The sequence below is a fragment of the Hydra vulgaris genome, chromosome 11, assembly GCF_038396675.1.
Source record: "Hydra vulgaris chromosome 11, alternate assembly HydraT2T_AEP".
In the NCBI taxonomy this organism is placed as follows: Eukaryota; Metazoa; Cnidaria; class Hydrozoa; order Anthoathecata; family Hydridae; genus Hydra; species Hydra vulgaris.
In genome coordinates, this window is record NC_088930.1 from 17,840,001 (window position 1) to 17,903,183 (window position 63,183).

The 63,183-nt window shown below is 27.4% G+C and overlaps 2 protein-coding genes across 3 annotated transcripts in view; one reads left to right on the top strand and one right to left on the bottom strand.

Moving 5' to 3' along the window:
* The window catches only part of LOC100201341 (actin nucleation-promoting factor WASL), a 36,805-nt gene extending 31,325 nt beyond the window's left edge, over window positions 1-5,480 (bottom strand). For both annotated transcript variants that reach the window (XM_065810323.1, XM_065810322.1), the window contains exon 1: window positions 5,353-5,480. The gene's annotated coding sequence lies outside the window, so the exon portion shown is untranslated. The remainder of the gene's footprint in view (window positions 1-5,352) is intronic.
* Window positions 5,481-12,398: 6,918 nt separating this feature from the next.
* On the top strand, window positions 12,399-40,642 carry LOC105847470 (uncharacterized). Its single transcript, XM_065809691.1, has 4 exons — window positions 12,399-12,550; window positions 37,600-37,682; window positions 37,765-37,830; window positions 40,119-40,642. The coding sequence occupies exons 1-4, from the start codon at window positions 12,440-12,442 to the stop codon at window positions 40,288-40,290; spliced, it is 432 nt and encodes a 143-aa protein (XP_065665763.1). The 5' UTR covers window positions 12,399-12,439; the 3' UTR covers window positions 40,291-40,642.
* Window positions 40,643-63,183: the final 22,541 nt, after the last annotated feature.

Sequence of the window (63,183 nt, forward strand, 5' to 3'; positions counted from 1 at the left end):
CATTCGTATCTGTATTTAAAGTGATTTCCAGTTTTATTTAAAGTGATTTCCAGTTGTATTTAAAGTGATTTCCTGCTTAGACTCTTCTACAACTTCTGTTATCCTTATTTTCAGAAATTTCGGAGAAACCTGACTCATCTAACTATCATCTCATTAGTCTTATTTCTATCATAAGCAAGATTTAATTTAATTAACAAATAATTAATCTCTTGTCTTGAATCTAATAACTTACCTTCTAATCATCAATATGGATTTCGGTTTTTTTGTCCTACAACTGATTTATTAACTGTAATAACCTATAAGCTTTAGTGTGCATTAGATGGATGTGGAGAAATAAAGGCTATTACTATCAACACTTTGAAATCTTTTTGATAAAGTTTGGTCTTTTCCATAAGCTCTCTTCTTACAGTACATCAGCTAATATCTTTAAGATTATTGAATCCTTTCAATCCTTATCAATTGCAGTATAAAAGTTGGCCTCAATGGACAGTACTCTTCTTCATTTCCTGTAACTTCAGAAGTTCATCAAGGTTTTATCCCTGGCTCTATACTTTTTCTAATTTACATCAGAAAATTTCACATCTAAGGTGGCTTTGTTCGCTGATGATACTACCATTTATTGTTGTCTTGATAAGAAGCCAACACTCTCTGACTGCTTGAAAGGGACATTTGAGCTTGAAAAGAATCTCACTTCTGCTACAGCACGGGTAGTGAGTCCAAATAATCGTATTTTCACGTTATCCAGGTAATCGAGTATTTATTTTTTTAATTACCCGGGTACCTGGGTATTCGTGTAAAGGAAAAAAAATTTACCCACACCATGTTGTGTTAATTAAATTTAAAATAAAATGCAACAATTTTAGTTTTAAATCTATTTTTTATTTAAAAAATAATACTTTAAAAATACAAGTTTGTCAACCGTTTCCATTTTCAACTGATTTCGGGTTTTTGTGACAAAAGCTGAAGCTACCGAAAACACTCTTTCACTTACTGTTGATGTTGGTTGTATTGTCAATAATGCTGTAAAAAGTTTTTAAATAGAGTCACCTCGTTTTGAACAATCTTTCTCCCACAACTTCATTTTTTTTTCCAATGTGGATTTTCTCTCATTATTTTCTTTCGGAACAGTCATAATTAATTCAATTGTTTTTTGGAGTTCATCATAATTTGAAACCAAACCATTATTTAAAATTATTTCTTCATTTTCAATTGTTAACTCTGTATCCATCTGTGTGTTTGCAGGATCTTTATTGAACAGCCTTTTGAAGGTTTCTTTAGCCAATAAATGAATAGAACTTTTTTTTAAATAAGTAAAAATGGCAGGTAATCTCTGGTTTAGGATAATTTCCAGATTGTAAAAAACGCAAGAGTGATACAACATCCTCATTTCGTCTTTCTTCAATTCTTTTCTTCAAAGCAGTGAACATTTCCATGGCTAACTGCGTATTTGTTTCTTTTAGTTTGTTTAGCAAAAAAATGCATACTCCTTCAGCTTTTAAAAGATTATTATTATCTTTACTGAGCTCTTTAACAGCAAGCTCAACCAGTTGTAAAACATGTGATATTTCTTCTAAAACTTTGATATTTTTTTGTGAACATTTTTGCTGACCTAATTCCATTAGAGCCTTTTGTATACAATCGTATATTTTTATGAAACAATTTACCATTGGTATTATTGAGTTCCACCTTGTTTTGCAATCGAGTAGCAATCGTAACTTTTTGCCTTCTTGATCTATTATATGCTTTTCAAGAACACTGCTTCGAACTGAAGAATATTTGAAAAATTTAATAATTTTTCGTGTTTCATCAAGAATTTTGCCAATGTCTTCACGAAAGATTGGTAATTGTCTAACTAAATCATTTTGGAAATTTAAGTTACCATCAAAAGCAAATGCATCAGCTACCTCATCATTTTGTTCGGTAGTTTCAACACAATCATCATCTGCTAAATTTTCATCATATTCTAAATTCTCATCATCTTGAAAATTTGTATCAATTACCGCATCATCATTCATAATTAAACTCCCACTTTTTTTATGAAATACATCACGTACAGCAAGATGTATAGCACGGTTGTAGCATAACTGAGAAAATGGTAAAATATTTTTCCCATATTTTCCCATGACTGATGCTCCATCATGTGTGGATCCGACGATATCATTATCCATTTCAATTCCATAATCTTTAAGTTTTGCTGCTACTTTAAGTGGCTTTGTTGCTACAGGTGGCTTTGTTGCTGAATGAAGAGTGATATTCATGAACCTTCTAACGTTTATATCACTCCATTTATCGACAGTAATACTGAATCTCTCTCCAGATTTTTTTTGCTCTAATAACGACGCGATTAATTCTTCTTTTTTTTCTTTATAAAAATCCATTATATATTTTATTACTGTTGTTTCACTTTTTGGCATTTTATAATTACAACTTGCTACAAAACCCCTAATGGCTTCAGATGAAATAATTCCTTTGATGCTAAATCCATCTTTTGTCGCACATTTCGCCAATATTTCATTCAATGATTCTCGATATATGAAATTTATTATTCCATTTCCAACTGATTTTGTGTTTTTCGAAGAAGACGCATCAGTTTCATTTGTGTCGCCCAAATTTCTTTTTTGTAAAGATATGCTATGTAATTTTAAATGATTAATCATTCCAGTAGTATTAGATCCCGGACATTGAATTATAGATTTGCATATGTTACAAACTGACTCCGATTTCTCTTTTTTTGTAAAATATTTCCATACCTCTGATTTTTTCGAAGACATTTCTGGGTATATGTAAATAAATCACTAAAATAAAAAATCACAACATAAAAATTGAAAATTGAAATTTATACGTATTTAAATATGCATTTATTACTTGAAATTTAGTACATTTTACTCAAAACACTTCACTTACCAAAGGCAGCTATATATATTAGAAAATTAAGTATTCATTTTACTTATTTCACAAATTTTTTTTTAATATTTCACTTTCTTGCAAATTTTACGTCGTACAACTTCAAATTACAAATGTTATTTATTTTATGTAACTTAGTTAAAAAAAAACTTTTGAAACTTAGTTAAAAATCAACGGTTGCTAAGCAACTTTATTATAGAAGTAAAAGAAGAAAAAACAGTAGAATACCGATACTCGATTGATTAATAGTTAAATGAATGTGCAATATTTACATTTTTTTGTTTAAATATTATACTCGATACTCGAAAAAAATATTACGAGTAGTCGACTACTCGGAACTACTCGTAATGTACTAGATAAGTCATCTGCCCTTCGTTTTCTAGGATTAACTCTTACTTATGATCTTTCTTGGAAACCATATATCAAATCCATTGCAAAATTAGCATCTGCTAAGGTTGCATCTTTTTATCATGCTTGCCACTTTCTTACTCCTGATTCTATTCTTTATCTCTAAAAATCTCAAATCCACCCTTGCATGGATTACTGTTGGCATATCTTTTAAGCAAGGTGAAGAAACATATTGTAAATATAGTTGGACCTGCTCTTTCATCATTGTCAGGTCATTGTAATGTTGCTTCTCTTTCTCTTTTCTATAAATAATATAATCAGCGCTGCTATAAAGAGCTAGAGTCTGTTGTGCCATCTACTAAAACTCATTCTTGTATTACACATCATTCAATTTATTCTCATCTTTTTACTAAGACTGTTCCTAAGTGCTCCAAAAATTCTTTTTCGTCTAGTTTTTTTGCTCGAACATCAGTTCTTTGGAATTCGCTCCCTTTATCTTGTTTTCCTAATTCATATAATATGCAATTTTTCAAGTTGGCTGTTAATTGTTATCTTGCTTTATCTAAACTTTTTCTTTTCTTTTCCAAATACTTCCACCTCTAATAAAGGTTGCTTGCAGCCTTGTTGGATGTCAAGATGTTTAAAAAAAAATGTGTATATATATTTATAAATATAAATATATATGAATGTGCGTGTGCGCGCGTGTGTATAGATATATAAATAGTTGAAGCAGTACATTAAATTTATTTGCTTTTTAAAAAACCACAATAATAAAAGTTTTTTTTTCATAAATGAATCATTTATGAAAAGAAAAAAAAACATCATTTAAAATGATGTTCTCTTTTTTGTTTTGCACTTTTTTATTTTTGTTTTATTGACAGGAGTGTACATATATCAACTGACTTAAATAGGTAGAACATACAAGTAGTGCACATATATCAACTGATTTAAATAGGTAGAGCATGCTTGGAGTGTTCATACATTAATTGTCCTAAATAGGTAGAATATGCAGGAAATTTTTTAAATATTGACTGACCTAAAAAAGTAAAACATGCAAGAAACGCTCATATATTGACTAAAGAAAAGTCTAAATGGTTGCTTCAATGCTGAAAATAGGTATTAAAAGAGACATTTTCTACCTTTAAATTCTCTTTAGTTTACTATGTAAAGAACTATATATATATATATATATATATATATATATATATATATATATATTTATATATATATATATATATATATATATATATATATATATATATATATATGTATATATATTTATATATACATATATATATATATATATATATATATATATATATATATGTATATATATTTATATATACATATATATATATATATATATATATATATATATATATATATATATATATATATATATATATATATATATACATATATATATATATATATATATATATATATATATATATATATATGTATATATATATATATATATATATATATATATATGTATATATATATATATATATATATATATATATATATATGTATATATAAATATATATACATATATATATATATATATATATATATATATATATATATATATATATATATGTATATATATTTATATATACATATATATGTATATATAAATATATATATATATATATATATATATATATATATATATATATATATATATATATATATATATATATATATATATCAAAAAAATGAGTGATATTATATTCAGCATAAACTACAACATATTTTTAAAATGTTTATTTCAAAACATATATGCTTTATTAAGTTATATCGTAATGTTTTTAACAAAAAAATCCCAGTTAAACTTCATATCAATCCATGTAAAAGACAAGAAACATAACAACTCTTTATCTTTAACTAAATTTTCTTTGGTAATATCATAACTCATATATAAACAATAAAAGGAAGATAACTGAATGCTGTTTGTTTTAGTAATTGTAAATAGATAATTACAAATTAAAAAAATTAATTTATATCGTATACCATCATTAATAACGTATAAATTATAACAATAAATTATAACATCAATAACGTATAAAATAAATACAAAACCTATAAAAGCATTACTTTTTGTTGTTTAGTATCAATTCCCACCGGAAGACTGTGTTTATATATTAGTTCGGGATTATTTTGCCGACATTTACCGGAAATATGACGTATTCACGTGTACCCAGGTCAAAAAAATATGTTTTTCAATGAAAGAATATTAGTGCTATAATATAAAATGCTGGTGACGCAATATTGAAATAAAAAACTAATAATATTAATAATAAGTAAATAAAAAAAGTAAACACGACTATATATCAACTATATAGCGATAAATATCAACTATGTAACGATATATCGTTGAACAGATTGTTTTCAGAACTGTGTTATTGGGCAGTGCATAGTGGGGCAAAATAGCCGATTTTGAGACACGAAAAATAACTAATTAAACATAAATGCTTTGTTTACTAAATTTGGGATTTTTGTTTACTAAATATGAGGTCTGCGTTTATTATGAAAATAATATTTTTATATTTGGTTGCTATGGATACCTAATTTTGCATAGCAACAACTTATTTTAGTAGCTGGCGGTTTTTTATGTGTGCTATATTCATTAAATTTAGTTTGTGCATTAATATAAGATTTGTACTTTTTAAGAAGGGAATTCTTTTTGATTTGGTTGCTATTGGTATCTATTTTTATGGCTACCTTATTTTGCATAGCAACAACCTATTTTGATAATTGCCGATTTTTTAAAAGTGCTATATTCACTAAATTTGGCATGAGTACCAATATAAAGTCGCATATTAAAACAATGTATTCTACAAAATAAAGTGCTCATAGAGCGTTTCTTTATAGATATTGTCTTTATAGATATTGTCCTTATAGATATTGTCTTTATAGATTATATATTTCTTTATAGATATTGTCTTTATAGATTATTGTCTTTATAGACGAAACACAGTGTTAAATGAAAAAACTTTTTATTAAGTGATTTTCTACTAATTTATATGTATATATATATATATATATATATATATATATATATATATATATATATATATATATATATATATATATATATATATATATATATATATATATATATATATATATATATATATATATATATATATATATATATATATATATATATATATATATATATATATATACATCAATGATCTCTACAAAGTGATATACATTAATGATCTCTACAAAGCCTCAAACTTAATGACAATTATGTTTGCGGATGACACTAATCTTTTTTTAACCAGCAATGATCTAACAACATTATTTAGAAATATGAACACTGAGCTTATTAAAATCTCTGACTGGTTCAAATCAAACAAATTATCAATTAATATAGAAAAAACTAAATGGATGCTTTTTTACCCAAATTCAAAAAAAAAATTAACTCCAAGTAATACGCCACTTATTTTTGTTGACAATATTGAAATAAAGCGAACAAAAATTACAAAATTTTTAGGCATTTATATTGATGAAAATCTTAAATGGAAACACCACGTTAACAACCTAAATAACAAAATTGTTAGAACTATAAGAATATTATATAAATCAAGAAGTTTCTTAAATAAACATACTTTAACTCAATTATATTATTCCTTTATTCACTGCCATATTAACTACGCTAACATTGCTTGGGGTAGTGTGAACAAAAGTATACTAGAACCTCTTTATCGTCAACAGAAACACATTGCACGTCTTATAAACTTTAAAGACCGTTTTACTCATGCCAGGCCTCTCTTACTTGAAATGAATATTTTAAATATATATCAGTTAAACGTTTATAATATTTTATGTTTTATGTATAAATGTTAAACCAACGATTCCCCTTCTTCCTTTCATAACCTATACTCAATAAAAGAAAAAAACAAGTACAATCTACGAAATGATAATTCTATTCGACTACAATTTTCGCATACAAATTTTGGTAAATCTTGTGTTTCTTTCCGAGGAGCCTTTCTTTGGAATAAAATAGTTTTGAAACATTTTGACTTTTCTCATGAATGGACTTATACCTCTTATAAAAGGAAACTTAAGAAAATCATTTTGTCTATTGATAATATACTTTTATACTTTTAATAGGAAATTTATTTGAAAATTTCTATTTTTTATTTAAACTATGTTTTTCTTCTAATATTGTTAAACACAGTTTTTTTTTTTATTTATTTTAAAATATGTAACACGTAAATTTGTAACGAATTTGCAGCGGTTCTCGACGACAAGACCTTAAGGTCTTCTACGAGTCTCCGCATTCTTTTTTTTTTATTATTTATAGTAAAAATCCTTACTTGTAATTGTTTATATTATTATATCTTAACTTGTAATTTTATAAATATTGAAGAAATGTAAAAAAGAAAAAAAAAATAATAATAAAATAAATATATATATATATATATATATATATATATATATATATATATATATATATATGTATGTATATATATATATATATATATATATATGTATATATATATATATATATATATATATATATATATATATATATATGTATACATATATATATATATATATATACATATATATATATATGTATATATATATATATATATATCTATATATATATATATATACATATATATATATACATATAAATATATATATATATATACATATATAAATATATATATACATATATATATATATATATATATATATATATATATATATATATATATATATATATATATATATATATATTATATATATATATATATATATATATATATATATATATATATATATATATATATATTCTAACCAATAACATTTTTAATATAAAGCTTAAAAATGGCATTACAAAAACGGATGTTTCTTATAATTTTCCTTTTTTTTTCTGCATAAGCGCTTACCGCAAAAAAAGTATGCGTGGAAAGGTGACATTTAAAAAACGTGTTTTTTACAACACTTATCTAAACTTATTTAAAGAGCAACTTGTGAATCAAGGCTGGAGTGGCCTGGAGCGATTTCAATGACGATATGAATCTCATAACTCTTTTTTTAAAACTTTTTATAAAATCTACAACCCAAACTTTCCATTGCGCGAAATAATTTTTAACGTCAAAAACCTATCTTGTCTTTAGATAACTAAAGGAATTAAAAAGCCCTCAAAAATAAAAGCAAAAAACTCTATGTTAAATATCTAAAAACTAAATCAGAAAAATATCTAAAAACTAAATCGTAAAAACACTTACACAGTCTAGAAAAAAATCTGTTTAAAAAATTCCGTAAAAAAGCTAAAAAAATTTACTACTCGGACTTGCTTATGAGGCACAAGTATAATTCAAAGCAAGTTTGGCGAATAATAAAAAAACTAACTGGTAAACATAAGACAAGCACAAGTTCTATACCGGCTGCAATAAAACTTAAAAAAAAAATAGTTAACAATTCGAATGAAATTGCCGCGGAATTTAAAAATGTTTTTTTCAACAATATGACAAAGTCTATCAAATAAAATTTCTTATGTAGATAATAACTTCATTGATGAATTTATTTCATTAACAAGTTCAACTCTGATTTTTTCAAATCCAACATATAGCGAATCTGAAATAGCATTTAAAGCAATAAAAAGAAATAAAGCAACTAGGCCTGATGATAAAAATGGGAACATTATAAATGACTCTTTTGATGTGATTAAAGATACCCTCTTTAAAATTTTTAAAACATCTATTACTGAAGGATCCTTTCCAGATAGCTTGAAAATGGCAAAAATAACTCCAATCTTTAAAACAGGTGGCCCTACAAATGTAAAAAATTATCGTCCTATCTCAGTTCTACCAGTCTTTTCAAAAATGCTAAAAAGAATAATGGATAGCGGATTGTACACTTATCTTATTGACAATAAACTTCTTTATAAAAATCAGTTTGGTTTTCAGAGAAACAGTTCTACTGAACACGCTACTTTCCAAGTAACGCGTAGTATTGCCGATTCTTTTATGAATTCTCAATTTACACTATGCATATTTATTGATTTGTCAAAAGCTTTTGACACTGTTAATTACCATATTTTATTGAAAAAGCTGGAAAGCTATGGTTTAAGAGATAAAACCCTAATCTGGTTCAAAAATCTCAGTAACCGTTAACAATTTGTTCATAACAAGGAATCTTCGTCGCAATTATTAATGAGGATAACAAGTGGTGTTCCCCAAAGATCCATACTTGGGCCACTATTATTTTTAATATATATAAATGATCTTTAAAATGCTTCTAATTTAACGGCTATAATATTTGCTGACGATACGAGTTTCTTTTAGTCACACGAAGACATTAAAATACTTTTTAATAATGACTGACGAACTTAAAAAAATGTTATATTGGTTAAAAAAATAAATGAATACTTTTTTATACTACTTCTAAAAAAAGGAAAATTCAAAATATCTTGCCTGACTTATCTATTGACAGTACAGTCTTAAAAAGAGAAAAAAATACAAAACTCCTGGGAGTCATTAGAAATGAAAACTTATCTTGGAGGCAACAAATTGATAATATTTCCATAAAAATTGCTAAAAGCATTGGAGTTCTATATAAAGTAAGACATATATTAAATAATCATCAATTAACACAGCTATATTATTCATTTATTCATTGCCATTTAAATTATACAAATATAATATGGGGAAGCGCTCGCAAAACAAAGCTTAAATCTCTCTATCGACATCAAAAACACGTAGATTAGTGATCGCATGTTTTTCAAATATAGCATACATCCCTCTTTACAAGACTGAAAGTAGTCTACGTAAGCTACCGTTATCTGTGTTCAAAAAGTTACTACTTTTATCTTTTACGCGTTTTGTTTTTTGAACCTTTGAAGTTGCGGTAGTTGAAGCATTGCAAACTATTTCAAGTAATTTGCAATTCTTTAATTACTTAAAACTTTGTTTATTTGTTCTTTATCATTGTGAATGTAATTAATAAAACTAATAAAAAAACAATTGGGTTGTTACCAAACCGAACGCGAACCAGAGATGCGCTTAAGACCAAACCGAACTCTAACATTAGATATAACCGAACCGGACCTGAAATTTAAAAAAGGGTTCAATTCCAATTTCTAATATATATATATATATATATTTATATATATATATATATATATATATATATATATATATATATATATATATATATATATATATATATATATAAATTATGTTAGTGTATTCTACAATTAGAGTGCTCAATGTTCTTAAAGAGCAGAGCAATAATAAATTAGTAAAAATACTTATCTAGATTTTTCTTCAACTTGTTATATATATATATATATATATATATATATATATATATATATATATATATATATATATATATATATATATATATATATATATTTGTACAATTAAAACTCTGGTAAATAAATTTAAAAACTGAAGACAATACAGAGAAAAAATTGACGGACAAATAAACTTGTTACAAACCAATTAAAAATTTTATTACAAATTATGATAAAATAAACTTCCTAATATTAAAATATTAATAACAATAATAATATAGTAATTTAAGCTTCCATTTATTGGATTTTATTCAAACTTCACTAAAACTAAAATTGATAAAATTATTAAAAAGTATTGTAAAAATGTAATAATCAAGTTTATATTCACAACCGATAAATTAAAAAACAATTTTTGCATAAAAGATCCACTTCCTTAGATACTTAAATCTAACGTTGTCTACAAATTTTCTTGTGCTGGCTGTAACGCCAGTTATATTGGAGAAACCTCCAGACATTTGACAACACGGATAAATGAGCACCTTACGAGTGACAAGCAATCGCATATTTTTAAACATTTAAATTCATCCATTAATTGTAAAACACTAACTAATTATGATTGCTTTCAGATTTGATATACTGCCTCTACCATTAACAAATTAAAAATAAAAGAAGCACTTCTTATTAAATGGGAAAATCCTTCTTTAAATAAACAAACATCTCATTATATTATAAATTTATCTATCTAACTTACTATATTATTATTATTATTATTAATATTTTAATATTAGGAAGTTTATTTTGTCATAATTTGTAATAAAATTTTTAATTGGTTTGTAACAAGTTTATTTGTCCGTTAATTTTTTCTCTGTATTGCCTTCAGTTTTTAAATTTATTTACCAGAGTTTTAATTGTAAATTAAATCTTTTAAAAATGTAGTATGACTACGAAACAAGTCAAGAATAAAAAATATTGTGGTTTTTATTATAATTTTTACAAATTTATTGCTAATGCGATGTTCGAAAAATATATACATATCTTTATATATATATATATATATATATATATATATATATATATATATATATATATATATATATATATATATATATATATATATATATATATATAAATTATGTCAGTGTATTTTACAATTAGAGTGCTCAATGTTCTTAAAGAGTAGAGCAATAATATATTAGTAAAAATACTTATCTAGATTTTTCTTCAACTTGTTATATATATATATACATATATATATAATATATATATATATATATATATATATATATATATATATATATATATATATATATATATATATATATATATATATATATATATATATATATATATATATATATATATATATATATATATATATATATAAGAAGTTGAAGAAAAATCTAGATAAGTGTGTTTTTACTAATCTGTACATATTGAAATATTAAAAGATTTTTTTGTACATTTTGTCAATAAGAAAAGTTTACTCTTTTTATTATATAAAAAAATATTCAGACTCGAAAAAAAAAATTAAGCTTACATTACTTTTATATAATCTAATTAATATATAATTATGTAACTAATGTTTAGTTAAATTGCATAATACATAATATCTAATTAAAATATAATTAAATTTAAAATTTTTATATATTATGTAACACATATTATATTTATGTAAGTGAAAAAATAACAATGATCGGTATGAAAGCAGCATTTTGATACCTGATAGCTTATGAAAGTTGTTTTTATTCAGGACGCTCCTCCTTTTATATATGCATTGAATACGCTCAATACACTTTTACTATTGAGAGTTTTACATTTACAATACAATTATACTTACATTTATAATGAGAATTATAAGTTGCTAAGTACTAAATAAAAAGTTACATTTCCTTTAATTGAAATTGTACTTGGATATTCATGTTTAACGCAGAACTAATTAAATCTAATCTTAAACAAATGTATTTTAAAATGGTTGTGATTATATTACAGAGTTTTGTAATAACGCTTATGTTTATAATGAAAGAAAAGGTAACTTTGTAGCTTAAATTTATCATTTATTTATTGCCTAAATTGCATTGCCAAATTTATAAGATTATGATGGTACAATGGTTGCTCTGTAAATGGTAGCAGTAAAACTATTGTTCTCGTAGTAATTCACATTTGAGTAAACCTTGTTTACTCAAAATTTACTTATTATTACTGAGTGAATATTGCTTACTCGAGAGTTACTAACTACAAGAACAGTAGTTTTAACGTAGTAAATGATAGCTGTTTCTTTTAATTCTTTTAAATACAAACTAATTTAATTCAAACTTTATTTACAAACAAATTTAATACAAACTAATTAAAGTATAGGATGTAAATTACAACAAATAAAAAACGCAAATAAATTATAAAAAATAAAACATTGTATCTAGAACAAAAGAAGTTTAGTAGACTCAAGTATTTTCTGACATGGGAAACAACTATGCACCAACCAAAAAAAGTAAAACATGAGATACATGTTAAGTAAAAAACTTTTTGTCATTTCCAAGTTTCATTTCAAGTAAAATTTTGGATGGTTAGCAGATAACGTCTAATTTAATGGCAAGTTATTTACATATTAAAATATTTACAATTACTGTTAACCTTGCTAAAACTATTAGTAAAAACTTAAATGACTAAAAAATCTGTAAAGCCTTTGATTACTTCCTTATACCAGGTATGTCTAACTTTTTTACAGTAAAAGTCTTAGACCAGCTATGTCCAACCTTTTTACAGTAAAAGTCATTAAGTTAGAAATCATATGAGTACCACAAATATTAGTTCTGCAGTCTTAATTTTTGAAACTTAAAATCTTTACACGTTTATTCGAATATTATCAGTAAAATGTTAGAAAATGATATATGAGTCAAATCAGAGGATATTGAATGCTTTGTTGCCTGTGGGCCACACATTGGTTTTTTGGCGATCATCAAAGACAATATATTTTACTCATATGACGTCACAGTGAAAAAAGCACAAAGTTGTCAGGATTTTCATTTCAATAACTTTTAAAATATTTAAAAAAAGTATTAAATATTTTTATAGGATGTTTTTGACATCATTCTGTTTTGATTACGTATGTTATTTCTTTAGCAAACTTTTTCATAATGCTATAACTTTTACTGCACACGAGCAAGAGTATGGAAATGCATAAAAATCTAACAGTAAAGTTTTGATTAAAAACCTATTTTGCTATTCGTTAATTTTTGAATGGTTGATCATTAACGGGAGACTATATATTTCTTAATTTTAAAATAAACTTAAAAATCTTCGTTATTGGTATTTCTTTTATTTAAATTAAGTCGGTTTTTCCTACTAAACTTTCATTCTAAAGTTTTTTTAACATTAATTTGATTAACAGCCGTAGTGTAGTGGTTAGAGTTCTATGCTCAGAACTGGAGGTTCGTGGTTCAAAGCCGGCTCTGGCCATATATACAACATTGGTGATGAAGGAGGCACGAGCTTCCTAGTTAAATGCTATTCCACAATGCTCTTTGGTAAGACCGTAAGGATTCCTTGGAGCATTTAAATAACTTTAAAAAAACAACATAATAAAACACAAAGTTCATTGTTTTTTTCAACTAATTTTTAACAATAACTTAGTTAGAATGCCAAAAAAAGGAAATGGGTTTTTAACAAAAATTTCTCCAAAGAATAGAATTTTATAAGAAAGGACACCAAGAATTAGAATGTTAAGTATGAATGTGTGTCAGTTTTTTAAAACAAAATGTTACCACTTTTATCTGAATATGAAGTTTGAAGTTATTTTTGGCTCTTTATTATTATTTTGAGGCCCTTGGAGATCTCAGACCAACTAATTTAGACAGAGTTTACCGAAAATACTCACTTATTTTTCCTAGTTTTGTTCTTTTAAAATATGATCACCCTACTCATAACAGCTGCATTCACTATTTTGTAATTAAAGTATTTTAATTTAGATGTCAAATTCTGTGGTTGTATACTCTAATCAAAACTATCAAACCATACATTAACGAGTTTTAAAAACTCTTATAAAAAAATAAAAAATTCAATAGGAAAATAACTTTGTTTGAATTGTTACAGAAGTTGAATTATGAAATATATTTAATGCCAGGTTTACAACTTGTTAATATAAAATATTTATACTCTGTTTTAATACCGTTTCTAAATGTGCAAAAAAAGTTTTATAACTTTTATGTACTCTATGAAACAAACCTTATTAAACTGAAATGGTGGGAAAAAAAACTTTTTAGTACTAAATTTAAATTCTTAAGTTTTTTAGCAAATTTCTTATATCTGACATAAAATCTTGTCAAATGTACACTCTCATACATCTGATAAACTATATAATTTTTGTGATAATAATATTATTTTCGGGTTTATCTGACCCATAAATGCTGAGCAATTTTAATAAGCTTAAACATTAGTTGGATGGTTACCAGCAATAAATGCACGAATGTTAAAATCAGTAAATCTTACGGAAAAAAGCTCATTTTTAAAAGTTGTTCTATTTGTGTTTATAAGGTTAACACATATACTAATGAGGTAATCTTCTGTTATTAAGGGTGGTAGCTCTCCTACAAAAAACTTTAAGAGGCAATTCATTGGTATTCGTAATGGTTCCTGGTATTCTGAGGTTATTTTAAAAGATTTGAAACAACTAATGAAATTTTGCTACAAATGGTGCGGCAAAATATCTTTAATTGTTTCAGATCTTTTAAAAATGGATTTAAACGGATGTGAAAAAAAATAAATATGGGAGGCAACAGTATAATTTACGCAATGGAAAAAAAAACACTGCTGACGTATACGATCAGGTGAACTCAAAGGATGGAAATCAAATCTGAATAAATTACAAAAAACTAAAAGAACCTTTCCAGGACCTTCTGCGCTATCTACATTAAACTTGGATATTAAAAATGTTTGAGTTATAAACAAATCTCACATCATTTATGGTATAGTACAAATTCAATATTAAGATATTTTTATACATTAAATGAATATTGGATAAAATCAGAAAATCTTGCTGCAGTTCAAGAAGATATGTCGCCACCAGGTTTCAAAACAGCACTGCTGATCTAACTATTGTAGGGAAGGCGTCGCAATTACATACCAAGACAACTTAAATATTAAACCCCATTATTACCATCTACCTACCTGTCTTATGAATGTTCATCTGCTAGACTGAAATTAGCTAATACTACTTACAATACTATTGCCATTTATCGATCATATCCCATGATTGCAACTATTATTTTCTTTCTGGAGTTCTCCAATCTTCTAAATGAACTTCAAGCATTGTCTGTACTTTAACTACCCAGACGCCACACCAACAACCATCAATCCAAGAAATGCTAGCAGGCACGCACAGAGGGTGGGAAAATTTTTTACTTTGTTACTTTCATCTATCAGATTACAGAAAGATTTCAAACTATGAAACAGCAATGTAGATTATTTTCCATCATCTGGCCTACGCCTGACATCAATTCGGACTTAACAAACAGTCAAGAATCTAAAGTTAAAGATTTCGTATTTTTGTATCCAAATGATCTTAGTGAAGACGAGTTTATTGATGAGTTCCCTCACTTTTCGTCTGTTCGAAGCCATCTACTGACAATCTTCTGAATAGCATTTATGCAAAGGGATTTGAAGAAAATTTACACCAATTATGCATCTGTCTTTGTATCTTTCTAACTTTGCCAATATCTGTGGCAGAAGATTAGAGATCTTTTAGCGAGTTAGCTCTCGTCAACAATTCTCTAAGAGCTACTATAGGACAGGCTTGTTTTAACGACAGTCTTTTCCTTTCAATCGAAATAGATCTTGAGAAGAAAGTTAATTACAATGTTTTAACTTCCAACTTTTCTGCTAGAAAAGCTCATAAAGTCTTGATATAATGTCAGAAAAACTTAATACCAAACCCAAGTAAGTTTTTTATCTTTGTTGGGTGGTATTGTTTGATTCGTGAACCGTCTTAAATACAAAATTTTTAAAACATTTTGTGAATACTAGAAATTAAAGCTTTATTTTTCTTACTATTTTTATTTTGATGGTGGTTAGGGAGGAAAGGCACCAAGTAATTTTTTTTTATAATATACCCAGGGCATCATGAAGTCTCTGTGCGCCCCTGCATGTTAATATTCTAGAGACCTACAACATAATATAACAAGTATCTTGCACCAACTACCGGTAATGGCAACCTGCTTGATCTAAAAATAAACCGTCATGATGGCATTTCACTCTAATATTCAAGTAACATACGGTGGTAGTTATGATCACTATTTAATCCGCGTACCACTTAAACATCAAGTTTTTCTAAAAAGGTTTTTTGTAAACAATTTTATATGTTTAACATGGTGTATAGAACTAAAATAGACTTAAAAAATGAGTGAGTCTTTCAACGTTAGAAGTTAAGTGGTTATTGCATTTTTTTGGTGCTGGAAAAACTCATGATTTTTTGACAGTACGAAAAAATGAAGAAAACATCAAAAATCATGCGCAAAAATTAAAACAAATGATACGTGAAGGAAAAAAAGTATAATATACATAATTTCTGCACAAAAATTCTAAGTAACATTTCTTCAAAACATAAAAAAGTACTTGATTTGAATAGAGGAAAGGCTATACTTGCTTTTTTCACAGGTAACCTATTTTTAAAAAATATTTTTTAAAAATAGGTTACCTGAGAAATAAGAAATTAAGTATATAAGTTAAAAAGGTACTTCCACTAGATTCATCATCCTTCCACTAGATTCATCATCCTTCCATTAGATTCCTCAATCTTTTTTTTAACTAATTAGGAAATTTTCAAACAAGTTTGATGTGTTTTAGTACTTAGGAATCCTTCCCGACAAGAAATTTTCATGTGGGCTATATATGGCAATTGGATGTTAATCATATATTTATCACTCTCCTTTATGGGATGGCTTTGGTGCGTTCCATATGTGGCTATAATATTTATCCAACTAAAAGCACACTAAATAGAACGAAAGCTACACTTCATTTTTCCGTGAAAGTTTTATATGGCCCACGTGTGGTAAGCATATGTTAGCCTTATATTTACCACTCTCCTTAATGGCGTTGGTGCGCTCCATATGTGGCTTTAATGTTTATCCCATTAAAACCACACTAAATAAGAACAAAAGTCTCATTAATTTTCCTACAAGAAAGTTATAAAAAATTCATAAAAAAATCTTCTTACATGTTTAAATATCATATTTAAACAAGTCAGTAGATTTGTTTATGTATAGAATATACAAATAACTATACATATATCTATACAAATAAGTATGCTGTTACAAATAATCATACTGTATGTATACTTATTTGCATAAAAATACTAGTTAAAAAACTTAAATGGAAAAACATCATACTTTTTACTTTTATTTATAATTTTATTCACAGATAAATATATAAGTACAACAACTTTTCATTAAGTTTAAAAAATTCATTCTGTATTAGTTCTGTACACAAAACTAATCTGATGAATTATGCAATAAAGACGCAATATTTTCTTCAAATTCTTTATCTAGCATTCTTACAATGTATTCGAACAGTAGCTAAAGATTTCATATGAAATCCATGCACAAACAAAATCTAGAGAAAAAAATCAATAATAACGAAAGCTTGCTTACATTGCCCGTTATTTCAAAATTGTTTTTTGGTAACAAACACAACGTACTAAGATATTTTTATCTTCGTTGAGTACAACTCTGATTACAATTTTTTTATCGTTAAGTATAACAACATATTTTTATTCGTTAAGTGTAACTCTGATTTACAATTTTTATTGAAAATTTATTTTAAATAACAGTTCTCAAATATATTCATTACAAAACCGCTCAAACATACTTACAACTATGAATTGAAAATCATCAAAACTGTAAACCACAAGATATCATGGAATATTCTTGAGTTTACTACAATGCATTGCAATGGAGTCGTACATTCAAATTTGGTTAAAATTTAAAGTTCAAAATGAGGCAAGATTGTGTGTTTTACATTTATGGCCCATATAATAGCCACATCTAATTTAGCACGTATTTATTTATAGATTATACCACGCTAAGTGGAATAATTATGTCGATGCATTATGTGTTCCACGTGTGGGCCATACTGATCATCAGCATATATCAAACATCAACTGGAACATAGTTTCACGCTTTTATTCCACTTGTAAGCACTATGGCCACATGTGGGCCACATATACCATTTTTGTCGGGTTACCTTCAAAAACTTCTTTTGATTTTATTTGACATTAATAATATATAAGAGAAGCCATATAAAACTAACTGATGCAAAAAACCTCTAGGTTCTAGCTTAGTTTTAAAAAAAGATATAAGAGTAAAGTTAATGAAAACTACGTGTTTTTTGTCAAACGTCAAATGTTTTTCGTTGCGCTCCGGAATCGCTATCAACCTTTAAAGAGTATACCTGTTTTGTTTTCAAAACGAAATTTTAAAAACTAACTTATCATGTTTTAAATGCAAGTGATGCCATGCTGTTTATTACCTGAAAATAATGTGGACAACTATGCTGAATAAATAAGAACAAATATAGCAATCGTTTCTGATAACTTGGCATCCATTTGAAAATATTCAATTAGACTTGACGTTATTATATTTTACGCCATATTATATTTTTTACTTTCAAAAAAATTTATAGATAGTTTTACAAGTTGCACGTTTATTTACCTTTATAATTATCACTCAGTCGGCGAAACACCACCAAAAAATGGCAGATTTTTATCCCATCTAAATGATGACTTATTGGCAACACTAATTATTATTTAATGTGATTAATAATATTAAATAAAATATAACTGATTGGAACAAGGAATGGAACACTTTGACCAATAAGCTCTGTAATCTTCATACGTCAGGCTTAAAACGTTACTGAGATATACTTAAATATTTATACTTAAATAATCGAAATGTATACTTGTTAATTTTTTTAGCAATACTCATTAAGTCATTTAAGTTTTGTATTTATTATTATATTTATCACTAAAACGCTTGGTAAAGTTTTCTAGCTTTTACAAGGAAAAGTGCTGCTTAGTGCTGACAAGTTAAGCATAACAACGGTATATATATATATATATATATATATATATATATATATATATATATATATATATATATATATATATATATATATATATATATATACATATATATGTTTTAAATGACGACATCTTGTATGAGAGTTGAATAAATTTAATATATGAAAATCAATAAATACCAATTCTCTCAATACTAATTTTTTTTATTTTATTTTATCTAAGAAATTTTTGCTAGATTATTGATACTAGCATCTTCAGCTTTAATTACAAATTATTAATTAAATTAAATTACAAACAAACGGTAACGTCACTTTTTAATCGCTTCTTTAAAGTTCGCTTTAATTGGGCTTCGTTAATAATACGTAGGTATAAAAAATATGGCGTCCAGAATTGCGTTTTTACATATTGACCATCATCTAAATTCATACCTCCATTTTTAGGTCCGCATTTGTTCAACTGAATTTCGATTGCCTCTCGAACTTTTCTTTCAAATTTTTTGGGTTCTACTTTTAACGTCTTTACTTGATCCCATTTATACTACATGAACATTTAATTTTATGATCCCCAATTGCAGATTGTTTCAATTTTTCTTCAAAAACCTTCTTTTGGTGTTGTTTTGTTCTTGTTGCTATTTTCATTTTTGTTTCGCCGATGTATTTTTGTTTACACTCGCATTGTATTAGGTATACTCCGGGATGGCTATTTGATGGAAGTTTTGTTTTGTTGCGTGAAGTTAGCAAAGATTTAAGATTTGCTCTAGATTTAAAGACTGCCCTGTAACCTGCTTTCCTAAAGATTTTCGAATTTTTGGTGATAATATTGGGATCCACGGTAGTGATATAGTTGGCATGGTTGCATCGTTGTTAGATAAAATTCATTATTTAAGTGTCGTTTTTTTATAACAATATTTGCAAGATCTTGTAATTTTTTCTTTTCGTATCCATTTTCAGCAAACACATTTATTAGGAAATTGATTTCTTTATTTAAAAATTCTTTAGAGCAAATTGATAAAGCTCTATGAATAAATCCTTTAAATATTCCTTCTTAGAATTTTTGGATCGTGGTTTGAATTGGGCTTCACCTGAGTATTTGTTATTGCTTTTTTTCGATGTAAGTTAAAATCATAATTACCTTTTTGATTATTGGTTATTTGGATGTCTAAAAAATTTAATCTTTTGTTTTCATCTTTCAACTCAATCGTGTATTTGATGGCATGATGTTAACTGTTTAATACTTGTTGAAAACGGATGGCATTATCTTTATTTGTAAATCTTGCGTGGCTATCATCTACGTACCTGAAAAACAATTTTATTTCTAACGGTGGATAAGAATGAAGTGCAATGTCGATTGCTTTATTTTTTAAAAATTGCAGGAAACCTTCCGCAAGTACTACCCTGAGTGAAAGTCCTATTGGACCTGAATCTACAAGCTCGTGAATTTCTTTATTCCATAAAAAATAACCTTTATATAAACACAGTTCTATTAGTGATTTTATTTCTGAAACGCTTAGTTTTGTAAGTTTATTTAAATTTGGGAAGTGCTCTAGTATATCAAGAAGAATTTTTGTAGCCTCTCCCATAGGAATTGATGGATATTAATTGACAACGTCATAAGATACCTGTATTTCATCGGTTGATATATTCCAAAGTTTAGCTGTTTTTAAAAAAGTTGACAAATTTTTTAACTTTGTTATGTTTTTATCTAAAATTGGTTGAAATATATTTACTAGATATTGTGATATTCTATAACTTGGTGTCCCAATGGTTGAAACTACTAATCGCATAGGGTATGAATTTTCCGGTTTGTGCGCATTAACTACACCATACATACGTGGCGGTGCTGGGTCGCTTGGGTAAAGACTTTCATATTCTTTTTTGGTAAATTGCCTTTTTCTATTCAATTTTGATTGGTAAGTTCTAATTTTAGTCGCAAATGTAATAGTAGGGTCCTCTTTAATTATCTTTGTTTTGCCAATCTCTTGACAAATTTTGTCAATGACTTTGTTGTGTTCTGTTCTAACAAAGCCTGCTCCTTTATCAAAAAAGTATATATCAATGTTTTTGTCCTCTTTTATTTGTTTTAATGCTTCCCTCTGTTTATAATTTAGATTACTGTTTTTTTGTGGTTTAAGCATTTTAAGTTGCCTCAACACGTTTCTGCGTAAGTCTTGTGAACTCTCAATTTTGTTGCTATACTCTAGTTTTAACGCAGTGGATTTTTTTACTGAAATAATGTCTAAATAGGGTATATTTTGTATAGTTGGAACAAACTTAGGTCCTAGTTCTAAAAGATTTCTGTGGTTTTCAGGTATTTCCGTTTCACATAGGTTTAACACGACATCTTTAAGAAATGAAGGAGTCTCAGCTTTTTCTTTTAAATTTATATTTTTCTAGATATTAAATTTTTTGATCAGACGATATTTAGATTTAACAAGCATTTTTTCTCGGGATTTTTCAGTAACATTTTCCACAGATTCATAATCATCTTGAGTTAATTTTTTATATAAATAGTTTTGGATATCTTTTACAAATTTTATTTGATTAAAATAACGAGTTCTAGAATCGTTTTTAATGCATACTAGTAATTCAAAACGGTACCTTTTAGTTATGTCTCTTCCTCTTTTGTTATCTATTTACCCAAGCGACCCAGTACCGCCACGTATGTATGGTGTAATTAAAGCGCACAAACTGGAAAATTCTATCTAACAACTTCTATCAAGTTTTATCTAACAACGATGCAACCATGCCAACTATATCACTACCGTGGATCCCAATATTATCACCAAAAATTCGAAAATCTTTAGGAAAGCAGGTTACAGGGCAGTCTTTAAATCTAGAGCAAATCTTAAATCTTTGCTAACTTCACGCAACAAAACAAAACTACCATCAAATAGCCATCCCGGAGTATACCTAATACAATGCGAGTGTAAACAAAAATACATCGGCGAAACAAAAATGAAAATAGCAACAAGAACAAAACAACACCAAAAGAAGGTTTTTGAAGAAAAATTGAAACAATCTGCAATTGGGGATCATAAAATTAAATGTTCATGTAGTATAAATGGGATCAAGTAAAGACGTTAAAAGTAGAACCCAAAAAATTTGAAAGAAAAGTTCGAGAGGCAATCGAAATTCAGTTGAACAAATGCGGACCTAAAAATGGAGGTATGAATTTAGATGATGGTCAATATGTAAAAACGCAATTCTGGACGCCATATTTTTTATACCTACGTATTATTAACGAAGCCCAATTAAAGCGAACTTTAAAGAAGCGATTAAAAAGTGACGTTACCGTTTGTTTGTAATTTAATTTAATTAATAATTTGTAATTAAAGCTGAAGATGCTAGTATAAATAATCTAGCGAAAATTTCTTAGATAAAATAAAATAAAAAAAATTAGCATTGAGAGAATTGGTATTTATTGATGTTCATATATTAAATTTATTCAACTCTCATACAAGATGTGGTCATTTAAAACATATATATGTATGTATGTATATATATATATATATATATATATATATATATATATATATATATATATATATATATATATATATATATATATATATATATATATATATATATATATGACTATTTTTAAATAAATAAATATTGATGGTATTGGGGATCCGTTAAATGTTTAAGGTACTTGAGGTCCTTATATTTAATTAATAAAGCAAATTTCAAATTATAAAAACTTGCTAAATTAAAATCATATTTTAACAGTAGGAAGTCTAAAATAAAACAGTAGAAGTATTAGTAGAGTAATAAAAGGTAGATTTAAAAATATTCGATTAAAAATAAAAATGAATCAAAATCTGTAAATCTTTTAAGTTAACAAAAAGTTTTTTAACAAAAGTTCCTAACATAAATAAAACAAGGGATAAAATATTTTGTAAAATGAATTTTTATTAAACTAAGTACATCAAAAGTGAAAAATGTGTGATGATTTGTGAATAAGTCACACATAATGACACAGATTCATAAGCAAATTGCTAACGCTTAGTTATCAAGCATATCGATACAATTATCGCCCAAGAAAAATAATATTTTTGTTTTACTTCTGTCGAAGATCTGCTTTTAACTCTTGAATAAGTTGGCGGTAATATTTTTGACCATTTGTTTTGAGTCTAATGGTTAAAAATCTAACAGCAATTTTTTTAATCAATTAAAAAACATGTAAGTCCTCATTAAAACGATCAAGGTCAAAGTGATTATCCAGTGTTGGAAAAATATTAAGATAAGGCAAAAGTTTACGTAAAACCACATTTAAGATTAGGACATTGATGTTCTGCGTACCAATAATTGTAGTTGAATTTAAGCCACGTATGCTAACTTTAAAAGCTTTTTCATAAGTTTCAACAACTTTAACAACACCGGATGATGGAAAAATTAACCTTCCTTTATTTTTATGCACAACAAAACTGTGCCAGTGTCCTATTGAAAGCTTGTTAGCATAGCCAAGGTGGTCATTAACTAAAGATATAATTCCAGTTGTTGTTAGTGCTTGGACACACATTGTACACTCAATACTGTGTAACAAATCACGAACAACAGACCCTGCAATGTAGCATGCACGGTTTGTTGAAACATGCTTATGGTTTCTTCGTCTGGTTTAAAAAATAATGATTGAAGAAATGGCTGCTCATTGAACTCGATAGCTTGTACATCTTGTGGTGGTGTTCTTCAACGTGACCATTTTAAACTAAAAAGTTGAAGGTCACGCGTACAATCTAAAACTGAACAGTTTGCATTCCTGTTGGGAGTATGCTGGGATACTGTTGTGTATTAGTAACCGTTTCATTAAAGATTTAAATCTGGATTATTATTAAATCCGAACAACATCTGGATTATTATTAAATCCGTTTTTTCAAATGCAAGCAAAAGTTAGCTCAAGATGGTCCTGTTATAACTTATAAGTTAATAAATACCATATTGGTTCAAATCCACCGTTAAATAGATCAAGAGCTAAGCTCTGCACACTTGCACTTGTGACAAGTTCAATAACACATGTTTTACGGCGATGTGAAGCCAATAAAGGTCTATTTTTGCTGTTATCTGTATGTAAACACAGCAGGTATGCAATACTGCATCCGCTACTGATGAGCTCAATGTTTGACTAGCAACTTTTACATTCATCTTATGTTGTTGGAGGTGTATATGTCTGCTACCAAGTCTGTTGCTAAGTGTTAATCCTTATGTTTTTTGCAGTTGACATAAGAGTACAATGTGTTCCCACTTAATGACATGACCATTACTATCATACAACACACCAATATCAGAAAATCTTCTGTAAGAAAATGCTCACTACAGACATAATGATATTTTTTAGGAACAAACTTATCTCGTTTCAGGGCCACTAGCCACAACTTGCTTTTATTTTCATCTTTTAATGGAAACCTAAAAATGATAAAAAGTATGTAAACATTCAACTTAGCAATTGCTCAAAAAACTGTTTTGTAAATTGTACTGCAAGTATACCTTGCTTGTGTTAAAACCTGTTATAAAACATACATAAATAATAGTAAAGCATTAATAGTAAACTAATTTTTTTTTAGTTACACGCGCGTATTTAAACATAAGTTTTTATCAATTATTTTGGCTATTTCATCTAAAAATCTTGTGTAATTTAACCTATTAATATTTTTATGTAAATTAAATTTATTTACAAACCCTATTTGAATAAGTAATGGAATACTTTTCCTTTATTTTAAAGAATGCCTGCCCTTAGAATGTAATACCTTTTCTTTATTTTAAAGAATGCCTGGCCTAAACCCTCAGTCAATGTACACTCCACTGAGCCTATCCCTATTAAAGTCAGTCGATGTGGGTACTGTTCTACTGTGCCAATCCTTACTTAAATCAGAGGGTGTATGTACACTCTATTGCGACAAAATCTAAATCAGTCGATTTATGTGCGGTTTGATGCGCATATTCTATGAAACGATGAAAAATAAGAATAAATAATAAATATAACTATGAATAAACAACAACAATATTTAAAAAAAAAATTTAAAACTACACATAAATAAAACATTAAAATTAAAAAGAAAGTTTCCCAAATAAAGATTAGAACCTGCAACCCCGTCGGTCGCGCGTCGATAAAAAGGAATTTTTCACTTCCATAGAAGTACGCAAGTTAAATATTGATATAAAAAAATTAAAGTATTTTAATGTTTTTTGCGTGTAAATAAGATTTTTATTATGTAAACATTATTTATAGGCGCGTGCAAATAATGACTTTCTAATAGTATTTAATATTAATTCACAAAATAAAATAATACATAATATACAATTAATAATATGCCTTATAATAACTTATACAATTGATGTTACACTCATACATTGGAACGCAAAAAAAACTGCGTTTTGCGTTTGCGTTCCAAAATAAAAACTCAATCGCAAACAGAAACGCATTTGACGCAATTTATTGCGTTTACGATTACTATATACGTTACTATATTACGTTTGCGTATATTGCGTTTACGTTTACTTACGTAAACAATTATATGCGTATATTGCGTTTACGTTTACTTACGTAAACGAAAACGCAATATACGCATATAATTGCTTTTACGCACGCATTTAATACGCAACTTAAGCATATTAATTGCGTTTACGAACGTAACTCAAACGTAATTTACACGTATAAATGCGTTTACAAGCGTAACTGAAACGGAGCGTACGCATATATATATATATATATATATATATATATATATATATATATATATATATATATATATATATATATATATATATATATATATATATACTTGACTTTAGAAACATTTGTTCCACTAAAAGTTAAAAAAATTTAGTTGTATTATTATTATTTGTGTGAATATGATAAAGAAATGTTTGTTCTGTGGGTAATTTATTCCGCGATAATTTATATACGATATAATTTTTAAACTTCCACGAAGTATAAAAATTCTAAAACTCAATCAATAAAACTAGTTTATTTGCAATTAGCTAGTTTTGTAGATCTTCTCTTAGCCATTAGCAATTAATTTCTTTGAATAATTATCCCATTGTCCCATTTTTTCATTTTATAAATAAAAAGGATCGATTAAAACGAGCAATCAATCTCAAAAACACAATGTTATTGATCAGCGCTCACTCACACTTTAAAAATTGCTTAAAACAAAGGAAAACTTATTTTCCGCTCACAGATTAAACACAATAATACTCAGTTGTATACGCGGTACTATTATTTTAACCAAAACTATTTTTAGGAAAAAGTATAACTTAATATCTTTAATTAGTAAGCTCATTTCAATTATTATAAAAATCTGACTATATCACTCAATTTAAAAGCATAATACACTCATTTTAAAAGGAGTCTTTATAATGAAAAATTAAATATCATTTTTAACAAATTTAATCGATTCGATTATTTTTTAAATTCGTTATAAAAATGACCTAAAAGCATATTAAATCACGTAATAATTTGTTTTAAGGGATATGTCTAATGGCATTTCCTTATAGCATAAGGAAGTTTCTATAGGCATTTCCTTATGATATAAGGATAGGCAGCTTATACATATATAGTATAAAAAAAATTATTTAGGAAACAAAACCAAGTTTTACTTAATCGCTTCATAAATATTTAATCTAATGCGACTCATCAATCTTGCAAGAGTAAGATCTATCATGAGGATATCATAAAGTCTAGTTCAAAAAAGCGACATGAAAATGAAATATTGCAATCACAACAGTTGCAATTACAACCTTATTTATCTCAAAGTTTGTCTGCACCTAAATATGCAGAAACAATTTCAAAGAGAACAAGATCTGTAAACCCAACAAAAACGATGAAATCTACTATGCAGACAACAAGTGCAGCATTGACATCATTATCAGCAAAATCTTCGAATAATACTTCAGCTTCCAATATTCTATTCCTCCTATTTAGCAAGATCCGAGATTAAGGTTTCGTGGTTATAGTCTTTTGGCAAAATTATCTAAGGACTCGTGTAATTTGATTAACAAAAAGCAAGATTTTTGTCAAAGAAACATTTTTCCGAAAAAGAAATTTATTGTACATTTAATTGAACGGGTATTTAAATTACTTTTTCTTACATTTAAATTATTATTAAGGACAATGTAGCGCATGATTTTTATATATTTTAGGAATATATTTCATATCTTCGTTTCACTATATCTGATATTCGAATAAATAAATAACAAGATGATGTCGAGTTTTTCTGCATAATGTGTAATCAAAAGTTTACAGTTCGTATCCAACATTAAGAAGCATTTACAAAGAAAACATCACAACATTTTGGATAAGTGGTTTAACTTATACGACACACAAAACAATTCAAATAAAATGCGAAACGTGCTAGATGCCGATACTTTGAAAGCTATCAAGTTCTTTATTACATCGAAATGCTCGATTAATGCATTTAATAATCCCTTTTTGAGGGAAATAGTCAAAGTTCCACTTCCTTGTGCTAAAGGTTTTAGAGAAAACTTGGTAGCAGAAACGATGGCAAAATTATCAAACATAATTAACGAAAAAAAAGACGATTTTTTTTTAATTTTATAGCTTTAATTACTGTAAACACAATGAATTTATTGATTACTTAAGTTATATTTATTTAAAAGGTATTACATGTGATAAAGGGAGCTCATTCGTCAGACTATTTAAGCAATTATTTGAAAAGTCTCAAGAAGAAAGAGTTGAAGAGACAAAAGGTGGCGATAGTGCATATGAAGATGATCCAATGCTGAACCAAGAGGTTGCCTTTTATATTGAAGAAGCAGAAAATGAGCGGCTAAAAGATGAAGATGAAGTTTAAATATTGAAAATCAAACCTCTGATGAACTTCTGGGTGTGCTTTTAACTGAATCAAGGAAGCTTACTTAAATAAAGGTTATTCAGTTAGCCAAAATAATTGAGGAAGTAAACATCACTTATGACTTTAACGAAGATAATGAATACAATCTTCTTAGTTCTGAGCTAATTAAAGATCTTGAAATTGAATTGGGAACATCGAAACTAAATAAAATCAAATCTATAAATAGCGTTCAATATCACATAAAAAATAAAGCTAAATCACAAACAAGTTATGATGGAATTCGTCGGTCAACTGCTTCCTAATGTTACAGAGTTTTTAAAGTGCTTTTAAAAGAAATGCATTCGATCCAGAAAATCAATGTCCAATCGAATTAAATAAGATTGAACTATACCTACAAATCCTTCTTCCCGCATATCAGTTCAACTTAATTGTACAAAAGAATCTGTCATTGCTTGCTGATGTTTTGCCTGCATTGACTATTATGATTTCAAAATGGAGTAGAATGAAATTACAAGGAAATGGAAAAGAATTTGGTAACTTGTTAATTTCTTCTTTTAAATTAAAGTTTCAGTACGAACTTAACTTAGGAATTTATCAAGTAGCATCATTGTTGAATACCTCAAAGCTTAAATTGTGGTTCTTTAGACCTGATTGTCAATTTATTGTTAAAGGTATTTAGTTATTAAGTTATATTATTTATATAAAACAAAAAAAGTTTAAAAAATAGTTCTTCAAAACCTAATTTATAATTTAACCACTTTTATATATTAATTTATTATATTAAAGTTTGTATTACAATCGAAAATTGTTTAGGAGCAGTAGAAAAACTACAGAAAATCCTGAAATTCTTTACGCCACATAATATTTATCAAAGTGCTTCAGAACCGCAACCAGGATATGAGCATACACAAACGAAAGAACAATTGAATTCAAATGATCAGCAAACTGATTCGCTCAGCGGATTTATGCTAGGTGATAACTATTGCCCAGTAGCTCAGTAGCCTAACTTACAACTTTATTTACTTGAAATCGAAAAAAAAACTTTGCTTTTTTAAGCAAGTTGAAGAGAAAGGAATTGCAATATCTGTGTATCCTTTTTATGATTTATTGTTCGAAAATTCTAAAAAGGCGAATGTTACGAAAGCTATTTGTCATCTTACTAAATATTCCATTGTCAGCAGCATTTGTAAAGATATATTTTAGTACTTCTGGCTTTGTATGTGAAAAGAGACGAGGCAACATGAATGCTGATCTGATTATCAGTCACTCATTGTTAAAAGTAAACTTAAAACTTCTTGAAAGTTTAACTGATTTTTTAGGCGACGATGACTCAGATGGTGAAATGTAAACTTACAATATAAAGATAATATATTTTTTTAACTTAAAAACAAGATTTTACTACAAGAAATAGTTGTTCTTAAAAATTTACCAGTTAAAACCTTTTTGAAAACTTAAGGTCAGTTAATATGAGTTATATATCCCTACGTAACGCTTTCAAAATTCAAGATTTTTGCCGTACCGCAAGATGGCGGACGCTGGTTTCACTTTTTAACTTAAGTCACGCATCTAGTTATATTTATACGTCATTGTGAAAAAACAAAAAGCCGTTATAGTTTATTTTAAATGACCGTTTTGTAAGTATGAAATAAAGATAATAAGAATTTTTTTGAATGTCGAAATTGAGATACAATTTCGCTTTTTTTATTCAGTAGGTTTTTTCCATTATGTAATAAAGTAACATATTTTTTGTAGAGATAAAGGTGGCATATTTTTGTTGCTAGATTGTAAGGTTTGCAACTTTTGACAATTTTCCATTCTATAATAGGCTTTATGTTTTGGTCTTTTAAGCTCCATATTTCTATAGATAGTTATGTGTCATTTCTATACTTAGCAGGTGCAAATGATTTGAGATGTTTACGTATCTTAATTTAAATGGTGTTTTACTAATGCAAAAATATACTTTTTTATTACGATCTTGATGACTAGAACTTACGGTTGCTTGGTAGACAATATTGTTAGATAAACATTAATTGTTCAAAGAGCAAAATGCTTTATCTGCATTGGTTGATTTTTAATTAATTTTTGTTGTGCAAAATTTTGAAATTATGCGAATTTATGATAGATTTTAGGTTAGTCATGCAACTGTAGCTGATTGTTTTTCGTTTTTTTATTTGTTTTTTACGTAGATTTGTTTAAAACATTAGAAGTCATTTTACAATAATTTGTACGTTTTTGTAACGGTTTGTTTACGTTTTTTGTTTGTATTATTATTATTTTTTTTTTTTAAATTTCGCTCACATTAAAATGTCACAGTACAATTATATGCCGTATATATGGTGTTACAATTAAAAAAATTCCAATATCAGTATAATTAAAATAAGAAAAACACTCACATATATAAATATAAGCGTATATACACTTACACATGTATAGATGCGCACATATATAAACTGCTAACAATTAAACATAAGTTAGGATCTGAAAGAAGATTATAAGATCTTGTCGTCAGAACCTTATACAAGCAAGCAAAATAAAGACAAGTATAACATACAATAAAATAAAGACAAGTATATCATACAATAAAATAAAGTAAAAATTAAAATAAAAAAGTAATAAAATTCAAGTTAAATAACAATTTTCAAAATATTAGAAGTAGTATATTATCAAGTGAAAAAATACATTTTTTTAGGTTGAGCTTGAAAAGGTAAAAGGAAGTTGGCTAATCGAAATTCTGCAGAACAATATTATTCAATAGGTGGGGTCCACGAGAAGCAATGGAAAATTGATTAAATTTTGTGTGACAAAACAGCTCATTTAAAAAATTTATGTTCCTCATATCGTATTTGTTGTTAGGTTTTAGTTTGAAAACAATACTAAAAGCGGTAGGGGATAAATTATTTCTCCATAAATGTTCAAAACATAAAACTTTAAAAACATTAAGTTCAAATAAATTTAATAATCTCATTTCAGTAAAAATAGGTTTTGCATGTGTAAAACGATCAGCATAGTTAATTATGCGGAATGCATGTTTTTGATAAAGATAAAGAAGTTTTAACTTACTTTTTACAGTACTCCCCCAAGCAGCGTTAGCGTTATTTGTGTAACTGTGGATAATAGAGTAATAAAGTTGGCTTAAGCAATTTTTATTAAGGCAGTTACGAGCTTTATATAGAATACCAATGATTAATAAAAGCTTTAAAAACTTAAAAAGAACATGTTTTAATATACCGAAACAGTCTATAATTACATTTCCATTAATTTCATCTGCTCCTGTTGCTTTGTTTCTTTTCAAAGAATTCAAAGCTACATCAAATTCCTAAAAAGATAATTCTGAGGTTAACTCATCAGAACAAATGCAATTATCCATAGGTACGAGGAAATCATGAAAGGAAGCCGTTGCATTTGGAATCTTATTTGATAGGGAAGGACCTGTCCTAATAAAAAATTTATTTAATTCATGGGATATGGCTCTTGGGTCATATAAACTTACGTTATCAACTTTAATCACCTGCGGCAGAAAATCTTAGCATGATTTTTGTTCTCCAGTAATTTCTTTCATAATTTGCCATGTGCGTTTGAAGTCTTTTTTACATTTATTAATTAGTTCTGAGTAGTAATTTCTTTTTAGGCTTTTACGTATTTTTTCAAATAGATATTTGTAGTTTTATATATTTTTTCGCTAACAGATGTTTTTGTCTTTAGATATTTAATATATAATTTCTGTTTAATTTTTGACGATTTTTTTAATTTCTTCGTAATTCAGGGACTTTTTGAGCTTTTGTTTATTATTTATCAACAATTGGAAATGTAAGCGTCGTAAAGAGAAAACAATGTTTTAAAAAATTTTTCGTAGGTGTTATTTGCATTGTCATTAAAATCAATATGATTTCAATGGAGTAAAGATAGCTGATCTTTAATATATTTAAAGATCAGTATTTTCAACTACTGGGGTGTTAATATTTTTTTCTAAATTTGAGTTTAAAATCAGGAATATAGGGAAATGATCGGATATATCAGTTTTTATGATACCTTTTAGAATATCTTTATTAAAAATGTCTGTTGTGATGTTATTAAAAGTGTCTGATTAATATTTATCTATTAAGGTAGCCGAGTTTATTGTTACCCTAGTAGCGCGATCAGTTAAGGGTATAGATCCTGTTTCAAAAATTGTGTCATAAAAATTTTTAACTTTATGGTCATCGTTACAAAGAAAACAATTCACATTAAAGTCCCCAATTACAAAACTTTTTTTTCTACGTCACTTGTTTTCACGATATTGTTGGTCGATAACAGCAGCTTAGAATAATATTTTTTGTTTTTTCAAGTAAAATTTCAATTGTTAAAATTTCTTTATCGCCATCGGAGACGCTTAAATCATTTCTCATATTATAAAAGATATTTTCATGAACATAAATTAGAAGTCCTCCACCCCGTTTATTCGTTTTTCCTTCTTGTCAAAATCGTTTAATGTTGTTTCAGTTAAACAAATGATATTAAAAAGATTTTTTGTTTCTTCTGAAAAACCTAAAAGTTTTTCAAAATTCCGATTTAAACTTCTTATATTGAGGAAGAGAATTCTAATTCGATTTGAACTTTTTTTATTTGCATTCTGAAAAAGAAAACCTTCAAATTCTTTAGCATAAAAATAAGTACAATCCGTAAATCCGCAAAAAAAAATTATTATCTGTATCAATGTTTTCATCAGAGGAAAAGCGGTTTCCTTCCAAAAAACTAAAAGTAATGGATTCAAAATCATTCAATAAAGCCACGGTTGTTAAAATTAGGTTACGTAAGGTTTCTTTTTAAGAATGCGTAATTCGATTATTTGTTTAGAGCGTTTTTAACAATATTATTTTTAAACTAACTAATTTTATCGTATCGAACCGAAACGTTCTCGCCATTTAAACGTCGTTATTTCACTTCTGCAAACAATTTTCTTCTGATTGCAACCGTTTCGCGAGAAAAATCTTCATTTACATAAATGTTTGTTCCTCTGAGATAAGTTGATTCTTTTAAAATTTTAGCTTTGTCTTAGTATTGTTGAAGTTTTACAACTATTACCTACGGACGTCCAACTTTTTTTAGCCCAGTGCGATGTGCACGTTCAATTTCAATGCCCTTTAAATCCAGTTTTTGTAGAAAAAATTAATGAACCTTTTCTTCGGTTGCCTCCAAGATTCAATTTTGTCTTCGCATATTCTACAATTCTTAAATTACCTCTTCGCGATCTATCTTCGAGGTTACAGATTTTTTCGTTTAAAAATTCATTATTAATTATTTCTTTCTCTAATTGTTTGTTATCGATTTTGTTAAATAAATGTTTGTTGTTATTTTTAATCTTTTTATCAATTACGAGTTCGTTGAAGTTTAAACTTTCTTTTATCTCTTCAAGCTCTCTTGCAATTTTTTTAATCTTATTTTATCAATGATATTTGATTCATTTTTCTTGGTTTTTAAATATAACTTCGGTTTCCTTTTTAAAATCATCCAGCATTTCTTTCATCCTTTTTTTATTTCTTGGAATGGGGGCTTAATGATAAGATGGGGGCTTAATGATAAGATGAATTTTGTCTTCTTCAAGCCCCAGTCATGTAAATATTTGTTTTTATAAATTACGAGTGTAAATTATTTTCAATCGGCAAATACAATACTAAAAAAAAAAAAAAAAAAAAAAAAAGAATGTTTCTATATTATCTTTAAAATTATTTCATTCGTATTAACGGCTGATGATTGCCTTCGGGCATGAAAATTTAAGTCCCGCTAATCAGTTGTTATTGTTCTTCTCACCATTTCCTAATTGAATACGTGAGAAGAAGAACAGTACTAGTCCATTTTTTGTTATTTGCACTTTTTTTCATAATTTCATTAAACTTATGTGGATCTCTCTATGTACTAAAAAAGTAATACTAGTTCATCTTTCTTACATTATATTTTGCCATAAAGTAGATTTAAGCTATAACTGTTTAAAACTTAAACATTGATTATCTTGAAATGAAAATATTGGACTAGTATTGTTATTCTTTTCACCGATTCTAATTTAAATTGCATTGCTGAAGTTTGTAATCTGCACCAAATAGTTTTTGAAATTAGATATGTTTTAATCAATAAACTTGATTTCAGTCAGGCTGAAATAAAAAATATTTCTGGGCTTCCTTCTAGTTGACAAGCCCACAGGAAAACAAATGACTGAAATTTTGATTGGAGAACTTAATATTTTGGGTTTGAATTTGCAGGATGTTTTTCTAACATCCTGTTAATTTAAAAGATGTGAAACTGGGACCAATAATTAGGGTCACAGTTGTGTTTTCATGCATTTCAAATTTCTCTCAATACATTTTGCGATTTTATTAGTCGAAACCACAAACCGAATTTACTATTCATAATACTTTAAATTTTCAAAAGTTATTCGGGTACTACGACACATCTTTTGTACGTCACCTACGAAGGAGTGTTGTACAGTACGATTGTTCAGTTAAAATCCAAGAATATCAGAAATTGATTTATTGCGTCTTTAATACAGATAAAATTTTATTTATTAATTTATTGCTTTAGAGTTAAAATGAGTTATAAACTGTTTTGTGTTTTAGTGCCAAAAAGAAATGATAAAAAACATTTTTTTACAAAAATAATTACCGCAAACCGGGGTTACTTTGAACGTTTTTGAGATATTTTAACTTGCTCTTCCTTCACTATTGACAATATTTGAAATTTAACAAAATGAATATAGGGACTAAGTTTGACTCTTACATAATTCAAATTCCAAATAATATTTAAATAAAAATATTTTTTATAATATTAATCTAAATAGTCATTCAAAGTTAACTCACAAATGGGGTAACTTTGAATGCGTTTTTTTGTGAAAGCAAAACCTATTCAAAAACGCACTGTTTTGTTTTAATATTTAATAAAAAGTTTCACATTACTTTACTTTTGCTAAAATACAACAGTATTATTTCATAACAAACACCCATTTAGTTTTTTTGTTTTTGTTTTAATGGGTAAGTTGTAAGTGGACCAGCATAAAAAAAGTCTCATTTTCAACAGTTTTACTAACAGACAATGCAAGAACATCTTTACATTTTGCATAAAAATCCTCAACAAAAAAAAAACTTTTAAAAAGGGAAAAAGTAATTTTTTTTCTCCCCTTTGAGCCTCTTTTACCTTGACATCAACATAAAACAATTGTTAAGTACATTAATTACTGCTTGACTTACTAAAGTTACAACAACCATCTGGCAAATGATTGAAGGTTATACTTATATCTAATGGGTAAATCCCATATTTCTTTCAAAACCACTAAGCTACTAAGTTGCTGATTACCTTTTGATCTGAAAAAATATAATTTTTATAAGTAAAGAAAGAACAAAGGAGATTTATTTTTTGTAATTGTCTGTGCTTTTTTTGAAACAAGAGGTTTTCGATTGATCAAGTATTTTCCTCTAATACTATTAAAGAGGTCCATGCAATGTTACATCACAATACTATTTTTGCAACAAGATACTATTTTCTTTAGTAAATTCAAGTACCTTTTCACTGTAAAGATTGCTTAGATTATAACTAATAGGACGTGAATAGAACCAAACTGTCATAACTTTAATTGTATTGTACATTAGATCGTCCATGTTTGGTCCTTGTTGTCCATAAATGGTCAGCTTTATAAACATAACCAGAGACAATTTGACTAGAAGCACATTTTTGTATACTTGTATACTATGGATTTTCCAAGTGCTTTAAGATTTTAATTTTTATTATTGGATTAAGATTTTAATTTTTATTATACAAGGTGGTAACTTGCACCCAATGAACATCTAATGCTTTCATCTTATAATGTTTATTGCTACCATAAAATTTGAAAGCTGGCACTCAGTATATAACTTATATACTGCCTTATGTCAATTTTTTTTCGTATAAACGTGGGATAATACTGCTATGAAATGCTCAACAAAACAAATTTTAAGATAAATAACAGTACTTTCAACAAACTTAATTCAACACAACATTGAATGTACATACACATATTATACGATATATTTTTCATACAAGATTTAAAGTTTATTTGTGTTATGTAGCAAAAGAATATATATATATATAAAAGGATATATATATATATATATATATATATATTTGTGTGTATGTGTGTGCGTGTGTGTATATATATGTGTGTGTCTTTGATGTAGACACACACTTATGTTTATATATGTGTTTATGTTTACACACACACATATAAATGTAAGTATATCTGTAAGTGTTCACATACAGAAACAATGTGTATGTATGTGTGACTTACTGTTTATACAAATGATATTTTAACTTTTATTCATAATAATATTATATATTATACATGTATGACAAAGGAATTTTTAAGTTGTTTTAAGTTTTTGACTATTTATGTAGTGGGGTTACTTTGAACATTATTCACAGTTACCGCATATGCAAAAAAATATATACAATAAAGTATGTTATGCTATAGCTATGGAACATAACTATAGTAGGCTAACAAACTTCTTAAGATTTTACATGCTTAATAAATTTATAAACAAAAGTTATGCAACTTAGACAACGAGCAACACTAGCTGAGGCAGTGTACAAAGTATTCTGACTAATTTTTTTGAGAAAAATATCCGAAATATTTAATTCGTTTTTTAAGGAACAATAAATACCAATAAACAAATTAAAACTTGAAATAATCAAAATAAAAACTATTTTTAACACTTTGATGTTTAAGGTTTGAACAGATTCATATAAGTTCTTACCATAATTACAACTTGAAAAAAAAATAGATTTGTATTCAAAGTTACCCCGCTATTCAAAGTAACCCGGGTTTACAGTATTAAAAACTGCTGTAATCTTAAATATAATCTGTAATCATCGCTGTAGTATTAAATGCATTTAATACTACAGTGATGATAAAAATGATTTTACTCATTTAAACAAATGCAAAAAAACTTTCACGATTGTAGAATTTAAAAAAATACATTTTACTTTTGTAAACGTTGTTCCTGTTTGGTATGATTTGATTTGAAAAAACAAAACGAAACAAGCAAAAACAAAAGTTTCTAAGTTCAACGATCAAAAATGTATCGTTGTTTCCCCAATAAACAGATGTTTTTTTTTCATTTTTTATTTGTGTCCAAATAATGGACTGTAGAAAGTAAAATAAAGCAATTATATTTTTCTAATTTGATTATAAATGTATTTTTTAAGGTAGTCAATGCCGACATTACTTGTAATCGATTTGTAAGTCTGAATACATCAAATGGAGAGCAAACAACTTTGTTAACGTATACGTAAGTGTAAAATACTTTTTTATTAAATAAATTTTTTTTATTTACTTGAAAAGTAAATCGCAATTTTTATTTACAACTTTAGCTGCATTGCTGGACAATATTGTTGCGTAGGTGGCTGTTGTCAATTGTATAACCTCTGGTACTTCTGGTATGCTTTGAAAATTATTATCATTATTATTATTATACATATATATCATTGTTATTATTATTATTATTACTGTTATATATATAAATATATATATATATATATGTATATACAAATATATATATATATATATATATATATATATATATATATATATATAAATATATATATATATATATATATATATATATATATATATATATATATATATATATATATATATATATATATATATATATATATATATATGCAGGGTGCGGAAAAAGTTTCCGTACAAAAGTATAATTTAAAAAAATTATCTGTATGGTGTTTTCTTTCAATATATAGTGTGTTTTTAGAATTCTTTTGTATTCCTTCGTATTCTTTTAGAATTTTTTAGTATAATTTTGTTTTAAATTAAAGTGTAATTTGTATATATATATATATATATATATATATATATATATATATATATATGTATATATATATATATATATATATATATATATATATATATATATATATATATATATATATATATATATATATATATATATATATATATATATATATATATATATATATATATATATATATATATATATATATATATATATATATATATATATATATATATATACAGCGGTGGCCAAAAATTAAAGACCATTCATTTTTTTTTCAAAATTTATTTTTAACCTTAGTATAGTTTTATTTTAGAAAAAGGTATCAAAAAAAGAAAAACATTTTTAGAAAGAATTTTTAATGTATTTTATAGTTATTACAAAAGAATTTAAAATTTTTTTACAAAATAATGTTAAAAAATTAAAAAACTGACTAGTAAAAAATATAAATAGGAAAAAAAATTGGACAAAATTTTAAGACCAGTTTCAAAGATATTTCAAAAAACAATAAAAAAATAATTTAGAAACGTGTTGTTTCTCCATTTGTTTTCAAGCACTCTTGTACTTACACTCTTGAGATAGAAGATTTCAAATCTTCCAAATTGTAAAGTTGTTCTTTACCAAGCTTGTGATCAAGCCACGACCATAAATTCTCTATTGGATTCAAGTCTGGACTATTGGCAGGCCATGGAAGCACTTGAATTTTATTAGAGTTGAACCAATGGCTAACAACATGCGCTTTATGACACGGCGCATTATCTTGCTGGAAAATAAATCCATCTTGCAACTGCCATAAATCAATGCTAGGAATAAGCGAGTTTTCCAAAATTTCGATGTGCCTTTCTTTGTTGAGTCTACCATCGAATAAATGAAAAACGCCAACTCCACAGGCACTCATACAGGCCCAAATGCCTATTGAACCACTGCCTTGTTTTGTTCGTTTCAAAATGCATGATTCATCGAACCGTTCGCTTGGAATTCTACGCAACATTACGCGACCTTTTCTGTTGTCTACCTCAACGTTCATTTCATCACTAAAGACCACACGGCTCCACTGATCTGTTGACCAATTTTTATGTAGTTTGCATCACTTTTTCCTAGCAAATCTTTTTTTTTATTTAAGCGTGGTTTTTTTGGAGCAGCACGCCTTAAATGATTTAAATTGTGGAGGACCCTTCGCACAGTTCTAGGACTTGCTTTCAGACCATTTGACAGTGTCCATTTCGTAGACAAGTCTGTAGATGATGCTTGTCTGTTTTCTTTCATTAATCTCACTAACGAGCAAACATCACGGTCATTTGAAATTTTATTGCGTCCAGTCCTATGACGATCATTAAATGACCGGGTCTCTTAGTATCGTTGAATTATGTTAATAATGCAAGAGTGAGACCTTCCGAGCTTATCTGCTATTTGTCTGATGCTATAGCCTTCTTCTTTTAATACAAGAGCCGCGTATCTGTCTTTTTCTTCGATCCTTGCACGCATTTTTGCAATATTTTTATATCCTTATTGGAATTCAAAAAATAAATGTTTATTTGATATCGAAACTCAGGTTTCGACATTTTATTTTATAGCCAACGTAATAAGCAATTAAGACAGTTAAAAAAAATAATGGATTATTATTTTTAATAAGTGCAAGTTAAAGAGTTGAAAGTGGTCGTTAAATTTTGTCCAATTTATTTAAAGAAGATTGATAAGTACTTATCAGTTTTTTAATAAGTTAAACGCTATTTAATTAGAATTAGATGTAAAAAATTATACCACTTTAATCCGTATGTTTTAATTAACAAGATATTAAAAAAAAAATTTAATATGTCAATTAGAATCTTCTTAATTTTAATTTAAAGATTAATAAACCAACTAAAAAATGAGTGGTCTTTAATTTTTGACCACCGCTGTATATACTATTAGGTTAATCATTGTATTTTGTTTGGTATTTTGCTGTACTGGATCTTTCTATTACGGTTATCGCAAAAAAAAATCTTTGAAAGTTTGGCAAGCACCAATGTTTGTAGATATGAGCTTGAAAGAACAACGAGAGATATGTGCGGATTATTTTAACTTCCAGGCTCATCGCATCTAGAATAATTTTTTATTTCCGCTAAATTTTTCTATTCAAAATAAATTTACTTATGAAAGAAGAAAAGTTTTTATTTGTTGGCGCAACGTCACGTTATTGAAATTATAGTTACCATCGTTACCATCGTTTGAGTTCTTAAAAAATTTTGAAATTAAAACAACTAAAAAGTTTTTTTAAGTAAATTTATTTCAAATAAATTAAAAAATTAATTTAAAAGAGAGTATTTTATATTAATTGAACTCATATTTTATCAGTAATATTATTCTTTAAAAAATTGCAAAAATGTGATATTTAAAATTAAGAGAAGTATTTATAAAAGTGTTAATTAAAAAATAAAGATTTTTATTTTTTAAAGCATCTTATAGTCTTTTTTTGTTGTTGTTAAATCTTTATTAGGGCAAACTAACTTTACGCCTCAAACTACGCTTTTTATTAAATTTTTGTTTGTTTTAATTACAGTTTTTGGCTCATTTTTTATCATTCTTAATTACTATTTTTTCAATTACCATGATTTAACTATTTCTTCATAATTAAGAGGTTCGATGTTCAAAATCAGAGTTGATAATGCCGCCCGGCGGCAAAGTAACTTTCTGCCTAAAGGCCGACTTTATAGGGAGGCGGAAGCTGTAGGCGGCGGTCTCCCAATCAATTTTTAGCGGCAAAATGTTTTTTCTTCCGCCTCCAGTAACTTTCACCCTTTTATTGGCGGCCGCAGCCAGATTTATTTTTTGGATGCAAAATGTTTTGGAGGCCAAAGCCATTAGGGAGGCTGAAGCCATTGGTAGCCGCCTCCAGAAAAAATTTTGGAGGCAGAATCATTTGGAGACTTCTGCTTGCTAACTGGCTGCGGCCGCCAAATTGGAGGCAAAAGTATATGCCTCCAGCCGGCGGATGTAATGAAGTTAACGAGCAATTAAATATTAACTCAAAACAAACGATGAATATTTGACATCAAGTCTCATTTTTATATGTTTGCTTGCAAAAGTTTTGATTTTTTTTTAAACTAATAAATTAAGTAGAATAAATTAGTAGTTTTATTATTTAAAACAAAAGTTAAGTTGGAAACTTTATTTCTATACCATTGGCGAATAAATTTTTTTGACAAAAAAAGATTTATTCGCCAATGATATAGAACTTTTACAATATCCAATTATTTTTAGTAATTGGATATTGTAAAAGTTATTGCAAAATATGTACTAACGTTTATTAAAAACTTGCGACCAAGCTGTATTACGCTAATAGTTTTGCCAAATTATAACAAAAAAAATTTATAAACTTTAAATATACATACTTTTATATATAATATTTATATTTTACTCTATACTTTTAAAATGTTTAAAAATATAGTCTCATTTACATTTACACCATTTAAAATTCTAAGCGATTAAAAGTTTAAAACCTTTAAAAGTTAAAATTGTTTAAAAGATTAAAACGTTTAAAAATTGAAAACGTTTAAAATGTTTAAAAGTTTAAAAAGGTAGAATTAAAAAGGATTTAAAATATTTATTATTATTATTTCATTTATTTAACACCCAATGTAATTTACAAGGTAAAAAAGAAAAATAAGAAAGTTATTTCTCGTGATTTTCACTTAAGAATTTTTTCTTCCAGAATTTGTTTAAAAATTCCTCTTTGCTCTTTCGCATTCCAGCACTCTATTGCATGTTTCAAAGTTTGTTCAACTTCGGAGGGAATTTCACTTTTAGAAAGTGCTATTTTTATCTTCTTTTTATTTTGAATTAAGTTTTGAAAATTTAGCATCTGAAAACGGCATAGGTCCTGAATATCGCCAACAAACGAATGTTTAAATAAGGGGTGTTTCAGTTGTGAAAAGATAATGTCTGAAGTTGTTTTATTATTAAGAAGACGAAGAAACAAGTTTAATTTATTTTGTTGAATACTTTTTGAAATTTCCTGGATTTTAAATAGCGAATTTGTATAGTTCTTACTGTGTTTTGAAACATTTAGAAGCGATTTTAGTGCACTCCTTCCAATTACATCTAGCTTTTTCATCAAATCAGAATTATTTTCACATATCTCCATACAATAAGTTAAGTTAGGGACAGCCAATAATTTATATATATAAGAAATAGAACTGGGGTGGGCAAACCGGATTCCAGATTGAATAAGAGTTTGAACAACAGCTCTAAAGTTTGAAATTTTTTCATCAACATTTGTATTATTGAGTGAAGCAAAAGTTGAATGTTTAGTATTCCATGTGAATCCCAGATGTCTAAGTTTATTCTGAAGATTTATTTTATTACTAGATATCGTTATCGTATTGGTTTGTATTTGTGCTTTACCTGAAATCAAGAATTCAGTTTTTTCGGCATTTATTTTAATACAATTTAAATTACTGTAAATATTGTATGCTTTTATCAGCTTTTTGAGACCAGAGAGGGTAGAGCTTAAAAGTATGATATCATCCGCATATGCCACCACACCAGTGAAGTTACCATATATCGATGTGCCAACAATACCTTGATTTGTAATAGTTTCAAGAAGACTTTCAGTATAAATATTATATAGGTGAGGTGAAAGAATCGATCCTTGTCTTACTCCTTGCTTTAGAAGAAAGGAGTTTGATTTACAACCTTGATATGAGACTGTTGCACTACTATTGTTATATAACGAAGAGATAGTGTTAACTATACAGAGTGGTAATTTTTTATCGAAATATAATTTATCAAATAGGATATTCCAGTTGCAGCTATCAAAAGCTTTTTCTACATCTAAAGAGCATAGGTATACAGGTGAATTTTTGCTATTGTAATGTTTAATTGTTTCGCTAATTAGAAATTCAGCATGTAGCGTTGAACAGTTAGCATTGAATCCAAATTGTGGGGGGTGAGTATCTCTAATATCCGGACATATAATAAGGATTAGGTATTCTAGAACCTTTGTAAAAATTGGTATAATGCTAATACCGCGATAATTGTTCGGGCTATCTAAAGATTTTTTATACGATTTAACAAGGGGTACAATAATAGACGTCGACATTGATAATGGTGTCCATCCATAATTAATGGAATAATTAAAAAATTTGATGAGCCATTTTGTTAAAGTATCACAATTTGCGTATTTCAAATGTTCTGCTGAGATACCGAAAGAGTCAGGAGATTTTTTAAATTTTAGGTTCGAAATTGTCCTAATTATATTTTCTTCAGTTATTATAACATCATCATGTTTTGTACACGGGGGAATTCTCCGATGATTTCCATTACGATGTGTTATTTTTGAAGTATTCAGTACTTTTTCGAAGTGGTTTGCAAATTCTGAAGTAATGGATTTTTTGTCTTTTTTATTATTTATGGTAAATAATCTAGAATTTATGTCTTTGTTTAAACATCTAAAAGCAATCCAAAAGTTATTTGGTCTAATATTTTTTAACTTTTCAATTTTAGTATACTGTGCGCAAATTTTATTATTTTGAGCCAACTTGACGGCTTTGCGAAAGCTTTTACGAGCCATTAAGTAACGATTGAAAGTTACGGAGTTTAAATCTTTTAAAATACCAGAATCCCTCCATTTGTTGAAATGAATTGAAAGAATAGTTTTAGAACGACTTAATTCAGGTATCCACCAAGATTTTGAATACAAACATTGCTTTTTACTTTTTAAAGTTTCCTTAAAAGCTATTTGAGCGCTGCCAGCAATTATTTTATAGATTTGAATAAGGTCGTATTATCAGTAAAATTAAGATAGTTAAAGCAATTGGTTAAATGATCATTATATGAATTTATAAAGTTAGAATCGTTCCAAGCGTAGCTAGGAATATTAGTATCTTCTTCTATTGTGGTATTGTATTTAGTGTGCTTACCTTCAACTTCAACTGATATTGAAAGTGGTAAATGATCGCTTAAGTTATTTGAGCACTCAGGATGAACAATGCATTTTAGACTTAGGAAATTTGTATATTTTGGTATGACGATGATCAATATATGACGAATTCGGTAGCGTCTGGTGCCGATATGTATAATTAGGGCCAGAACCTTTAGTTACATCTACTAGTTCTAATTGATTTGTTTTTAAAAATTCAGATAAGTGGACAGAATAACTGTTTTTTTGGAATTCGATCTTTCAAATAAGTCATATATTTGGTGTGGAAAAGATTGGAAATCACCGGCTATAATTATATTACCGTTACCTTCGTAACTATTAATTAAACCTTTGACGATATCTAGTTGACTTTTGTATTCTTCCAATGATGAGAGGCTGTTCCGCGATGAGGAGAGGTATATTCCAATAACTATAATATTAAGTTCATTTTTTTCGAAATTTATTGCTAAAATATGGTCATCCTCGTAAAGTACTCTAATATTTTGGAATTGATTTCTTCGTATAAAGAACGCATTTCCGCCAAATGGTCGACCTTTTACATGTTTATTAGACTGATGGAAATAAATGGAGTGTGTTTTATTAAATAAATCTCTTATTATGGAGTATTCAAGATTAGATATCCAATGTTCACATAAAAACGTTATATCATAAGATTGTATAAGTGACTTTGTAAATTCAATGTTTGACTTAAGTCCCTGACAGTTAAAAGTACATATATCGAAAGTTGTTGAAGGCTTGTTTTTTCCTCTTATGCTGCTTGGATCCATTTTCAATTAAAATTTTTATCCTGGCTCCCGTTGGATACCAGATTTTGTTCACTGTTTTTGAAAAAGCGTTTTGTCCTAAAAGGTTTTACAATTATATTATTGTGCCATACCTCAGGGTTGAATATCTTTATTTTTTCGGAACTGTTTATTGTAACTCGAAACGATCTATTATACTCGTTTATTTTGTTTACGGCAACTAACAATGGCGTAATGTCTATTTCACTTATCATATAATTTTTAAGATCTTCTTCAGTAACTTGATTGCATATGCCTCCCACAAAGACATCAAATTTACGTACAATTTTTTCGCCTGCAATGCTTTTATGATCAGTAATTTTAGTTCCAAAGATAGGCTCGACCTTACGGTACTTTTTTTCAAAAGATAAATTTTGGTGGCGTGCAACAGGCCGCATGGGTTTATTATTCTTACCAATTCAAATAAAGTTGTCATCTTTTTTCCGTTCAATACTCATTTTCAGTTTTTTGTCATTTATTACGTCAGAAATTTCCTCTGAAGTTCTTGCGGTTTGAGCCACAACGTTGGCAAATGTTTTTGAAAAATGTTGTTTTTGTGTATTTTTAATTTCAATATTATTTGGATATAAGGAATCACAATTAATCGAATTTGAAACAATAGATTTGATTGTTGGTTTGCCGCAAGATTGCTGAAAGCTATCTTTCGTAGAATTTGCGGTGACTTCAGAATTTTTATTTTCATTTTGCGTGTAGTAGTTAAAATGTTTATCTTCACATTGTGCATAATAATCATATTTTACGTTTTGGGTATTTTCGTTTGATACTTTAAGGTTTTTAATAAGTTTACTTTGATGAGTTAATTTTTCTCGCATCAGACTTAGCTCCAATTTTATTTCTTTGTTTTCTTTTAGAATCGAGTTTGTCATAGTAATTAATTCTTTAACTGACGAGATTAAAAACTTGTCACTAATATTTTCAACATTTTTGGTCGAGATTACGGCCTTAACTATATCTTTATGAAGTTGCTTTTCGCATATTGTGATCGAAAATAAATAAATATCCTCCAAACATAGTGATGTTTTATATCTTTTGCGAAGATTCTTTTCAGCTGGGTTTTCGGAGTCTAACGTTATATTTATATCACAGAATTGTTCTGTGCCAAATATATCCAGGATTTCAGTAAATAGGCGTTCGCGAAGATTTCTAATCAAGCTATCTGAAACTGTTTTCAAACTTTGAACAATTAAATCCTTCGGGTGAGAGCATATTTCATCTAAGTCTTTCAGATAGTTATCTTTAAACGTATTTGAATCACATATCAAATTGGAAAATATCTCACCGACTAAACGTGGTGCCATATTCGTATTTTAAATTCAATTATGGTGACAAGATAATACCAAATCAAGTAACAAATTTATATGGTAAGTTCATAGTATATACCCATAAAATATAAATAACTAAACTAATACTAAAAACTTAAAAAATACTATATAACTTTTCGTTAAATTTTTCGCTGCCAAAACACGTCCGTTCATGAACACGTCCCAAACAAAAAAAAAAAAAAAAAAAACGTTGTTTAATTGTTTAAAACTAAAGTTTAGTTGTTGAATGTTGAACACAGAATAAAGCAAGAATTACGATACCACGATAGATTTAATTAAAGTAACGATACCAGAAGAGAAATTAAAATATGAATGCGATATCACACAATTAATTAAATTAAAATAACTGTAGTGACTGTTACGAAATCAATTCCCTTTTTATATTAAGTTTATTAAATATTTTAATTGCTTCAGCGATGTTTCTTGTTGTACGTGCAATTATTTTACTTTATATCTCAACCGTTAGTGAAGCTTTAACTCTTTATCTCGACCGTTAATGAAGTTTTAACTAGGGTTGTTCGCCGTAAACAAAAACTTACGAAAACTTCGCATTTTTATCTTCCGTATTTCAAGTTGCTATTGCGGAAATTGTTCTTTTGCAAATTCACTTTTCGTAATACGTTTAATGAAAAAAATAAATAATAATTATTCCGTAATAGCTCTTTACGAAAAGAAACTTGGGAAACAAATCATTTCGAAAGAATACTTGCGAAACAGTTCCTTACGGAAGGAGCGTTTCGGAATGTGCGCTTACGAAATAGACTCGAAAGCATTCATTAAACTGTTATGCAAAAAAATATTATTATTTATTATTTAAATGAAATAATGTTATTAAATGATTCTTCGATAGTTTTTACATATATATCTATACAGGCCCTATCAGAGGGGGAGCCACATGGGCCATATGGCCTCGGCCTCCGATTTTGTTGGGGCCTCACATTTTCAAAACACATTTGTTAAACACGAAAATAAATATCAAAGTAATTATTTTAATCTAATTATTCTAAACAATTTAACTTTAGGTTTACTTAAAATAATAAATTAATTTCTTTTTCATAATTACACATTTCCAAACCTAAATTCGATATGATAAAGATTACGTCATGTAATGATGCAATTAACCCTCCGTCGGGCGCGCTTGATCAAATTGATACAATTCAATTACTTTTAACTCGAACGAGTTTTTAAGTTATGACTTAGTGTTCTGCTTTTTAGTAGCTTCATTTTTTCTTATATTTTTTAGTTCTACTTCATCAAACAAGATTAAATCAATTCATTTGGAACTGTTTCTTATCATTTTGTATAAAGTTGATATATTGCGCTTTGTACTTTTGTACGCTAAAGTTGATATATTGCGCTTTGTACATTGCGTTTTGTACTTTACATTTTGTAACTTTGAGAATAGTAATACTTTTTTGTTCTGGTAAATATTTTTTAATTTTTAAACATAATTCGTTTTATAAATTTGTATAAGTTCGATTGATGTATAAATTTATTATATTTTCAATTTTCAATATTATTTCCAGACACCATTCAAATGAAGAGAAAATTTGATAGTGGTGCAAGTTAAAAGGCGGCGGAGAAAAGAAATGGCCAAAGACGCATGCACCAACTCAAAGAAAATATATTCGTTTTTAAAAAACAATCACAAAACACAGTTCAAATTGAACAAGCAAACCAAACTCAAAGTCTGAGTGACAATGGTAACATTGAAAATATAGTTGTTCCAATTGCAGAAGACCCAATTTTTGACCAACAACCAGCAGGAAATTTAAATATTATAAATCAGGAACGGGTTGAAACCGAAATCTCATTACAGAAAAATGCAGGTGAAAATAAAATTCGAGATATGGAAACAGAGATAACTGATCCGATTCATCAAGGTAATCCGTTCAATTTTATTGACATTGGGATTATCAACAAGAACAATTCTTGTCAAGTGAACTCTTTTCTTAAGATTACTTGTTTTGAAATTCCAAATAATATCGTTAAAGACTCTAATCATCATGCATTTCCTTATCGTTTTTTAAATAAAACTCTTGCAAATGGAGAAACATGCAAAAGAGACTGGTTGTGCTGGAGTGTTGAAAAACAATCTTTGTATTGTGCACCATGTTTCCTTTTGAACAAAAATGCTGCAAATGTGTCATTTTTCTCTAGTTCTGCCGGATGGGGCATCAGTAGAGGTTGGAGAAGATTGAAAGATCGTATTCCGTCGCACGAAATTTCAATTTACCATAAAGAAAACTATGTTGTATGGAAATCTGCTAGTAGAGCAGCATTATGTGAAACTTCAGTGGATAATTTACTCTTATCAGAACTCAAACTGAAACTGAAAATCGAAGACTGAAACTGAAAAAACTGAAACTGAAAAAAGACTGAAACTGAAAATCGAAGACTGAAACTGAACATCGAAAAAAATTATTCCAACGTATTCTAGATGTTATTATTTTTCTTTCTGAACGTAGATTAGCACTTTTTGGTTCTAACCAACGAATAGGTGATCGAGCGAATGGAAACTTTTTAGGTATTATTGAGCTTCTTTAGCAAATATGACCCACTTTTAGCTGAGCATGTTAAACATGTTCGAGAACCACAACAGTGTAAGCAGCGAATGCAAGCTCATTATCTTTCAACACGAATTCAGAACGAATTTATTGATATTTGTAGTTCACATGTTCAACAGCAATTCTCCACGAAATTGTGAAAGCAAAACATTTTTCAATAATAGTTAATGCTATTTCAGATTGCTTGTACAAGGAGCAAACTACTCTGGTTATTCGTTATGTTAAAATTTTAGATAATTCAAACTTTTCAGTTGAAGAAAGATTTATTTTATGATTGACTCAATTCAATCCGGCCTCGCGCGACGATTTCAGTCGTTACAAGAAATTTGTAAACTTTTTGGATTTCTCTGGCAGTTAAAAAATTTGTAACAGTGTAACATTCCACTCATACGTCGTACCTTCTTAATTCCCAGGCCTCCCCAAAAATGCGTTTTTAGTAGACAAGCGCGTCTCTTGGCTAGTTGGCTTCATAAAACGTACAAAAAGCGCCACATCTGTGTGTGACGGTCTGTCTAATTTATTGCATTTAGTCTTAAAGTTAGACATTTATCTGGTCCTGATCTATCTGAAGACTTTAATGGCTTTGCATTATCTTGCATCGCGTTTTGCGCAAATTTTTCTTTTGAGGCCTCCGATTTTTAACTGGCCGGGGCCTCTCCAAACCTCTGAAAGGCCCTGTATCTATATATCTATATCGATATCTATACCTATCTATCTATCTATATATATATATATATATATATATATATATATATATATATATATATATATATATATATATATATATATATATATTATATATATATATATATATATATGTGTGTGTATAAATATATATATATATGTGTGTGTATAAATATATATATATATATATATATATATATATATATATATATATATATATATATATATATATATATATATATATATATATATATATATATATATATATATATGTAGTGTCCGGACTTTGTCGAATAAAATTCCGGTTTACGAGAAATTTCGAAAAATTTTCGATAAAAACTGAAAAATTCGGAAACGATAAATTATTATTTCTCGTTTTCGAGTTTTTTCGTAACATCGGAATGAATAAAATATTTATAAATTTCTGTTCGAGTATTTTCGAAAAAAATCATTGTTTACAATAATTCTTATTTTTGACGACTATGTTTTTAAATACATTTTACTTTTTTTTACCTTTAAATTTTACAACAAATTTTTTATTGTTCTTTGTTTATTTTTATGATTAATTTTTATTTTATTTTAATTAATAACTTGAGTTGAATTCACTTCTTAATTTTTTTTTGGTAAAAATTAAAATTTGACGTAATCTTTGTTTAATAATTTCTAGACAATTATTAATTCTAATTTAATTTTGTATAAACAGACAGTGCAGAAACTTCCGGAATGGCGGACGCTTTTTTATAACGAATTTTATAAAAAAATTTAAAAAAAAAAGAAAGATAAAGAAAAAATAAAAAAATAAGAAAAATAAATGAAATAAAAATAAAGAGAATGAAGAAAATAAAAAAAAGATATAAAAAAGCAAAAACTAAAAAAAAAATTAAAAACCAAATCAAACAAATTAAAAAAAGAAAAAAATTAGATAAGAAAAAGACAAAAAAACAAAGTTAAAAGAAAAAAAACATTCGAAAATGGAAAGTAATTAAAAAGAATTTTAAAAATATATATAAATTGCTCCGTTTATGAAGAAAGGAAAAAGAATATTTTTTAAATTTTATTATTCTTAAAAGACTATATGTGCTTGCTTGATATGATTTACTTTTTTATTTTATTATATGATTTATTATCATATAATTTTATTATTATTCTTATAATTTATCATCATTATTATTATCATTGTTATTTGTATTATTAATGCTATTTCATGGTATTTACATAAGATTAGTTTTTAACTATTTGTAAATGACCTCGATTGTAAGATCTTTTATCGAAAAAAAATATATATTGATATTGATAATAATTTCTAGTCAGTTATTAATTTTTATTTTTAATTTAATTTTATTAAAATTAAAATATTTCTAAGTTTGTTGAATATAAAGGATGAAGAAAATTTTCTTCAGTCTACTTTTGTTTTGATAAAAGCAAGAAGCCAAAAATTTGAAGAAAATATTGAATAAAAACTTTTTCTTGTTCGTTGATATTTTTGTGATAAAGCTTAAAAAATTATTAGTGAACTCAAATCAAAATGCCAAAATCAAATAATGCTTTCTGGAATTTCTTTGACAAGGAAATTGTTCCTAAATTAGACTACCCCCTTGCTGTATGTAAAAAGTGTGGACAAAAATTAAAAATGCAGCAATCTTGAACTTCCAGTGCCAGATACCACTTTAGGTCATATATATATGTACATATATATACATATATGTCACTGTACATATATATATATATATATATATATATATATATATATATATATATATATATATATATATATATATATATATATATATATATATATATATATATATATATATATATATATGTACAGTGACCTAGAAAGGTTAAGAAAGTTACGCAGCTAAAATTTAAATAGAAAAAACTGAAACTTTAAGTTAGTTTTGAGGGAAAGGACAACGCTCCCTCCGCAACATGTCCCTATACCAGTGTTTATATGCATTAATATTTATCAAGTACCGACTTTGGTTCACTTCGGTTGTTTATTGTCTTTGGCTTTGCAGAAATGGAGGTTTACTATTTATATTCTCATATATAAAAACTTAGTAAAATATTTGGTTCCGTTACATTTTTTTTAATTTATCACTAATTTTCAGACTAGCTAGAGCTCTGAAACTTTCAGCGCTTGTATAGTCCTGGTGAGCTTCTATGTTTAAATTGTTTCCAGGGGCGAAGACCCGGGAAAGGGTTTTATTGTACGTACCCGCTTTATTACTGCAAAATCTTGCAACTAAAATTTTACTGCTTTCCAAAATGGCTAGAGTTTTAAAACTTTCAGCGGTTGTATAGTCCCAATAGCGTTGGGATGTTGAAAATTGCGGGAGAGGGGAGGATCAAATTTTTAGGATTGATTACCTAAATTATGTCTTTTTTTGATTACAACAAAAGCATTATTTCCTAATCACGCAATTTTATTCGTATAAAACCGTCTCTTTTTTTCCATTAACTTACTAACTCAGGGACTAATTAACTGCTCTCACACACCTTCGGGTAAGTAATGAATATAAAGAAAGGAACAGGAAAAAAACTGCCTTTGAGTTAAACAAACGACAAGTTTACAGTAAAAATTAGTTCGATAATGACCTTTTTTTTTTTTAACCCACTCATTTAAAACAATTTTTGCAATAAAAAACTCTTTTATTAGTTATTTAATGTTAACGTGTTAGTAAAAGTTTAATTTTTTTTTTAATTATTATTAAGACAATTATTACGTTATTAAGATAATTATTTCGTTATTAAGATAATTATTTGAAAAATATAATAAAAAGTGTTGCTAAAATCAATGTATAAAAATCGTTTATATTATTAATAGTTTTTTTTAAATAGTTATATCGAAAATCAAGATAAGTAGCTGCCACAAAAATATTATCAGTTAAAATATAATTAGGCGACTTTTTAAAGAATTTAGTAACTGAAATTTTAATGCTTCTATAAGATCTGTAGAGAATTCCATATTAGTCATTTTACTATTCAATAACCTGTAAACAGCTGGAAATAATAAAGAAACTGTAGAATAATTTCGACCACTTAAGCTTATTGTCAAATCTTTTAGTGATTCAAACAAATTGCAAAAATCATTTATTATTATAAACTCGTCATCTGAAGGCACATATTGAAATATGCATTCAGCACCATTTTCATATATAATAATATGTATATATATATATATATATATATATATATATATATATATATATATATATATATATATATATATATATATATATATATATATCACTGTACATATATATATGTATATATATGTATGTATATATATATATATATATATATATATATATATATATATATATATATATATATATATATATATATATATATATATATATGTATATATATTTATATATATATATATATGTATATATATATATGTACAGTGATATATATATATATATATATATATATATATATATATATATATATATATATATATATATATATATATATATATATATATATATATATATATATATATATAGGGCCGCCCACAGGATTTTTTGATGATTCAGATATGGTACTTTTACGTATTGGGCTAACTTCAAACTTAAGTATGTTTAAGTCTATGACAGATTAGCAGATTTTGCAAATAATCGCGAAGATGGAGGTCTGGGAACAAAAATACTCTAAAATTTTAGCCCCTTCCTCCCCCATCTAAGGTGAGGGCAGTTATGTAGTAAAATTTTCAACTTTACTATTTTATACTAAATTTAAATTCATCTACAGGTTTTTAATTTCATTTAATAAGTTTGTAAATTACAAAAGTTATTATCATGCAAATTTATAACCCCCACATTTTAGGGGAGAGGGGGGGGGGGAATTGAAAAGTTTGCATAGCAATAATTTTTGTAATTTACAATTTATTTTAATGAAATTTAAAACCCGTCGATAAATTTAAATTTAGTATAAAATTGTATAGTTGAAAAACTTTAAGGTACTTTTGTTCCCAGGCCTTCATCATCGCGATTTTTTGCAAAGCCTCGTCATTTGTTATCAACATGAACATACTTAAGTTTGGAGTTAGCACAATACGTGGTGTCATATCTGAAATATCAAAAAATCCTGGTTGGCTCTGTAAAAAAAAAAAAAACGCGTAGGCAAAGCTCGCATTTTGCTTGCTCGATTTGCCTACGCGTTCAGCAGTTTTGCGTTACGCAAAAACTTTATATATTTTATTTAACTTTATATCTTTTATTTTATTTTAATTATCTTTTGATATCGTTTATGCGACGTTTATTCTGAAGAAATAAAGTCTTAAGTAAAAGCATTTAACCGCAATTGTAAACTAATAGATTTTTTGTTAAAGAAACAGTTTGTTTAATAATTTTTTTTATTGTTGATAAAAATTAGTTAAAAAAAATAAAGTGTTTTAAGTTTTATCTTAAGGAATTAAATATATAAATTCCTTTTAAATATAAAAATTATTTTTTGTCGTAATAGTTTAAAAAATGTAAGATTTATTTTAATGTAAATATTTTATTAATAAGATATTTTGTTTATTGTTAATTCAATAACGTAAAGTTTTAAAGACGTTCGTTTAATTTATGAAAATAAATTATGATCACGAATACGTTATCGGTAACTGATAAATAACAAAAAAAAACTCATTGTTTAAAAACGTTATTAAAAAGAGTTTACAAATTAAATAAGAAAAAATTTATTAACAGTTAATAAAATAATCAAAAACCATAAGTAAAATCATAAGAAAATAAAGAAATATTATTTTACGTTTCATAAATAGAATATACTTACAAAATAAAATTTAGTTCATATTGAAAAAAATAATAAAAACGATTTATTAAATAAGAACTTAGATTTTATTTGTAACTTTTGTTCTAGTGAGAAAAAAACTAACTGTTTGTATGATTTTTAACGCGTTAATAAAATAACTTTAATAACAACGCGGTAATGCGTCACTAAGACGCTAGTGACGCAATATCTTCTAACGATGCAAAATATATTTGCTGAGTTGAGTTTCTTAGAAATGCGTTACGCGTTTTCGCTACGCAGCGAAATCTCGTAGCAAGGCCTGATATATGTATTGTTAATGTTCTAAGCCGACGACGAGACTGGGGGCTGGAGAACATTAACAATATTTTTATCATTTAATATAGAGATATTAAATAATAAAAAATAATGAACTAAATAATGTAATCAATAATTTATGCTCTAACAATATCAAAAACATTAATTCTAAAAAATTTGTATAAAATATTTACCTTCACTATGTCTAAATAAACAACTAATGATTTGCACTTTGCAATCAAGCTATTAAGTTTATCTTTAAGTAAATTAATTTCTTCATATTTTCGAGCTTCAGCTTCTGTTATCTCGGTTGTTCGTAATCGTCAATTGTTCGTGTTCGTCATCTTTATTAAATTTTTTTATATTTATGATATTTCTCCATATAACATTATAATATTTATTTATAACAATAATAAACATAATATTAAAAATAATTCAAAAAAATAATACCCATACAGTTCGTATATCGTTTGATATTAAATTTCTTTAAAAAGTCGACTGCGCATAAATTTATTTTATGACCAACGCATGGAAAATATTTTAATAGAGGATCTAAATCTGTTAAAGCTTTTTTCATATTAAATCCAGAGTCTGCTACAGCGTATAGAGGCTAAATTTAAAAAAAAACTTTGTTTAATCCATACTCTTCTTATGATATATTTGAAAAAAATGTAGGTTTCTACAAGCATTTGCAATCTATGGGTTAATTTTCCATAATTTTGTACCTTATTTTCAATATTCCATTCTTGTAATATTTCTTTGATTTTTGAAGTGATGTATGGAGGTTTATGTGATTCGGTCAAGTGATATAAACCCAGAACTCGACTTCAAAGACGATAACTTTTATCAACATAATGAAAATTTGCATTTAAATAGGCTTCTTGCGAAATTGAAGTCCAAATATCGTGTGTGAGCAAACCATATAATAAATCGTTCATATCTTTTTGTACATTTATCCTTACTCTTTCATACTTAAAACAACATTGTTATATATATATATATATATATATATATATATATATATATATATATATATATCTTAATATATATAAAGGGCAATGTGTGTTTGTTTGTGTGTGTGTTTGTTTGTTCTCTATAGAAATCCAAACCGCCGGACCGATCTCGATGAAATTTGGCATGGGGGTAGTCCTCGAGGGGAAGAAGGTTCTTAGCTGGGTTTTGACCCCGTACCCCGACCCTCGGGGTCAGGGGGGTTTTTGTGTACAGACCGGGGTCATTTTTGTGTACAGATATCAGGTAAGCCAGTTTAAATATTGGCCCGGGCAATGCCGAGTAACTCCAGCTAGTATATATATATATATATATATATATATATATATATATATATATATATATATATATATATATATATATATATATATATATATATATATAAAATACTTACCATTTTCGGAACTAAAGCATATAATATTGTTTGTCGTTGAGGCAGTTTGTAATCTAGATTTAAACTTTTAACAAAACCAATAAATGATTGGTGATTTACAAGGCACATCGGCATACTTGTTTTGAGAAGGAAATCAAGCAGTTTCTCAGTTATAACTTCTTGTCTTTTTAGTGTTAACCTTTTATTAATGTAGCTGTTTTCATCAACTTCTATTTCTTCATTTTTTTCCAAATCTAAATCGTAAGGAACATCTAGTTCTTGTCTTTTGATATTACAATTTGATGGTCCAAGTATTTTATGAACAGATTTTAGATGCCAAATAATGTTGCTTGTGGAATCGCCGGACCATTTTTTTTTCCATTTACTATTGTCTTCGGGATACTTTGTTTTACAATGTTGACGTATTACAAATTTATTATTTTTTTGAGGCAAATCTACATGATCTTAAACAAATGACTTACATGCTCTAAATCTTTATTTTTCCCCCAAAATGGGAAAGTTTATGATGTTCAAGTTATGTTCTTTATTTAACTCTTGTTCATTGAAAGACATTTTAAATATATTTTAAGAAAGTCTAGGTTTATTTATAAAAATTTACTAACTGAAACTTATCAATATCATTATACTTATAATAATTAGTGTTTTAGTTACCTAGTTAGTTATACGTATTTGATTCATAAAACGTAATTAAATATTTTTAATATGCCGCGTTTCGTAAGTGTTTTTCCGTTAAGAACTGTTTCGCAAGTTGCAGTGCGAAAGAGTTTCGTTTCGAAAGAAATTTGGTTTTTTATCATTATTTCAAAAAATAAAACCTTAAAATGTTCATATGTTGCAATACTGAAAATAAAATTTTATTACAAATTTTTGGTATATAAAAATTTTAATTTTTACAATTGTATTAGTTTGGCCAACAAAATTTTTTTATAGACTTCAAAAGGTCGTTTAGCGAAAGAGCTTGTTCCGCAAGCGCGACTTTCGTAAGCGCTACTTTTGTATGTAGCAAAATAGTTTTATTTCATAATTCAACTTGCGAAAGGCGACATTTCGTAAGTAGCATTTGCGAAATGAACATCGACGGGTTTTTTTGTTTCGTAAAATTCGGTACGAAAAAAAAAATTCCTGATTTTCAATATCCTTCCGAAAGAATTTTATTTTTCCGGAATTGTACGAAATATTCCGGTTAACAACTCTAGTTTAACTCTATATCTATTTTAATTTAACTCATTTTTTCAGTCACTAACACAGCAACGTTTGGAGTTTTTGATTTGCATTTTATTATCAATGAAAAATACACCTGATAAAAATACACAATATAAAACATCAAACAATAATAAGCATCAAGCACTAACTTTCAAGGTAAAATTTTAATAACAATGTAAAATCTGCTTAGTTTGTAAACCATAACATACTAATTAAAAAACTTGAATATTATGGAGTAAAAAATAACTATTTCCTTAGGTTCAAAAGCTATTTGACCAATAAAATGCAATTCATCCAATATGCGCAAAAACAAACAATTCCATATGCTGTAACTTGTGGTGTCCCCCAGGGCTCTATTTTAGGACCCTTATTATTCTTAGTATAAATGATTTAAATTTAGCAACACACTTCTTAAATTATATTCTTTTTCCAGATGACTCTAATCTTTTTTATTCCCGCAGAGATATTAAAATACTTTTTAAAACAGCTAACGAAGAGTTGGGTAAGGTTAATGAATGGTTTATAAGTAATAAACTATCTCTAAATGTGGATAAAACCAAATTTATTTTATTTCATAAAGTAAATAAATTATAAAGTATTCCCATTAAACTGCCAAATCTAATAATCAATAGCACTAACATTAAAAGAGAAACTTCAGATAACTATTTGGGCGTAATATTAGATGAACATTTACGTTGGAGTAATCATATAAAAAGCATTGAAAAAAAATTATCAAAAGATATTGCCATGGTATATAGGGCTAAAGCATTTCTAAATAATAAATCTTTAAAAAGTTTATATTTTTCTTTCATTCATTCTTATTTGGTTTATTGTAACATTGCATGGGCAAGTACAAACCATACAAAATTAAAAAAATTGTACAATAAACAAAAACATCCCTGCAGAATATTATTTGGAGCTGATAAAATTGTACCATGCGAGCCTCTTCTGCGTATACTGGGCGCATTAAATGTTTTTAAAATAAACTTACATCAAGTTTTAATGTTCATGTATAAAACAAAAATGGGACTCCTAAAATATTTCAGTCCTATTTTGAAAAAGTTGTGCATAAATACCCGACAAAATTTTCAAATAATAACTACATTGTCCCTAAATATAATTCAAAATAAATTACATATTCAATTTAATACCGTGGTCCCAATTTGTGGAAAAAGTTTCCTAATATTGCAAATACGAAAAAAGTTAGTATACATCAGTTTAAAAAAGAATCGAAACAGGTGTTATTACTTATGGATTTTAACATATCCGATTTTAAATGCCTCTTTTAAACTAAAATTCAATTATATAAAATATGTCTCAGAATTTATCAACTTTTATTTTGTTTTTTTTGTTTGTTTGTTTTTTGTTTTTTTTCATTATTTCAGTTATTATGTTTTCTCTAATCTTAAAAGTTATTGCTGAAATCTTAGTTCTTGAACATTTTACTATTTAACTATTAATGAATTGTTATTTATTTTACTTTTAATTAAATTGGTTTTATAATATACATATATAAAACGGTTTTTTTTAAATTAAGTACTCTTTTATTTTGAACTTTTTGTTCTTTATTTAAATATTACTTTATTACAAATTGTTATAAATTTTATTTTCATATTTTTCAATAAATACTTTGTATAATATATATATAATAAATACTTTGTATAATAATAACTCATCGAACTGTCCTTACTTGCAGAAAACAACTCTTTTGACATTATTTTTATCACCGAGACATGGTTCAATGACCAATCAACTCCCTCTCTTCAGAACTACAACCTCTATCGCTCAGACCGTCGCAACCAAATCGGAGGAGGTGTAGCAATATACGTAAACAGTAAAATCATCTCAAACAAAATAGAGAAATCCCTACTACACAAAGATTTTATTCCTTACTATTCAGAACAATTATGGGTTGAACTAAAGCTTTTGAATGAAGCTCTGCTCCTAGGCTGCATTTATAGACCTCCATCCTCCGGTATCGAAGCCTTCTCAGAGATTTCAAGTGCTATTTTCCATGCCAAAACTTTAATATCGACTAAAAAATACAACGGTATTATCATTGCTGGTGACTTCAATTTCCCAGAGATTACTTGGACTTCCAACTCAGTCTTTTCCTCTAGTAAAATTGGTCTCAGTTCTTCATTTGTCTCTCTTTTTCAAGATTGTCATCTTCAACGAATCGTCACTGTCCCTACTTTCAAACCTGCTAATCGCCCTATGACAAACACTCTTGATCTCATTATATGTGACTCTTCATATCGTGCTAGCGAAATCAACTTCGGTCCTCCACTCGGTTTGTCTGATCAATATCATTACACTATCACCTGGCATTACAAACTGGCTTCCAGCATAAAATTATCACGTTTCAACAGCTCTAAATTTATATACAAGCATGGTAACTACAAAAAAATCAACAAAGAATTCAATAATGTTGACTGGTCGTCTATTTTTAAAGACTTGAATGTAGAACAATGTTACCAACTTTGGCTCAACAAATGCAATGAGTGTTGTCTTCAAAAAAAACATCTTTCAAAAGTCATTTGACAATGGTGAAATTCCAAGCTCATGGTCCAAAGCAAATGTAACACCTTTATTTAAGAAGGACTCCAGAATTGATCCATCAAACTATAGACCAATGTCCCTCACCTCGATTCCGTGTAAAATAATGGAGAAATTAGTTAAGAAGGCAATCATGCAGCATCTAAAATCAAACAATCTTTTATCAAATAGTCAACACGGATTTTTAGAGAAAATAGCATGCATTTGAAATCTCCTTGAAACAATGGTTTTCTTGACTGGAAATATAGCCAGAAAGCTACCAGTTGACGTCGTATTTCTGGATTTTGCTAAAGCTTTTGACAAAGTCCCACATCAAAGAATGCTTTACAAATTAAAAATGTACGGAATCGAAGACAATCTTCTCAATTGAATAAAAGCTTTTCTACTCAACAGGTATCAACGAGTAATCCTTGGCGACACTCAATCAAATTGGTTACCTGTGACAAGTGGAGTTCCGCAAGGATCAGTCTTGGGTCCAATTTTATTTGTTATTTTCATCAATGATCTGCTGGGTGTAATAAGCAAAGAAAACAATTGTAAGATTTACGCTGATGACACTAAAATCCTAAGCATTGTCAACTCACTTGCTGCTAAACTTCAACTCCAATCAGATATTGACCAAATTGTCCAGTGGACTAAATCTTGGCTCATGGAGCTAAATGCAAAGAACTGCATGGTCATGCACTTTGGCCGAAAAAAATTAACTCCTTTCAAATACTCAATGGAGGAATTAGGCCCTTGTTCAATAACGACTCAAACTACATTGGAAGCAACCACCTCTGAGCGTGACTTGGGAATTCAAATTACCAATGATCTTAAAGTAGAAACCCAATCCAACATTGCCTCGTGTAAAGTAAATCAAATGCTAGGCATCCTAAAACACACTTTCCAATCTCGTGATGCTTCTTTATGGAAATAACTCTACTCCACCTACATCCGTCCTTTACTTGAGTTTACAATTCCAGCTTGGAACTCTCATTTGGTGAAGGGTGAACAAACTATTGAATCAATACAGCGCAGAGCTACAAAAATATCAAGCAAACTTAAAAAGTTAGACTACAAGTCCAGATGTTTACAACTTGGCCTATCTTCTCTTGTTGAACGTCGTAAACGAGGTGACCTCATCCAAAAATATAAAATTATTAATAACATCGACATAGTCAACTGGCACTTTCCTCTCATCACAATTCCACCAAGAGCAAATCACAGAGAAAGAATTCACCGTGAAAAGTACAGCAATAGTTTAGCTCGTTTCCACTTTTTTAACAATCACATTGCCAACGCATGGAATATGTTACCAGATAAAGTAATCGGTTCTCCAACTGTCAACAGTTTTAAAGCGAGCCTCGATAAGCTCTAATGTTACTACAGCTCGCAGCTATCCTTAGTGAAAGTTGCAACATGAGCTTCACAAAAACTAACTGTATTTTGTCAATTATTTTTACTTTTGTTGTAACAAATATATACTACTAATACTACTAATATACGTATATAGTGTGGCTTTTGTAAATACGTGCTCTTTAATTAATTAATTTATTTTTTGTTTTTCTTTTTTACTTTTCTTTCAGTTTTTCTTGTTTACTTGATTATTACTCTTAACATGAATATTGTTCTTGAAGTATTTCTTAAACTAACTGTTATTTATTTTTACATTTATAATTTTTAATAAATAGTTTGTAAAGTATAAATATATTATACGGCTATTGTAAATACGTACGATTGGGGCTCGGTGATAAGACAAAATAATGTCTTCTACTTGCCCCGCCAGTGTTTTTATCTTCTACTTGCCCCGCCAGTGTTTCTATAAACTTTTTAAATTGTAAAAGTTATTAAACGGCGAAATAAATAAATAAATAAATAAATAAAAAAACAGTTTATGTATTTGAAGTTGAAACTTTGGTATTCTAAATAATAACGCGCATGAAAAAAATTTTAATTTAAAGTTCTATTATTATAATTTATCATAAATTATTTTTTACAAAGAAAATGGGATTTAATTGTAATTAAATTAGCCGGAACCGACTAAATTCTGTAAGCAAATGAACAGTGGTATGACTGTTCATTTGTTAGCCGTACTCGCTCGTGATCGATTTAACGGAAGATGATACGCTGTGGTAATTATAATTATACCTGATCAAATTTGTTATTCGTTTTCTCCGCTATAAAAGAGAAACTAATCTCTGGCAAATCAAAGAACGATTCTTGTGTGTTGAAGCTTTCGAGAAGAAGAAAGGAGTCCATATAACCAAGCTTGTCACTGATAAGCTGTTTTCATTCATTCAACTTAATGAATAACATATTGATGATCTTTCCATTCAAAATAAAGCTTGCGAACTTGCAGAGTAATATCCGAGGATGTGAACAAAGAGGATTTTATTAGAGAAGTTTTCCAATTTAACAATACTCGCAAAGCAATTTTTAAGCAAGAAAATCCACTGATGTTACTTAATCAAACTTTTGAGCAAAAGCTTGATAGCTTTTTTCCATACATTTGCACTGTGCTACGGATTTTTAACACTCTTCCTGTGCCAGTTGCTTAGGGTAAACGATCGTTTAGTAAACTGATAGTTGTAAAAAACTCTCTCCGTTCGACAATAAATCAGGGTCGCATTACTGATCTATTAATTATTTCAATTTTAAAAGATTTGGATAAAAAGGTGAGCTACGTCATCAACAGTTGAACGACCAGAAAAGCTCGAAAAATTTATTTAAAAATTTATTTAGTCTTATTTACCCTTCTCGAAAATTTTAATGGTTAACTTTTTGTTTATTGGTTATAAAAACAATATACAATTCATATGTCAGTTTTAATTAATGATCCTTTTTTCTTAATCCAGAGAACTAAACAATACTAATATTAGGAAATACAACAATACACGCAAAAATATTATATCAGAAAGAGATAATTGCTGTCTTTACAAAACATTAATTTTTGTAGTTTCTTGGTTTGAATTTGGGGCGCCGTTCTCCATATTTGACTCGGACACCATTGGCGCCCGAGTCAAAGGCCCTGCTAACTTTGCTGTCTATTTGCCCTAATTACCAAATATGTTTAGTCCATCAAAATCATTTCTGGCTTTAATCCAATACCTCAATCTGGCTCCCCAGATTGAGGTATTGGATTAAAGACACAAAAAAGTCTAAAAAATCATAAAGTCAACTATAGTTGGTTTACAAAAGGTTTTAGGGAAAAAAATTAAAAAAAGACTTAAAAATATGCAAAAACAAGATAATTAAAGATACAATAATATATCTAAAACCAACATTTACCAATTCTTTTACTTAGTTTTTTCCGATAATTCCGGACTTACCCTGGCGGAGTCCCCTAAACCATGTAAATGTGAAGACCCTCGTATAAAGAGAACCTTTGGTATGACCCCCGTAAAATATTTTGAAATTTAAAATTGCTGTTTGTGAAAAGTTGTTAAATGAAAAAAAGAGAGTGAAGAAAGCCTATA

What these genes read in the sequence shown, in the direction of transcription:
- LOC105847470 (XM_065809691.1), top strand. Translation starts at nt 12,440, where the DNA reads ATGTTTAACGCAGAACTAATTAAATCTAATCTTAAACAAATGTATTTT. An exon ending in ACAACTTTGTTAACGTATAC is followed by an intron (nt 37,683 to 37,764) that starts GTAAGTGTAAAA and finishes TTACAACTTTAG; the next exon opens with CTGCATTGCTGGACAATATT. An exon ending in TATAACCTCTGGTACTTCTG is followed by an intron (nt 37,831 to 40,118) that starts GTATGCTTTGAA and finishes ATATACTATTAG; the next exon opens with GTTAATCATTGTATTTTGTT.